We start from the raw sequence: 72,089 nt of genomic DNA on the forward strand, positions 1-72,089 counted from the left end.
TATGGTCTTCCCACCACAAGCTAAGGCCCATAAATGTGTTTTCTGCTATGACAGTGGAAATGGGAAGGAGAGAGGGGAGAAAACTGTCCATCTCTGTCCTATGGGGGCCATTCCTGGAGTGATACACGTGTAGTAGAAGGTATTTTTCAGACTGCCTTGGAAGAAAGTATATGTTCTTATTAATTATAATGGCTATAATAACCACACAACAATATAATGATAATGATGATGAGGTCTGGCATTTACTGGAACCTTATGACTTACCTCTTGACCTACCCATGTCAAAACCCTCATCATGGGCCTACTACTTCATATCTGCCCAATGAGGAAGAGGATAACATTGGCAATTTTGTTTTCTCCCAATTGTATATTACCCAGAAGCCCAGTAAACATAGCACATGAAACAGAGGTCCTGCTCTGTTGAACCAGGCGGCTGGAAAGCTTAGTCCGTTCACTGAGTTCCACCAGACTCAGCCACAGAACCAAATCGTGTGTGTGTGTGTGTGTGTGTGTGTGTGTGTGTGTGTCTGCACCCACCCAGGCAGGCCAGCCCATGCATTGTCAAAGGATTCAAGATGTACAACATGCATATGACATTTTTTGTGCACCATTTAAAAATTCTAAACAAAAATATCTTCAATTTAGATAAAGGTTAATATAAGGAATAATTTATTTACTTTAAGTTTTGTAACAATTCTATGCTTTGGGCATTGATTGATTTTGATAATTTGAGAAAATTATGTTAATTTTTATTTCACTTTGGGAATGGCCTTACTCCAATGTGGTTATTTGTATTTTTCAGTTATTTACTAAATATCAATTTACTTTTAGCATTTTTTGAAAGATATTTTATCCCATGGACACATAACTAAACAATTTCTACTGTAGAGATTTTAGAAGTTTAAGAGCAATTTAACAAGTATTTTCCTCTTTTTCTTCTTTCTCTCCTCATAAACCAAGGTGATGGTTGTATGCATAAATAAATCAAATGTAATTGATTCTGATACGTTTTTACTGGAGCATAGATTTCAGGCTGACTCAAGGGCAATTAAAGAAGAGAGCATAACCAAGTGTCTCTTTGTCAGTGCAGTGTTAAATAAGATTATGACCACATTTGACTGCCAGCACTTAGAGCAACACTGTCACCTATTATGATTAAATGCTTCTAAATATCTCAATATTTACATGAAAATATTAATATAATTTTAATTACTAAAAATGTATGTTCTTACTGAGTTTACTTCTTCACACTTTGTCAGTAATTTAGTTCATAAATAATTAATTTAAAAGACTTTTCCATTATAATATCCTTCACATCAAATATATAAATATATATTTTTCCTAGAGGGATGATGAGCGTATCAAACCTAATTATTATATTACTACACTGTGTGCTAGTTAATGATTAAATGAACATTTTCTAAGATTATTTGCTGTTTAGTTCATATTTTGTTTGACTTCTATAGTTTTGCTTGTCTTGATATGAAAACAAGATATCTTTAAAAGTATATTTAAACATTATTTGTCAAAATTTTTTGGCAATTTCACTATACCTTAATACTGGAAAAAACAGACATTCAGACCTCCACACACCACATGGAAGCAGATCCATGACATGCCAACCACTGGGAAACTATCGGATTATGACTTGATAACAGCGGGAAGATGCTCATGTAAAAGGCGCACTTGGGATCCATATTCACATTTAGATACACATTATGTTCAAAAATGATAAACACAGGTACACTTCATTTCCTCTAGACCTCATCTACTTAAAGTTTAATTATATTAGCAAACACAATTTAAATAACTTTCTTACATGAGATTGTTATTCCCCTCAGGAAAATTTTGTTGTTACAAATAAAAGGCTGGGAGGTGATGTCAACAGTAAAAATGAAGAATCTTCCTTCCTTCCTTCCTTCATTGAATTATCTGTTTCCTGAAAACACAGTTTTTCTTGCAGATAGATCATTGAGTATTTCCATAAACAATGCCTATATATCAGAAATTTAAAGGAAAAAAATGACTACTTATTGGCACATTTGCTGTTTACTTCTGGCTGTTTCAGGGGAAATATAATGTTTTAAAATTTGGAAATTTCTAATAGCCAATTTTACTGGATTAGTGTAGTTAGGCCATCTAGCTTCAGATTAGAGGGTACACTTTGGAATCCAACAGACTTGTCTTTGACTACTGGTTACATCATTCCACAGCTGAATGAAACCATAGTGAGATGCCACTACAAACACCCCAGAATAGCTAAAATTAAAGGACTACAGATACGCATGTTAGTGAAAATATGTAACAATGGGAATTCCTATACACATTGTGTGATGACAAATTGATATAGGCATTTTGGGAAATAATCGATCATTACCTGTGAAAATTAAACATATGGATACCCTACAGCTTAGATATATATCCAAAATAAATCCATGCACATATCTACTAAGATATGTGCAAAATGATTCATAACAGCATTATTTGTAATAATGCAAAGCGAGAAACAACCTAAATAGTCACCAGCAGTAGGATGGGTAAACAAATTAGTAAACCTTCATGCAATCGAAGCCCTAAAAAGCAATGGAAATGAGAATATATAAAACTAAAAAGCTTTTTCACAGCAAAGGAAGCTATCAACAAAATGAAAAGACTGCCTGTTGAATGTGAGAAGATATTTGCAAAGGATATATCTGATAAGGGGTTAATATCCAAAATAGAGAACTCATACAACTCAACATTAAAAAAAAAAAAAAAAAAAAACCTGATTAAAAAACCTGAACAGACATTTTTTGCAAAAAAAGATATATAGATGCCCAACAGACACATGAAAACATGCTCAACATCACTAATCATCAGGGAAATGCAAATCAAAATCACGAGATACCACTTCACACCTGTCAGAATGGCTGTTATCACAAAGACAACAAATAACAAGTGTTAGCCAGGATGTGGAGAAAAGGAAACCCTAATACACTGTTGGGGGAGTTATAAATTGGTGCAGCCACTGTGGAAAATAATAGGGAGGTTCTTCAAAACATTAAAAATAGAACTATCATATTACCTGACAATTCCACTTTTGGGTATTTTTCCAAAGAAAACAAAAACACTAATTTGAAAAGATATATGCACCCCTATGTTCATTGCCATGTTATTTACTATAGCCAAGATATGGAAGCAACCTAAGTGTCCATGAATAAGTGCATGGTTAAAGAAAATGTGATATATCTATTTACCTATACCTAGATCTAGATCTAGATTTATGTAATGGGATATTACTCAGCCATAATAAGCATGAAATCTTGCCATTTGCAAAAACATCAGTGGACCTAGAGGGTATTATGCTAAGTAAAATAAGTCATACAGAGAAAGACAAATACAGTATGATTTCACTTATGTATGGAATCTAAAAAATAAAACAAATGAACATGCATAACCAAACAGAAACAGTCATAGATGTAAAGAACAAACAGATGGTTGCCAGAGGGGAGTCGGGTAGGTGAGGAAAGAAATAGGTGAGGGAGATTAAGAGGTACAAACTTCCAGTTACAAAATAAATGAGTCACAGGGGTGAAATGTACAGTGTGGGGAATATAGTCAAAATATCTTTGTATGGTGACAGATGGTAACTAGACTTATCCTGATGATCATTTTGTAATGTATACAAATAATGAACCACTATGTTGTGTATCAGGAACTTATATAGTGTTGTGTGTTGATTATACCTCAACAACAAACAAACTCATAGAAGAAAACATCAGATTTTGATTACCAGATGTGAAGGGTGGGGGGAGGGGGAACTGGATGAAGGTGGTCAAAAAGTACAAACTTCCAGTTATAAATAAGTACTAGGGATGTAATGTGCTCCATTATTAATGTGATTAACACTGCTCTATGTTATTTATGAAATTATTAATGTAATAAATCCTAAGAGTTCTCATCACAAGGAAATTTTTTTCTATTTCTTTAATTTTGTATCTATATGAGATGATAGATGTTCACTAAACCTATTGTGATTATTTCATGATGTACATAAGTCAAATCATCATACTGCACACCTTAAACCTACACAGTGCTGAACGTCAATTTTATCTCAATAAAACTGGAAGGAAGAAAATGAAGGACATGAATGCACAAAACCCACATGCAACTTAATGTTGAGCAAGAGAAGCCAAACAAGAAATATGAACTTTATAATTCTATGTAAATAATTATTAACTGGAGGCAAAGCTAAGTCAAGGCGTTAAAGGTAGGATGTGGGCTACATTCAAAGAGAAGCAGCAGTGACTGTCAAGGGACATGAAGAGACTTCTGGATGCTGGCGATACTCAATTTCTTTGTATGATTGCAACTCGTGATACTGTGCTTCAATACAAATGTGAAGTGAAGGGAAGATAGTACAATGGCATCTTGATGTCTTTCCTCGATCTTCCCTCTCTTGTGTCCCCCTGTGCTGGGCACCCAGCTGCCATCTGTCATCTGCAGGTGCATCCTGGTAGAGATCCCTTTGTCTCCTCTGTGTCCAAGTACCCCTTCCTGATCCCATGTGTTCCTTTCCTTGATTTACTCTCTCATTTTGTTGGCGCATAACTCTGTACCTTCTTCAGGAATGATGTAAGGGTTATCAATGCTCTGAGACTTTAAATATCTAAAAATATTTTTATTTTACCATCACACACTTTAATAATTTGGTTAGGGACATCATTCTAGGTTGAATATCATTTCTTCAGAATGTTAAAGTAGTACTTCTATCGTCTTCTTGCCTCCAGAGTTCCACTTTACATTCTCTTTCTTGCCCTCTCTCTCTGTTTCTCTGGAAGCTTGTAGAATCTTCTCTTGGTTATAATTGCTCTGGAATTTCCTAATAATGTACTTTGCTATCGTTCTATTTCTTTCAATGTACAAATATCTAGGGATCTCTTACTTGTTAACAGAAATTTTATTGAATTATTTATTTAATGCTATCCCAACTATTTCAGTTTTTCTCTCTTGTTCCAGATGTCCTACTATTTAGAGGTTGGACCTCTTGAGCAATTATTTTATTATACTTTCTATCTTTTTTTTCCTCTCTACTTCCTTGGAGATACCGTCAACTTTATATTTCAACTTCTTTATTGAAGTTTTTACTTCTGCTCTTGTATTTTTAATTTCTAAGGGCTCTTTTATGTTCTCTGAAAGTTCCTCTTTCTGTTTTGTGGATTCAATATCTTTTATATTTATGAAAATGTTAATGATAGAGAGTTTAGGTGTGTTTCTCCCTTCCAAGAATGCTCCAATTTAGCATTTCTTTGTCTGTTTCCTCCACATTAGACATTTTTCTCCAATATTCAGAAATATTTGGCTGGCTTCTCATGATTTAATTTAGAGAATAAAAAAAAATATTGTCAACTCATATCATGTATGTGAGGCTTATTGTATTTGAGCTTCACTGTAAAATGGTAAGGATGGGCTACTTGTTGGGGAACTCTCATTTCTATGTTTTTATCTTTTCCCTTGGATTGATTACAATACTCAAAGAAAAATGAGTTTACAACACTGACTCACAGATAAAGCACTGACTATGAGGTAGAATGGAGGAGGAGGTCTGGAGGGTCTCTTTATTAAATATTCATTCTAGAAAATGCCCATGATCCCTCTCTTTTTGTCATGGTACCAACATTCTCAACCGTGCCCACTTTTCTACAGCACGGAGACCTTATGTTCTCTTGAGGAATAAAAAGGTCAGCATTAGCAAGGGGCTTTAGTTACTTAGCTATGAGGACTTGGAGGAGGATATTGGCATGTAAAATCTTTTCAAGCCACCTTTTACCCGCTTTAATTTTCTTTCGCATTTCCACCTCATCAACACCAATCACACCAGCAAACGCTACTGCTAATTCCTGAGTCTTTGAGGATGCTACACTGTAAATCTATGCTGAGCAGATTTCCCTGTTGGAATGTTGGAAAACAGCTTGCTGGGGTCTATGTAGCAAGTCAGACATTCTGAAAAACAGCGCAAAATAAAACCAGACATCACATTCAAACTGATAAATTTCAGGAGAGTTTAATAAAGGAGCTAAAGAGTTTTGCAAAAAATAGGGAAACCAGAGAAATAGTGCAGTACGCCAGGGTTGATAAGAAGGGGCACACCATGTAATGACAGAAGTATATGCAGAGGGCTGCCTGATAGAGCTGTGACCCTTGGCTGAGGTGTGCGGCCAGCCCAGAGTGACACTGAGGGGAGAAAACCAGGGGATTCAGTAACTCAGCCTCTCTCTCCTCCTTCCGATCTTCTGCTGGGCTTCCTTTCGCTAAACCTAGTAAGAAACCAGAACAGAAGGGAGCCCCAGTGACTTCGTCCATATACATCAGCTTTCTGGAGCGAAGAGCAGAGTGAGAAAGGCGAAGTATGCATGTGTACGGGCACATTGAAGCTCTCCAGCAGGGACCACCCATTTTGCTCCCAGCATCCAGGTGAAATCCCTTCTGCAACTCAATCATCTTGGGGTGTGATGTCAATTCAGCCATGCTCTCCCATGAAAATTTAAATTCTTATACACTATCTGTGTGTTTCATATAAGTCATCGGGGGATATGTTTTTATAAAATATATTTGCTACTGGCCAGTTATTTAATCACACATCCCATGTCCTGCCACCTCCACCAGCTCCTGGCTAGATGGGGTCCTTTGTCTCTGTTTCTTTACTTTCTCCAGAGGGTGTCTGGCTGCCACAATTTCCCCTTGATAGGGGCTAATGGACAGAGTGCTAAGAGGCCTCAGGGAACCTCTTCGGCTCCACTGATTATTCTCCCTCCCTACATTGTTTGGCAACAGCACAGTTTCCAACCCTGCAATCTAGGTCAGCCTCTCCTGACAGTACGAGTCCCTTCTCCGCTGGTTGCATTTCTGGTTTGAGGAGTCTGACGGCCAGGGCACAGACCTAAAGTCCATTTCACCAAAATTGTGACTTCATTCCCATTTGGAAGCATCTCTCATTTGGGCATCAGTAAATCTGTACTCACAAGGTTACAGGGCAGAGTGAACATATACCTTTAAGTGTGTTTTTACATGATTCATCAAAATATATATTTTGGTATCCAAACAGGGACACTTCTGAGAGTGAAAGGTAGTAACGATTTGGTCAGACAACAGGCATGATTTGGCACTGTCTAGGCAAACCAGGGTGCATTGTCATCCAGAGCTGGCTGGGGAAAGAGACTGATAGCATCAGAGGTTCACGCACATTGTCACTAATTTTCCGTTGACTCCTCCCTCTTTTTATACGGAGGAAAGTACAAAGAGCTGCAGCATGTTTCCCACTGTAGAAGGGATATCCCGATGTCCCAGTCACTTGTTCTCCAGGAATTTCACCAACATGGCTGAGCTGAACTTAAGCAGGTTTATCTCTGGCACGAATGTATCATGCTTTATCACATGTGGCTTTTGCAATGGCCAAAGAAGCAAGTTAATTGGTGGTGTTCATCTCCCTTGCATCCTTTGATTGGAATTTGATGGTGTCAGTAATCCCTGTGATCCTAGGAATGCAGTCTTGTTTTTGGTTTGCAATCTGGCAGGCAATACGAAGCTATTTCAGGGAATGTCACTGGGTACCATAGCACCAAAGAAACTTCTTCCCACTCCATATCCTGAAACTCAGGAAACGACTCACTGGATCACTGTGAGAAGACATGGGTGGAGACTCCACCTATATCTAGACCTCTACAGCACCTACGCTGCACCATAGTCTCAGGGATTAACATGTCATTTCAAAGACAGCATCTACTATCCCTCCAAATGTCTTGGTGTTTTCCATTTTTGGTACATAGTGAGAAAGAAAAACAGAGGTACTAACAGGTATTCTCTGGGAATGGGTCAGGTCCTTGTATTCCTTATTTAACATCCAAAAGTTCATAGAATGTGCATATTAGATGAGGTTGTTATAATGGAAAGAGACCAAAAAGGACCATTGCTTAATTATGTCTAAGCACAGGCTAACAGACAGACACAGGCACAAATACCTGTGAAGCCGCAAAATTTACCAAACTCTTCTGTCTGCATAACAAGAATGACGACAAGATTACAAGATTCAGTGAGAGGTTTAGCATTGCTCCATACTCCCAGATAAAAGGTATCCAGATGCCAATCACAGAATTTGTGCTGGGCTCTGTGTGACTGCCCCCATTCTGGGACAAAGCCTTGTTTTCTTGACCTTCCCCAAAATCATTCATCACAATTACAAATCTTAAAGCAGTTTTGATGGTTAATTTTATGTGTCAATTTGTCAGGGTCCTGGTGCCCTGATACTTGGTCAATTCCGGATGTTTCTGTGAAATTGTTTTTTGGATGAGATTAACATTTAAATTCCCTCCATAATGTGGGTGAGTCTCATCCAATCAGTTGAAGGTCTGAGTAAAACAAAGACTTATTCCCCCTCCCCAGCCTGACCCCCACCAGAGGAAAAAGGAATTCTTCCAGTAGACTGTCTTTGGACTTGGACAGAAGCTACTCTGCAGATTTTGACCTACTCTGCAGATTTTAGACTTGTACCTCCACAGGTGTGTGAGCCAGTTCCTTAAAATTCACTCTCTCTATCTACATATCTACGTATGTAATGTACATACATACACAACCTGTTTGTTCTGTTTCTCTGAAGAACTCCAACTAATTCATCAGTCTTCCCCTGACACCCTCTTCCTGACACACCGCATGGCTCTTCATCATGGGTGATCTCACCTGTTCCAGCAAATAGTAAACCCAACTTTGTTAACTGCAGGTGTTCCTAACCATCTTTGGACTTAGGGAGTTAATAATAGTCATATTGGTACATAGTTAGAGGTCTCTTTAGACAAAGCTTGAGGGAAGACTCAGGGAAAACACTTTTGACCTGTTTTGGGGTCGTTTTCGAAATGGATGTTGCCTCCCCCTCAGCTGAGCTACTCTAGATCTGTGAGCTGGCTGTGTCTGGAAACCAGGAAGAGACTGTGCCATTTCGCTGCGGTATCTGCAATTACGTTTATGTCCATCATTCCTAGGAATATTATAACACCACATTAGTATGTTGTCTATTTGTTTCTTTTCTGGGAACTGGAATCCCCACAGATCCCTGCGGGTCAATCACCCTTATTGCCAGATCTGGTTACTTCCACAGAGACTGGAGAACCTTGTTCTGCTGCAGCCTTCTCACCACTGGTTCTCCTCTCAGAGCCACAGAGGACAGGAGAACGTCAAGGATGGACACTGGGCACCCCTCATCAAATTACTTGCATCAGTGAGGAAAGTGTCTTTGGGGCTCTTCTGGAGGCTGAGGGTCTTGTTTGCACAGTCCCTTCAAACAGTGCCACCCCCTGAAACTTCATCTCCCTCAACAGTGTAATGGAGATGTCCCAACTTCTCAACCTTACTTAGCTTATGAAAGCATTGCATTGTGGCCCCAACTACAGAAACAGCAGAAGGTAAGTGCAGCTATAGGGCTCATGAGTCAACTCATTAAATCCTAGGTGAATGTGCTCATTTTAATTAATCCAGCCCCTATCTGGCCTTATGTTAACCATCCAGTCGCACATACCCTACAGACTGCTATCTACACAGAATCGTGAAAGTGCATTTTTCAGTGTGTGGGTGAGTCCTTCCTGTAGAAGCTCTTGTACATGTCTCTGTCTGTGTTATCCTGGGACCTAAATCTCACCGTGGCCTCAAGGCAACGGAGGATGGTGGTTCTGTGTCTTTAGGAGCTTCCTGTAAGCAAGTGCTCCAGGAAATATAATTGGAAATCATTTATGCAGAGTGGTATCTCCCTCACAGTGACTGGGGTTTGGGAATCTCTGACTTTTCTTTGTCTATTTAAATGTTCCCATCCCTGATCTCAGGGTTTATTCAGTGCCCATTTTCCTAGTATAAAAACCTTTCCCACAAGGCCTTGAGCTCAGCAGTACCTGCCCTGGGATTGCAAGGGATAGTGCCCTCCTCAGACCTGTCATGGAAGTTTTCTGATGTTTCCTGTGTGTTATTATCAACTGGATGCCCAACAATGAAAAATTTTTGTTCCTTGGGTATTAGAACCTTCAGGAAGTCAGCCGAGGCTTCATCTTTAAAACCACTCTGGATCCCAGAGTGACTAATTGTCCCAGCCATGTGATCACCCAAAGCCTCGTGCTGCACCTGCAGGCATGATTCTACTGCAGCCATGATCATCTGTGTTTTGGCCCCACCCACCAGGCAGTCACTCTGCACTTCTCAAAATGGGAGTAGCCCAATCGCAGAGTGTTGCAAGGGTCTATGTCCTCAGACCACTCCTGATGCTGATTGCCACGTCAGTCAGGGTCCCGACAGGATAATAGATGGCATGCTCAGTTTGGATGATTTTGGGGAAGACACAGAAACTATTTATAAAGTGGTAATCAGGGTATAGGGAAACCAAAAAAGATTGCAATACCCAGGACTAATAAGAGTGGGGGCATCCTCACCACCACAAGCCTGGAAGGACAGGAAAGGGAGTGGTTACCAGGAGAGAGAAATGATGGGTGGGGGAAGAACTAGAGGAAGGTGTTTAAAAGACCCTTTTGACAGAAATTTGGACTTTTGGTCAAAGAACCCAGCCCAAGTTCCCCATAACGGATGTAGATAAAAGTATAGAAACCTGGACCTCACTCTTTCCCTTCTTTAAGCTTGTGGTCCCCTTTGGCTGAACCCAACCAGAAGTCAGGGTGAAGGACTGTGTTGGCCCTGTTCATAGGGTCCAGCTCAAGGTACAGAGCTGAGTGAATAAAGGAGAGTGGGTCTGAAGAGAAACCAGGGAGGAGCCAGCCACTTAGTAACTACGAGGCCAGCGACCTCTTGCATTTTCTTTCCAATGTCTTTGCACTTTGCGTATTTTAACCTGATCAAAATAAATTGATGAATACGTGGGGCTGATAGCATTGATGCAGTTCCTAAAGATTTTCTTTCTGAGGAGCTTGGATATAGAGGGAAGGAGAAAGATAAGGCAGCTAGTGAAAGACATAAAAAGTTCAAGGTGTGTCTTTTTCACTGAGCCTCTGCCTGATGGGAATACCCCATGTGAAAAACACTGTTGCTAAAATTCAGGACCTCAAGCCTATCTTCCTGCATTGGTACTTATGGTACCCAGGTCTTACCTTGTCTCTGCTTGTACTGAGTCTGGCCTCTTTTTCTGTCTTCCTAAATTTCTGTTCACACTGATTCCATCAGTGTTCTTTGTTTACGTGCTTCTTTGACTTCTGCCACAGATTCAATTTAGGCCAACTTTTCTTTTTCTTTCTTCTTCTGAGGGTTCATGTGTTGTTGTTTTTTTTCTGTCTTCATAAATTCACGCTTGCTCTTCCCATTGTCCAGAGCCCTTATGCCGAGCCATTTTGTCTAGTTAATTCCTGGCCATCATTATGCCTCAGCTCCTCTGTGACGTAATCCGTCATCACCTCCAACTGAGCTAAGGGGTGCCTCTGTTGCACCAGAGTAGTCCTTGCACATACCTTATAGGTAAGTGGTGTAAACACCAGTCTATGCTGTTTATTGTTGCATTACATCTTGTCATTACACAGTTTTTGGCTTGTCTTTCTGATCAGCCCATTAACTCTAAGAAGGTCAAAGCTCCTTTTTTTTATCACAGACTGACAGAGTAGATTCTTAATAAATTTTACCGATTAATTATTGTGTTTGTTCTACAACACCTGAAATACACTTTGCGGTTTTGACCTCTCTTATTTGACCTCTAGATCCAAAAACTGGGGGAGAAATAGGGGGTATGAAACTCTGATGGAGCAAAGGTGGGCAGACAGGAGAGAAACAGTCAGGATTCAGGTCATTGCATTTAATTCTGTTCTGAGTCTTTTTGTCCCAGGGATGCTTTAAATGCCTGGATCAATATTTATTTTATTGAATCTTACAGACTAATTCAACTCATGTCCAGGAAATCTGTGCCTTTTTTGGATATTGTTTTGTTTTTATGATGAGACACAGAATGTGGGTTATTCAACTGAATATACAAGAAAGAAAATCAGAACTTGGATATATAGATAACATCTTGGGACCAGCCTTGTTTGTGACTTGAGTAGGAATAGTTATGGGTCAATATCTCCTTTCCAAATTCCTGGTGTTAGAGAGATTCACAGAGATTTGATCATCACTCACTAGGCTGGGGAGTCCATTACGTCTCTACCCAAAGGCAAACTCAGTTTCTTACCTGAATGCATAGATGCTTAATGCTGCTTGATTGGCTCATCTAGCCTGACACATTTTATTGCAAATATAAAATGGGAATTCTAGTGAAACCAAAAACACTGAAAAACACCTTTTTTTTCAGAAGAACTGATAACTATGAATACTAAGTAATATCTGTTGATAGTTATTAAGAGGGATTGTATTCTAGGTGAAAGAAAGGAAAAACATATTTAACCAACCTTTGGACCTGGTCTACATTTGACATTTTCAAGTGAGCACAAACTTTTTTTTTTTTTTTACTGTTTTCACTGTTTTGCTTTTGTTTGGCAAATGGCATCCTGGTGCTAACAGAAATAAGAAAAAGGAATCCAAAACCTGTTTACATACAGAGTTGTGACAATTGCTATGTCTTATCAATAATGATACAAACTTAGGATAAACTGCAGAGAGAAAAATACTTTTCCTTTTAATTCCACATATAAATTATTAATTCAGATCTTTACTCTGTATTCCATTTATTTATTCTGTATTCCATTTATTTATTCTGTATTCCATTCAGGTAGTGTGCTTAGAGACTTGGATAGCAGAGAGAGGACATTTGGGTTATAATTTAGTGATTTTTTTTGTTATTGTTTTCCTGAAAGGATAGCCCTTAAAAATGAAAAGTAAAAATTTAACCAGCAATAATAAGGTTTTAGGAATTTAAAAAAATGTATTGTTCAGAATTTGCTTTAAAGAGATATTAAATAATTTACAGTGTGTTCTTTCGTGTTCAAACCACAGAACCCGCAGAATTCCCAGACATCAAGTTCTCGTATAGTATGTTAGATATCTCTGGTTTTCTGATCCAAAATTATTTCCCCTTAATCTAGAAAGTGCAAAATTTCCTAATTTTACCCCCACCACTCAACATATACTTGGTAAAATTTTCCATCTAGGGGTCCTGGCCAACAGGGAGGGTTCTGACTCATTACTGGTGAATCAGGAGTACTCTTTCATAAGTTTGCAACTTGGGCTGAGCGACACTAGGACCAAGAGGGTCAACAGATGACTAAATCCCATTGCTTTGACCTCTGACCTTTAGTTCCGGCTTCCCATATTCCTCATTCTGCTCTGGGTTCTGCCTTTTTGAGGCATCACTCTTCAGCCTTCCCTTGATTATAAGGAAACCCCTAACTTTCCAATAAGTACCCATATTGCTTAAATTTTCTAAAGTTAGTTTATGTTCATTGTAAACAAAGATTCCTCTCAATACAGCTGACATCCCCACAGCTGGTTAAATGAGTGTATAATTTCACCTTTTTGACAAAAATAGTTTGAATCAGATTTCCTTCCTTGGCAAGCAGAAGGATCTTGACCAGACGTGATGGCATCGGTAGTGGTGCCCAAAGCCATTTAAGATCTGTAAGTATCTTTCCAGGTTCATGATATTAAATGTCTGATCATTTTGATATTAATACATACACATGATATTAATGTTTACTATATGCCAGGCGTTTTAAATGCCTTACGTATGTAAACTCATCTAATTTCTCACATCCTGGAAGTTAAGTATAGACCTAAGACTCTGTGTTTTTAAATACACAACGTATATTATGTTCTCTATGAGGGACATAACTCAGTCTTACCTAGCATGGTACTCCATTCTCTGCCATTGTGTGTGACATATAACAGAAACCCAATACAAATTTGTTAAATTAGTCAAATAGCACCTGCACATCATTATACACCCATGATTATAGTAGATATCTATGCATTTATCAGTAAACATTCTTCTCTTAAAATTAATAACTATTCCTCTCTCCATTTTGTATGCACATATTGTTATCAGAGCATCCATGTCAAGCTAGTATCATGTGATCTTGCATTCCCATCTTTGGGAGTTTTGGAAGTGAACCAAGAAAGTAAATTTGTTCTCTATCCAGTGGTTGAAGCCAAAGATAAAATAAAGGAACAGTTGCTTGCCATGTTCTGAATTATGTGGGTAAAGCAATCTTCTTCCTCAAGAAAACAGAATAAAACCAGCATATGAAGAAAAACACAAATGAGAATCAGAGGTCCAGATTCTAGTTCTTCCTGAGACCCAAACAAATCCCTGCCTTAGATCAATTTTATTGTTCAATCTCACAGTCTATGATGCATCTCTTGTTCTTCCAATAAAACAGTTATTTCTCTATATAGATTACAACATGAATTGTTATCCTTTTGAGTTTTGCAATATGGTAGTCTTGCAGCAAAGTATTCCTTTTCTACTGTCTAAATTATGCAATTCTTTATTAGTATCTTATTCTTCACTACCTTTACAGCCTACAAAAACATAACTTTAATTTTAATTTGCTAACTAAATGAAAAAAAAGCATTTGAAACATTTACAGCTCCAGTCCTGCTTATTATATTTAGCTGTTATTATATGATAATATCACTCTACTGCTCAAAAATAAGTAATATCCACCATAACCTGGAATTTAAGATTTCTAAATGTATCCTCAAATTATCTTTTCATGTTCATATTCTACTCCTCCCAGTAGGATCTTTTTTTAAAATAAATTTATTTATTTATTTATTTATTTATTTATTTATTTATTTATTTATTTAATTTTCGGCTGCATTGGGTCTTCGTGGCTGTGTGCGGGCTTTCTCTAGTTGAGACGAGCGGGGGCTCCTCTTGACTGCAGTGCATGGGCTTCTCATTGTGGTGGCTTCACTTGTTGCGCAGCACGGGCTCTAGGCACGCGGGCTTCAGTAGTTGTGGCATGCAGGCTCTAGAGTGCAGGCTCAGTAGTTGTGGCGCACAGGCTTAGTTGCTCCGTGGCATGTGGGATCTTCCCGGACCAGGGCTCGATCCGTGTCTCCTGCATTGGCAGGCGGATTCTTAACCCCTGCGTCACCAGGAGTGTCCCTTAATAGGCTCTTTAAACCTCTGTCAGGTGATATTTCTTAGAGTTCACCAAAATGCACCTGGATTTTTCCCAACTTCACATTTTTTGCAAATTTTGTTTCCCTCTGGAAATGCCACCTTATAGAGAGAGATTTGAACTGGATCCTAAGTCATTAAATCCTAGACCTTCATGGTACATTCTTTGTGTTCCAGCTGGAGGAATAACTTCAATTCACCCAAGTGATGCAGGATATCATTCTATGTAACACAGATGACTCCCATAACGGTTCATTTAATAATGAGCAGAGTCTTTGGCCCCCAAATACTAAGTCTTTGTTACTTTGGTTAACTGTGTTGGCAAAAGGGAATTGACACATTCTCTTATTGCTGTAGCAGTGTAAAAGATGAGAAGTGATCTAAAAGTACTATAACAGATAAGAAGTAAAAGCACAATTACTCACCATCAAATTCGTCATCTCCTACCACATTTTACTAGGTACACATTTGACCCATAGCAGGAATGTTCTTACACAAGTATAAAAGTATAGGAAAGCATAGAAATTCTTGAGTGTCCTGTAGAGGTAAGAATGAATGTCTGTATTCTCTTATTGTGCCCCAAAATGATGATAATTCCTTCTAACGATTGTTCATTCATTTTGGTAACCTCATAGTGTTGAACATGGGGTCTTGCATAGTGTGGTTCAGTATATGCATGCTTGATTAATCTAAACTTTTGAATAATCCCACTTGTAGGAAACATGTACATTCTCTCATAGATCACCCCTTTATATGTTCATAAGGAGTTGGCAGGATCAAAATGAGAGTATTTGAAATTGGTAACCAAAATATGGAAATGCATTTTTAAATAGTCACTTAAATTATATAATATATATATATGTATGCATATATATATGTATGTATGTGTATGTGTATATATATATATATATATATATATATATATATATATATATATATATATATATAACCTACATTAAATTTAGTCACTTTCTAGCCAGATTTCAACATGTTTATGTTTAGTACTTTAGTAATGCACAATAATTGTCATGGTACAGCAACTCTAATAAAATACAAAATGGTGTAAGGCATTGTCCAGACTTTGAAGAAGGAAAGGAAGATGGTTCATGGTTATATTGGAACAACTGGCACAGAGCAAGGCTGTTCTGGACACACTGGAACAGACTCTCACCCTCCTCATAAACTGCCTTTGCAAACCCAACCAGAATTTTCAAGCATCACAAGATAGACAAACAGGGGAGAATACTGCTTAGACACGCTGATGTAAACAGAACATGCTTGTTTCAAGAACAATTTTATCTTCAGAAATTATTTAACTATGTAGTCATATTTTCCTTAATTATTTCACATAAATATGTTGAAATAGAAAAATTAAAGCACTGATATTGTGATAAGAAATGTAGTTTTTATACAAGTAGTGTACATTTTCAAAGATGTCAAACATTCGACAAGGTAAATGCAGAAAACATTTAGAATGAATTGCTCTAGCTTCCAATAAATTATGAAATGTAAGACAAAAAGTTAAAAACATGCTTGAAATTCTGAAATTCATCATCAAAATTATGACTAAAATACGTAAAGTTATTTACATCTTTGGAAATGTGGAACCTATTAATAGTATAATTACCTAAAACTTAGTTTTGTACACTTGCCCTCTTTCTCTCTCTTACTCTAGTTTTCTCTTTATGTGTATGGATAATAGATAGATAGATGATAGATAGATAGATAGATAAATAAATTCAATATAAAGTCTTTCAGAAGAGTAGAGCAGTCCTTTGTCAGAAATCCCAGCATAAAAACACCTTTCCCAAATACTAAGAAAATGCTGAATACCAGAATCAGTATGTGAAGTAAGCAAGAACAAAAAATAGCTTTCTCCAGTAGAAAACAAGCTGTTTCCGTGTGCTGGTACTGAGCCTGTCTGGTAGTACATGTAAAATAGATGCATACCTTCACAGGGCCAGGTAGAAAAGGTAAATTTATAACCACCTAATGTGAGAACTGGCAGGATGTTGGGGCCCAGAGCAAACGGGAGAAGAAGCATAGTCCCCAGTACAGGAATCCTAATGGCATCATAACATGCATCACACCCAGTACTTCTCAGGAGTGAGTATGGCTCCCCCACTGCCAGGCTTTAAGCTCTTGGAAAAAGGAAATCTAGGTAAAGCAACTAGAGGAGGGTCAAAAAGAATGAATGCTTGCCAGTGAAGTATGCTAAGTTCCTTATCTCCTTGGTCACATGTCAGTCATACATCCATCCTTCAGGGAAGGTGTTGTTGATCCCTTTTCATAAATCAGGAAATTGAGACTTCACAATTATAAATTATGGTTTTGCAGTTACCCAAGAAGTTTTCAGAACAGCTAGCATCCTCCAATGTTTTTTGATACTGAAATCTACTACACAGATATAACAATAACTCTCTTTGTGTTCATCTTCAGCTTTTGAAATCAATGCTTAAGAACCATCATGCACAGAAGCATCCATGGTATAATTCTGAGAGTGAAGTTGGGTCACATGAGTTGGAAAGTTGGGTCCAAAGCAAGAGAGTACTCCGTTTGATAGCTGGTAGATACTATTACACCTGCTGAGGACTCTGCCCATTTTGACATTTAGCAAATATAGTCTTAGGAGCACTGGAGTCATCTGGCAGAGCTGATTAAAAATGAGAACTCTAGGGCTTCCCTGTTGGCGCAGTGGCTGAGAATCTGCCTGCCAACGCAGGGGACACAGGTTCGAGCCCTGCTCTGGGAAGATCCCACATGCCGCGGAGCGACTAGGCCCGTGAGCCACAACTACTGAGTCTGCACGTCTGGAGCCTGTGCTCTGCAACAAGAGAGGCCACGATGGTGAGAGGCCCGTGCACCGCAATGAAGAGTGGCCCCCGCTTGCCGCAACTAGAGAAAGCCCTCGCACAGAAATGAAGACCCAGCACAGCCATAAATAAATAAATAAATTTATTTAAAAAAAAAAATTAGAACTCTAAACACCGATATAATGTAATCCCAGCTAAATGGAACCATAAGCCATGGCAAAGGTTAGCGTTTCTAAATCTGCTAAGATTAACGGAAGTGACAACAGCATATGTTTGGTCCCAGTGAAAAATGACACAAGACTCCAACTGAGGCTGCAACATTTTCTTTAACAATAAATTAAGGATTTAAATTGTGAAAAATCTTCCCAGACCTCAGATTTACTGTGTGCCTTTGATGCCAGTTAAGAGACACCTAGCTATAGGTAGATAAAAATATCAAAAAGTAATATTGCATTAAGGACAGAAATCATTTAAAACATCTTTAAGTGCAAATCTCTGGAAATCCCTTGACAGTTATTAACACATACTAAATAACAGAAAATAACAAAGAAAAGAGGTGACTGGAACTAATATTCGTTAAGGCATTGCTCTGTCCCAGGCCCCATAGCCACTGGTTTAAAAGACAGGTTTTATTGATTAATTGATTTTTTTTAAATATTTATTTTATATTGGGATATAGTTGATTAACAATGTTGTGTTAGCTTCAGGTGTACAGCAAAGTGATTCAGTTATACATATACATGTATCTATTCTTTTTCAAATTCTTTTCCCATTTAGGGTATTACAGAATACTGAGCAAAGTTCCCAAAGGTGGGGGAAAGGAATAAATTGTGAGTTTGGGATTGACACATACACACTACTATATTTAAAATAGATAACCAACGAGGACCTACTGATTAACTGATTAATTTATTGATTGATTGCTATTCCAAAGGAGGCAAAACATGAAATAATCATTAACCTAGTTTTTCAAATAACGAAACTAAGATTCAAAGGGTAAAGTCATTGTTCCTAACCCTGCAGTGAGTTTTGATAGAAGCGGGTCACTGTCTCAGGGACTAAAAATCATGATATTTGTAAAGTCAGTCTTAGTTAATCAGCTACCTAAATACCTGGCATCTAGGTGTATATAAAGAGAATTCCTCAGTCAGGTTCTGTTCTTTAGAACATAATACGAAATAACAAAAAAGAACTCTTTACAGATAAAAATGAGCTTCAGTACATTTTACACATATACACATGGAAGTTAGGTTTATTTGCTGGGTTCAGTGTCATGTCAATGGGACAAGAGCACACACCATGGGGTTCAGATAAAAATAAGGGAACCCAAGAGGTAAAGAAGTGATACAGGGTCCACCATGCTCTGATGTCTCCACAACAGGATTTTTAGGTCAGGTGTAGGTGGTCCGCGTGCCCCGTGCCCCCGGCCAGCATCCCTCTGAAAGGGCCCACCCCATCCATGCTCTCCATAATTATGTGGTTAAGGGCAATGGCAGCTAAGTGACTATGTAACCAAGGAAGTGTCCAAGACCAGGAAGGGACTTCGTTAGAAAGAGGTGCCTGCCCTTTTGATTTTACCTCAGATCTGCTGGGCCAGCTCTCACTAAGCTACCACAACCAGAGATAAAGTGAGCCTCCAAGACTATACAAATTTGTCTTCCCAGCTCATATAAGGAGGGCTGAGAGGGTGTTCAATTAAATAGAGGAACCCTTCTCACATGGAAGGGGGCCTCATACCCCGGGCTATTAGGGAGGGAATGTAGATAAGTACCCTCAGGGAGCAGAGGTCCCTAACACTCCTCTAGAAATAGTTAGAGATGGTGTTTTTCAGAGCATTGAAGTAGCAGCCCGAGGTTCCTGACAGCCCTGCTGCAGCTCAAGAAGCCTGCTTTCCTATTCACTGTGGTGCTGAGAACAATTTGTCACACTCATTACAACAGCCAGAGTGCTTTACAAACAACCGTTAGGATTTTGTTCCTTTCGATGTCTTGCTGTAGGAAAAAGCAATGTTCTTGCTCTCATTTTACAAAACATTTAAAAATATTGCAGATGACTACTCTCCTGGAAGTGATATCATGACTTGCTGTTTTAAAAACAAAATACATATTAGAAATAGGAAATAATTCCAAGTGGTAAAATTGTCTTTTCCTAATCTGACAGAGGCATAGTTAGCTACTATGTTAACACATAAGATTCAAAATTAAATTTTACTTGACCATAATAGCGATGATGATCCAGCTACCTACATATGCAGAATTAGTGGTTATTTTTATATTTATTTGTATATGCAATGATTGTCCCAAGTATAAATGTATAAGACTGCTAAATTTGCTCTGTAAGCCCTTGAAAAGATACTCATTTTTACTTTCTTTTCTTTATTTTCTAATAACTGAATTATGTATATTTATTTTCTAGGAAAATGCCACCTTGATTCAGGATTCTATGTTTCTGAATTCTATGTTTTCTACTAGCGCTAAACACAATTAATCCATGTACAGTAAGTGCTTCTGATTTCCAAATGAAGCAACTGATTTTGGCTGGGATTAAATTAAAATTTTCAATCAAGGCTAAAAATATCAGCATGATTCTTCTAAAATGTACTCTGAGTATCTGAGAAATAACTAAAAGAGGATGAAAAGAAAAGCAAGGTTATGCCTCCATATAAATTAGTAAATAACAGCTGCTAAGGGTATTCTTTGCCATACCAACAATCCAACATCCAAAACCACTGAAGAATGCTGGTTTGCCATCCATTTAACATATATTTTTGAAAGGCAGACATGGGGTTGACAAACAGACCTGTAAGTGTTGGTCTCTCATAAATGAGATTAATAAACAGTAGAGAAATGTACAATATTTTAAGTGATTTCACATACCAAATCCATCCCTAAAAGGGCAATTATTAACTGAAATCTATAATCAGTTTCACTCCCATCCATAAGTATTTTTATCATTGCTTTTAAAATAATTTGGATTTTGTATTAAGGAATAGTTTTGGTTTACAGTATTTTTAAATTTTTGTATATTTAATCATTATACCGATTAATTATCTAAATGATCAGAGTTCTGTTGTCTTAGCCTCTTCAAACCAGTTCAATTTCAATTTTAAGGAGGGCACCACACATTTAGATAGGTGTGTTTTAGTACCTGGAATTAAACATTCTTTATTCAGGCTTAGTATTTTACTCTAAGAATGTGTCCTTATTATTTGTTTTTAGTAGTTATACATAGATTTTAATAAATTACAGTACACTATTTGTAATTATGCCACCTTATCCTAATTTTTCTTCAGCTAGTATGTTATTGAATTTAAAAGAAAATAAGATTTCTGGTATTGACAGTTTTTCAGGCTATTCGAAGTTTTATTACTATGCAAGCTATTATGTTAACATCATATTCAAGGACCCTGCAGCACACAATAAGCAGAAATGACTTGCTATAGTGCATTCAATATGCCCACACATATTTTCAGTTATAGGTGTGTATTTTATCAGAAAAAATGGCATGCAGTCAAGAAATCTCCTGTGTCATATTTCCCCTCCTTTGAATTTTATAACAGAGACAAGCCATTTCAAATCTTGCTCCTGGGCTGACTCTCCTTTGGAAATTGGAGCCCATCTTGAACTCTCAGAGCTATGTTATAAACTCATGTAAATTGGAATTTATAATGGGAACAGCACCATACTTTACTGTAACTGCAAAAGCTAGGCTCCCCTTGGATAAAATAAAACAAAGGGCATGGCAGACTACCCTCCACTGTGCTTTTGTTAAGTTTATATTTCCAACATAAGAGTGATCACATCAGTAATGAAAGCATTTCAGTTGACTTTCCAGAAAGCATTTTGATTTTGATTTGCAAGTCACTGAATGTGGCATTCTACTTCATCAACCACTGTGCTTTTGAGAGCCACTCAAATGTGAGAAACATAAGTCTAAGTCTCTCAGTAAATATGCAGAGAGATATAACTCTTCTGCATTGAATTGGAAAGCTGAATTTGACAGATCTTGGGAATAAAAGAAAAGTCATTTCTTTTATGTTCGAGAAGTATAAAACTTCACTTTTTTGTATTAGTTCAAAAATGAAAAGATATTAGGTAAGTACAGGGATGACTTCCAGCTTCCGCGATGGAGAATTACCAGGAAGACTGACTCTATAGACTGAGATTAAGTAATTCAAAGTTTCTGTCTCATTTACATTCATGTGTTATTTGGTGGGTCAGTTAGACCCTCTCAGAAATCAGACTCTTATGTCTCGGGGCATTAACACATTCAACACAGTGAAGTCCTCTGCTCAGGCTGTTGAGTGGATAGTCAAGGATGTCTGTATGGAATATAGGAGGAGCTCACAAATAAGAAAAGCATTTGTATGTAAGTGCATATAAACCCATGTTATAATGCAGACATTCAAGTTCAGCTTGGAGATACAGAGAGCTGGAAAGAGTGTTGCTCTTGTAAAGACCAACAAAGCCGGACGTGAGGTAAAGTGATCAGGACACATCTTAACAGTAATAACTCCTGCAATAGGGCAAAGGTTCAATGAACTAACTCAACTGCAATTTGTACAGAGGTGATGGGCATTTTAAGGAGAATGAGGGAGCAAGGAATGGGTTCAATAGGGGTTCAACAGAATCAGGGAAGTGGAAAGTTACAGAAAGTGGGAAGGGGTGTTTGGACCTGTGACACCCACCTGGGTTTGCTACCTGGCACTTTTGGATCTTAGACTACTCCTCTCATGCAGAGGCTGGGGGACAGAGGCCCCATCTTAGGTGTTGGCTGGAACAAACATTAAATTCTCTGCCAGCCTTGAGTTTTCTCAGGCAGGTGCTTTAAGGGGGGCTGGGGCCACTCTAGAGATGCAGCTTTGAGCTTTTAGAAACAATGTCAGTGTCTGTCCAAGTCTTCAGGGTCCAGGGGGGAGGACTAGTCAAGAAGAGAGCTCAGAGGACCCTGGCTGGAGTCTGGTCAAGGAGAGAGTCTCTGCCAATTTCATCCAAACAACAAGCAAAAAGCTGGACAAACAGCAAATTATAAATGCTTATCAGAAAACTGATGTCACAGAGCAAACAGCTCACCTGAAATCTAGAAAGATAAGTCTGGAGAGAGAAGTAGGACCTGGGCATTTACTTACCTGGGAAGACATAATCAGAACCATATCAGCCCAGGGGAAGGTTCAACCAGACACTTCTAACCAAACGCTGAAGGTTTAGTGTGGGCTAGCCTGTGTGTGCAGCTGCTGTTCTCCACAGATGTGGAGGGATTTGCACCCTCTTGCAGGCTTTTCATCAAGGTGGGTTTGCACACATCAAGTGCTCACAGGGAAGACTGGGGAGGATCCTGGGAAAGCTTTCCATGTAGAACTAGGAGAGCAAAACAACAGCCTCTGGGACAATTCTTCCCAGAAGCATCCCCCATATTTCGTCATATAGAGCCAAAGCCTTAAACTGAAGGAGGAAAGGCAATAAAAACTAGTGAGAACACTGCTGAGGACAGAGTGAGAATTCACTGTAATGAGGAGAGGGGAGGAAGGGAAAGAAAATCTCTACCCCAGCTTAGGGGTAGGAATAGGTATTAGGTCCAACATTAAATACAGAAAAGAAGCAGAAGAAATTCTGGTTGACAGTGCCTTTCTTGTTCTGAGCTTTCATCAGAACATCACAGAATGTTCTCCTCCCTGCCCCACACCCATACTTAACAAGCTTTAAGCAGAATACATCAGGGGAGCTGCAAGAGATGGATTTTCTCTGGGGAGGACCCAAGGCCAAGCCCGGAGTAGACACTGTGAGAACCCCTCTGTGGTTGGCCCAGACCATGAGGACTCATCTCTAGAGAAACTGGAAACCTCTGGTGCCCTGAGGGTAACCATAGCAACAGCACACTTTCAACCCAGCCCAACTCCTAAGTAGATTAACACAAATCCACACAGCAAAGCCCCAGCAGAAGGAAATGTGTGCTTAACTTGAAGCATGATGACTTAACTGAGTATTGTACGATGCTTCTGGCTTTCAACAAAATATTACAAAGCACACAAACAGGGAAGAAATGGCATCGTCTGAAGAGACACAATAATCATCAGGATCAGACTGAGACGGGGATTGTTGAAACTATTAGACAGAATTTAGATAACTATGATTAACATGTCAAAGGCTCTTACAGAAAATGTCAGCAACATGTGAGATCAAGTAAGTTGTTTCAGCAGAAAAATGAGAAGTATAAGAAAGAATCAAATGGAGATTCAAGAAACAGACATCCAGGGATCTTGAACTCTCAAGCCAGGCTACATTCAGCCTTTAAAGATGTGTTAAAAGTATACCTTGACTAAAAATAGAACTACCATATGACCCAGAAATCCCACTACTGGGCATATACCCTGAGAAAACCATAATTCAAAAAGAGTCATGTACCAAAATGTTCATTGCAGCTCTATTTACAATAGCCAGGACATGGAAGCAACCTAAGTGTCCATCAACAGATGAATGGATAAAGAAGATGTGGCACATATATACAATGGAATATTGCTCAACCATAAAAAGAAACGAAATTGAGTTATTTGTAGTGAGATGGATGGATCTAGAGTCTGTCATACAGAGTGAAGTAAGTCAGAAATAGGAAAACAAATACCGTATGCTAACACATATATATGGAATCTAAGAAAAAAAAAAAAAAAAGGTCATGAGGAGCCTGGGGGTGGGATGGGAATGGAGTCACAGACCTACTAGAGGGTAGACTTGGGGATATGGGGAGGGGGAAGGGTAAGCTGTGACAAACTGAGAGAGTGGCATGGGCATATATACACTGCCAAATGTAAAATAGATAGCTAGTAGGAAGCAGCCGCATAGCACAGGGAGATCAGCTCTATGCTTTGTGACCACCTAGAGGGGTGGGATAGGGAGGGTGGGAGGGAGGGAGACGCAAGAGAGAAGAGATATGGGAACATATGTATATGTATAACTGATTCACTTTGTTATAAAGCAGAAACTAACACACCATTGTAAAGCAATTATACTCCAATAAAGATGTTAAAAAAAAAAAAAAAAGTATACCTCGAGTCTTCTTATCCACATCTATGGCTGGCTTCAATTATTTTGAGTACCATCTTTCCTTGGAACAATTTGGTTCTGAGTTCTTTAGAAACTTTAAAACCCCAGCTCTCTCCTAAGTTCACAATGTTATAATTTTGTAGAATATGTCACTTGTTTTCATTGTTGTGGAAATGAGTAGTGCTTTTGTGTGACTTTCCCAATTTCTAGAAGTGAAAGTTCTTTGGCATTCATTTACACTGTTTACATTTAGCCAAATAATGTCAGTCTTTTAACATACTCACAAATTCCGTGCAATATAATTATACTACTCACAAGGTAGATAATCATAAAATATAGTATAATTCATGTCCATCCACTGTATTCTGGTAATGAGGATATTACTTAAACTTGTGTGACATCTGCTTCCAGACCTAAAGCAATAACTTATGTTAGTCCAAATTTCCCTCTGAAAACTATCACAAAAATGGGGGGGAAATACATGAGAAATCTGTTTGAAGGCATTTGAGTTCTACCAATGCAACTCGCATTTGAGTAGGTAAAGAACCAGGAGAGAAAAGACACACACTGGGGTGAACCACACATGCCACCCTACCTTCCCACCAAGGTATCAACAGACGGTTTAACAGAGGTAACAAGGCTGAGAGGCTGTCAGAAAGCAGTGTCTAAGAGGGACAGACACTCGGAAGGAATTCACTCATCTTTTGGGAAATAAAAAATTGAAATCTAGGAATGAGCAGGGAAGAGAGACCTAGTAAAAACCAATTCTCCAATTATATATTTTTACTCCTGAAGCACCTTACAATAGGAATAGGTAAAAATTAAATGAAGATTAACCCTTGTAACAAAAGAGTCCATCATTATATTTGGTCAACTGACTGGATTCATGAGATCTTGTTATGTAGCAATTAATTGCAAGAAGCAAAAACAGTCTTACCAGAGGAAGGTAATCATCACCCAGAGCTTCTATCACTCAAGAAAAACCTATGAGGCATACCAAGAGATAAAAAAGAGAAAAATAGACAAGAGGAACAGGCCCTCAAGAAATCCAAATATTGAATCCATCAGAGACTTTAAGATAACTATGATTAAAGTGATAAAAAATGTGACATAATAAAAAATACCAGAGAATTGGTATTAATAAAGAAAAAAATAGAAATTTTAAACCAACAAAACAAAACAAATACTAAATAAATAATCAACTCAGTTGATGAGTTTAAGAGAAGCCATCAAAGAAAAAGTTTTTATGACCTGAAAAATAGTTTAGCAGGAGGTGTTCAGACTAAAACAGAGAAAGAAAAAAATAGGACTAAGATACGCAAAGTAGTGTATAATGCATGCAGAATAAAGTAAGATCTTCTAACATAAATATAATTGGTGTCCAGATAAAGAAAATATAGAATTAGTAATAAATCAAAGGTAGAATTATAATGGTTGCCAGGGAAAAAGAGGATGCAACAATAACATTGGAAGTTGACTTCAAAACAGAATTTGTGGGAACCAGGAGATAAAAGAATTATGTCTTCACACACTAAAAGGAAATAACTGCTAAGCTAAAATTGCATGCAATTGCGTCCTTCAGAAAATATGAACAAATTTATTATAGTAATATAAAAATAATTAAAGAATTTATCACTACCATATTTGTTTCTCTCCCTGCCCAGGATTGTTAAGTTTGATGAAATATTTAAAAAAAACAATTGATTTAATTTTACACATTAACCAAATTAAAAAGAAAAATAAATGTATCATAATAGATGTAGAAAAAAATTTGATAAAATTTAAAACTTATTTATAATTAAAATAAAATAGAAACAGACAGAAATTTTCTTAAACTCTATGATACATCTTCCAAAAAATGCAGTGCACATAAACTAAATGATGACATATTAAAAGTTTTCTCTCTGGGATAGGCAATAAAACTACAGTTATAGATATCATCATGTCTATTCAACTTTGCCATGGAGGTCTTAAGCAGGACATTAAATCAACACAAATAAATGAGGCTTTTTGCAATTATGTAACCAATAGCCCTGAAGGTCTCTCCCTGTGTTAAGCCCTAAGATGGTATGTAAATTTAAGGGTAGGACATTTATTCTCTGTCTACCTGTCTTTCTCTGTCTCTCTGCCTCTCCGTCTCTCTCTCTGTCTCTCTGTTTCTTTCTGTCTCTCTCACTGACATCAAAAGACACCTTCCAGTTTCCTGAGAAAAGTGATGATAAATTTGAACAGTCTCACTTAGGGGGAGAATTTTAAAAGTCTTTCTAGGAAGGTGAGGATTGTATGCTTTTCAATCAAAAGAATTAAAATAAAAATTTGTCTTAGAAAATACATTTCTATTAGAAAAGCCAGTTATGCTGTGAAGCTCAATTTGGCCTGTCTTCTGTTCTCTGAAGACCATGACATTGGAAGCCCATCCGAGAGTCAGGTGCAGCAAAGGAAGAAGCTCTTAAGGAACATGAGGAAAGTGGATGCTCAAGCCATTGGGTAAGTTCCTTTCCCCTTCTGGGTCTTTCTGTCACTATCTGAAATAGAGGGGCTGGGTCACATGACCTCTGAAATGATATGGTTCTGTGATCTTCAAGAGAAAACCTATTTACTGTCCATAAAGATCTATTGCAAGCACAGAGCTCTTACACTTGCAAATAAAGTGCTCTAATAAAAACCTAGTGAGCTAGTACATGCCTCTAAGGCTTTGCTTTAAGACCTGTGCTTTTCTCTCAGATGAAAGAAACTTTGGTATTTCTATAATATAAACCAGAAAAAATAACACTGTTAAACAATTAAAACCATCAAAGAGATGAGTCACTTTCTTGAGCATGATATATCCTCTTTAACCTCTGTTAAGTTTCCCTTTCTTAATGACCTAGATTTTTCAGAACAAACAAAGTGTAGAGTCTCCTTGGGGGAAAAAGCTGAGTGAAACAGTTTTCCTAATTGCACAAGTATTTATGGAAGATCTGGGAATGGAACATGGGAAATGCATGCATTTTTGAAGTCATACTTGAAGTTGAATCATATCAAGCAAATTTCCTTATCTCATAAAGTAAGTTAATTTTCAGTCTCAGTGTTCTTATTGATAAAATGGGCAAAATAGAAGCTACTTCTGGCAACTCTTGATTTGGGGATACAGGGTTGTATGTGTAAACTTTCCTGGGTCTCATGAGGTGCTCAATAAATAGCAATTGTGTTACTACTTTTAATCCTGTGTATTACTTTCTCTCTACTTTTTTAAAACCTTCCTCTCCTCAGGGATTCTTCTTTGTATTACCTGGGGAGGCTACTTTGCTGAAACAAAATAGACCACAGAATGGCTCCAATGGAATACATGCTTATTTATCTCTCAGGTAACTATCAAAGTAGGTTGGGGCAGGAGCAGGAGGTATTGTGGGTGTACTTCTCCAAGCAGGTGGAACTATTCAGGAACTCAAAGCCAAAGCATCCAAAGTGTTTACCAAATGCATCCTAGAGGGGTCAAAAAGGGAAACAGAGCAAAAGAAGAGAAGGTGCCAGCATGGAAGGGGGATTTATCTTTGTTCCTAAAGATGCATCTGCTTCCAGCAAGGGAGTCTTGGAAATGCCCTGGCTTGTTTCTGTGGTGAGGATAAAGGGGAGATGGGTCCTGATGGAAGGGAACCATCTCCTCTTAGGGAGTCCACATTGCCCTCCCTCCTCACCTAATATCACAACACGTTTCTCCATGGATCTCTTATGCCCAGACTCTCAACGTTCAGACTCTGAAACACAGTGCCAGAAAAATGTTCTTAACATTTTACATCTTTATTTCTCATTTTAAGGATTCAGGATAATTTTAATTGTTTATATATGTAAGCCCAGATCCTGATGGACTGTCTTTAAAACAATCTCACTGCCCATAGTTAATATTCCATTACATCCTCCTGCAGGTGTTTTTTGGATCTGGGACTAAGTTCATACTCATTCTTACATGATTCCTGATTGAATTCATCCTGGCCTGAAAGGAGGGAGGGAAGAAGCTGAAATCCTGGCCAACAGATATTCTCCCTCCTGTGCGTCTAGGTCTTCAGTTATGTTGTTCTTAACTACACTATCTTTTTCTCTCTCTTTCCATGGAAGGCAACAGAGGATGAGCCCCTACAAGTCAGACTGCAGTACAGTAACCAGGCTGGGAGGTGGTGTTCTGGTGTTATGCAGAGCCTTACAGATTTTTGATGCTGATTAAAATCTTATATCTTATTATATCATGAATGTATAATGGGGGAGAGTGAAAAAGTCATACATTTCAAAGAATGTTCAAGAAGTTTAAGAGGTCATTTGCCATTTCTAGGTAGCTGGTTTGATCCATCCTCATGATATTTACTCTCTGGCAGCAAAGCTACTGGGGAGAAAGGAGAAATGGTGGATAATGGGAATAGGTAGGATTCTGAGAACCAGCAGCCTTGGACCTGGGTTGGAATCCGGTCTCCTCCTTCACTTACAGTTGGTTAAATCTCTCCATCTCGCTGAAGCTTAGTTCCTGCTAAATTCAATTAAATTGAAGTGTGCTATAAGGGAATAATATGAGATACTGTACTTGGAAGCAACCCAGTAAATGTGGGTACTCTTTTATACACTCAGGTAAGCATCCCTAAATATCCCTAACCTATAAAATTTGCCAACCCTCAGAAATAACATAAACCTCCTTAAATATCCCTAAAGTATAATATTTGCCAACCCTGAGAAATGTTCCCCATGTTGTGTATTTAATTTTTTCTTATACTACACTTTACATGTATATTGTTTTAATTTTATGTATCTATGCCATATAATTTGTGTATTTAAATGTGTCTGTTGTATATGTACATTTTTATCATATTATATTTTTACATACATGTTGTTTTGGCTTTTTTCATGTGTATATGCCCCCTATTTTCAGTGGGATTGGCACTACTATCTTCTGTTATACAGGTTCTGTTACTGATCATAAGACATTGAAAGAGTATCATTAAATATTAATATTTAATATTAACTTATTAAAATGTTCTGGGGAAATTGATGCTTATGAACTTGGATATATGTGAGTGTGCACAGAAGAAAATTTTGATCATGAAAGAGGGATGAAACTGATTAAAGCAGCGAACTAAACATCAGTAACACCAAAATAAAAGCCATCACAAATATTTACTGGGTACTTGATGCCTAAAGACTGGTGGATGCAAATTTCAGTTCTTCAAGTTCTTAAACACAGCTAGTCTCCCTTATTTCCACCCCCGTCTTTCACACACACACACACACACACACACACCTCTCTGAATATATAAGGAATGACGTCAGATTACCTACGAGGTGTGTGATGAGAGACACATGGACATAATCACCAGGCATCACTTCCTGGCAACATGGAAGATCAGAGAAAGCAGACAATCTTCAACAGACAAACAACCTCCATGAACCAGAAGAGGAGAATTTACATCATCCTTCACAGTCTGAACCTAACAACTTTGGCTATTCAGCAGAGAACCTTGAATATTTAAGTGAATAGATCCTGTCTTTGATCTTTGTTAACCTTTCTTTCTACCCTCTTACATGGAATTCTTTTTGTCTATCTTGATACTTTTCTCAAGGGCAGTGCATTGATTTCAGTGCTAATGTATTATCATCTTTATATTTCCTATTTCGGGCCTCTGTCCCCACTCACATTCTTCCAGAGGCATCCATTTGCCTCAGAGACATAATGCCTTCTAAAGGTCTTTTGACAGTGATTGTGAATAGGCTACAGTTACGAATAATTCAACCAATCTCTAATCCAGATGTTGCTGTGAAGTATTTTGTAGATGTGATTGAAGATTATAGTCCATAATCAGTTGACATTAAGTAAAGGAGATTACCTTAGATAATCTGGATGAGCCTGATTTAACCTGTTGAAAGGCCTTAAAATCAGGGCTGATGCTTCTCTGAGAGAAGAAATTCTGCCTGGGAACAGCATTGTTGGCCTCTGTGTTCCAGCCTCTTCTTCCTGACAACCTGTCTTACAGATTTTCCATTTGCCTAGCCAGTTCTTTGTGATAAATCTCTTAGTGAATATTTCCTCCTGCTTCTGTTTCTCTGATTGGACCCTGCCTGATACAAATCTCATAGCAAATGCAAAGAGGGGAGTCACTCCTTAGGTTCTGATACCTGAATAGGATTGTTAAATCTGTGACAAAAGAATAAACTCAGAAAGCTTATTTTAAGATATAAAAACAGACCTGACACATTGGCCACTATAGTTACAATATTCAAGTTTGGAGAGTTTTTAGGATATAACCGAGGCAGTCCTTCTCAATTTTCAGATATGTAGGTTCACCTAGAATCTTTTTAAAATTCAGTTTCTGATTCAGTAGCTCTGAATTGAGTTTTTAGATTCTGCATTTCTCACTAATATACCTATGCTGCAGGGACTCTAGTCCATGGAATGCACTTGGAGTAGCAAGAACTCAAGGGAATCATGTGGTCAAGTAAAATGTCCTGAACTCCCTTCTTTGGGTCCAAGTCTTGTAATGGGGCAATGTGTCAATTAGACTGAAGGGGAAGACCAAACAGAGAATTTGCCCAGCTCCCAATCTGAATCCCTGGAAGAGATAGGCATTGGTAGGGTGCTACTGTCTCAGAGGTAAAAGCACTGGAAAAGAGAAGAGGTTCATAGCTGAGCTAGATAGTGGGGTTGTGGATTAAAAGTCTTTGTATTTCTCTTCGAGAAATCTAGGAGTCTTGGGTTCTCCATTGAGAACCTCTCTGAAAGGCCACAGAGGTATTGCAAGCACAGATGGACTGAGTGAAATCTGGAATCAGGAACCAGAAGCTTTGGAACTAGGGCAGATGACAGAAATCTCAGATCCCATGATGGGTGACAGCACATCCCCTTGAGTGGAGTGACAAACTGACATCTCAGTGATCACCCAGCAAAGATGATATTGATGCTGCAGCCAATACCAAGAAGGACACAAGAACACTGTGGAACACTGGGTAGTATAGACCTGAGGCCTCCTTCCTTCCAGCTGACACAAGGTAATGGAAGCCACGTTGAACAACCAACACACCATCCTTAAGAGAAGCTAGGTAAGAGAAAGGAAATGGGAACCTACAAACATTTCCAAAGTGACTAAAAGCCTTCATTATCACAAAAAAGTATGCTGTAATTCCACATAAGAAAAAGAGGTGGATTTAAATGATTAATGGGAGCATTACTGATACTATGGCTCAAGAGTGCTATAAATTAAAAGTACTTTATGCCTTGGCCTGTAACTAATCAATATTTATTACTTTATTTATTTGAGAAAAACAAACTAATTGTGAAAAGTGAAAGTTTGGAACTCAGCCCAATAATAAACTAGACATTGAATGAACACCATTGCTCAACACATATCTATAAGTTGAAAGTTGATTCAAATCACAGCTCTGCTTTTGGCAATAGCAGAATGGATTGTTTTGTACAGTCCCTCCTCCTGAAAACAACTAGCAAAGTTGGATAAACTGATTTCCAAGAAAACATTTGTTTGGAGTGTCTAAGACAAGTGAAGAATTAAAGGCTCAAAATCTGGGAAAGATTAGAAGACATAGTTGAAACCAACATTTGGAGTCTCTTTTTCTCTTTGAAGCAACTGCCTACACTGAAGATATTGTCTGAAGCTCAGAAACTTAGTAGAGTTTTATAAGATTCACTTAACAGGGAGCACAAAAACTGAGGTTCAGATCCTGTCAAGGAACAGAACCTCAGTAAATATCCAGGCTTATAGTCTAAGTAGAAAGGTGAATGGGAAGTAGACTGACCTTTATGGGGACTGAATGCCAGCTTCAAGTTTTCTCCACCTATAATTGAATTAAGTTGATTGTGCTTATTAGTGTAGCTAATGTAGCCTATTCAAACCTTCCCCCCCAACACACACAAAAATTAAAAGGGGATAAAAAAATAGAAAAAGTTTAACAATGTTTAAAAATAATATTATAGATGTATGTTCATCAGTAATTGCATTAAATATTAATGGCTTAAACATTCTAATTAAAAGACAGGTTGTTTCACTGGATCAAATAAAAATATATACTTCTAATAGGAGGAACACCTTAAATATAAGAAAACAGAAAGGTTGGAATTTAAAAGTTGAAATATGAAAACATGCAAACACTAAACAGAACAGACTTGTAGAGCCATACCCCAGCCAACTTTAAAGCAAAGGGCATTTCTAGATTTAAACAGGAATTTTCAAAATGATTACATGGTCAATACAACCAGAAATTGGTTACAATTATAAATCTTTAGGTGTATAATAATACAGCCTTAAATGAAGCAAAAATTAACAGAATAAATAGGGAAAATACATATTCACAATTATTGTGGGATATTTTAATACCTTTATCAATAACTGATAGAATGACCTAAAATACAATCAATACTAATATAGAAAATTTGAGCAAGATAAATAATTGACCTAACTGATCTTAGCTAGAACTTCCAAAACTTCAGAATATGGTTTCAAGTGCACTTGTAATTGTACTGAAATTGACCACATGCTGTGCCTTAAATCAGGTAAAAGGGTTAATCTGGAACAGCCCTTCTGGAAAGCAACCTGCACAAATATTTCAAGAGCTTTAATATATTTTTATCCTTTTACTTAGTTCTTTTTGCTAAGAACATAATAAGAGATGAAGACAAATATTGATAAAGAAATGATTTTTTTAGAACATGACTTACTACATTTTCATTAGGCTAAATGTTCCAAATGGGTGGGAAACCACATTTAGATATATCTATATAATTGATATTCTACAGTCATTAAAATAATATTTTAAAATAAATGTAAGGTTCTCAGAGTATGTTCAGAACGAAGTCTTAAATAAAACAGAATATAAAATATAAAAATCACAAATATGTAAAGTAATTAAAATGCTATTGCACAGCTTCTACCTAGTGACTCTCATATACTAGTTATTCAATACTGTGAAGGCATTCCCAGAAAAGAGTAGTTGTTCTCTGTAAAGTTCTACAGAGCATTGTCCTTTTCTATTCTTTCTCTCAAATTAGAATCGTTTGTGAAGATGTGTTCCTCAATATTAATGAATCAGAAAGCCCAGTACTAAATTAAAACTAGATTATCACGTAGGTCCAACAAATCTTACTATGCCTCTTCACACTCTAGATGTGAGAACACTATTTATTTACTTTATTCTGAGTTTAAAAAAGACAAAAGTATTATAATCCATACTTTAATGTGTACACAAATGTCAAGGCTATTACTGAGTAGCTGAATTTGTCATACACTAGCTTAGAAGTGCATACATGGAAATAATTCATTATGAATATCTTGTATTTTTGGCACTCTAGCCATCTGTTGATTTGTTCAACTAAAAAAAAAAAATGTGTGTAATGCATTTGTCAGTATTTCTGGGAGCAGACCAAGTCACTGAATTTTTCTATCCACTATTTCCTTTTATGTCCTTACTTTGCCCTGGGTCGCGTATTAACTCAGAAAGGAAACCACACCATTACTCCAAAGTCTAGAATAACTCTCCACTGAGGCATTACCTGTCATGCATTTTGCCTTGTAAAGTGCTAGAGGGCATCACATTTCTTGGATATTCCTTTTGTGATGAAGACTTCCTCCAATTGAGGAGATTTATCATCATGAAACACTATTTCCTAGCTTTTTATAATCCATCTACAGGGAAAAAGTTACATGTTGTGATATAAGAAATCTCCTCTCAAGCACATAAAGAAGAGTAACCTTGCCACTTAGTAAACACACCCAGAGGAAAGCATCTTGAGTGATGAACACAAAGCATGAAGGGAAACTAATGAACAAAAGGTTCTTTAAACTGGAAGTTTTCCTATTTTTGTCAGGTTGTTTCCATATGCAATTTTTCAACTTTATTAATAGAAGCAAAACAAACACAAACGCTTCACATTAACACATTTCTGTTCCTCCATTCTTATATACAGACTGTAAGTACTGATCAATAATTTTCACTTAATTAACTTAACATACCAGTCAGCATACAGAGGAGGAATCAAGGAGGAATGCAAATAAACACCTAGATATTGTACAGGAGGGCACATGAGACAAGGGACCTTTGAGAATTCAGTTCAAGAGTTCTTACCTCTTTACAAATATAATAAAGAAAACTTGCCTTTGTCAATAGCTGAAAATCTCTTCCTAAAGCAAAGTTGAATTAAATTATAAATATAGCCCAGTTTCCACAGATCCCCACCCTCTACTCTTTCTATCATTTGGGGCCATAAAATGATCAAAATCCCATCAAGGTGGATGGTGCCTTATAGTAAGAAACTAAAAAAAAACAAAATTTCATTTTTTTCTGGTCCCCGAATATCTCTGTTGTTTCTGTTCTATTGGTGGAAGTTAAGGTTCCTGTGTTAGTTGTTTGGGGACACACAATTGCAATTTAACTGATTCAATTTTGAGAGCTGCCTGCTGACACTCTATTTTCATAAATTCTGAAATCAATAATACAGGGAATCATTTCATTCAAAATTGAAATGTTGGGACTTCCCTGGTGGCACAGTGGTTAAGACTCTGTGCTCCTAAAGCAGGGGGCTCAGGTTCGATCCATGGTCAGGGAACTAGATCCCACATCTATGCTCCAAATAGGAGTTCACATGCCACAACTAAGGAGACCGTGAGCTGCAACTAAAGAATCACTGGCTGCAACTAAGACCCAGCGCAACCACATAAACAAATAAATAAAAATAAATATTAAAAAATTGAAATGTTGATCCATTTAACATGCCAACCTTGAAGTTGTGTGGTTCTGAAACTTGTGAAAGAAAAGTGAAGAGAAACAGTGCATTAAAAAGTAGAAAACATTTGCCAAATTTAAGTTGTACACACACAGACACAATGTTTAATGTATCGTGCTGAGATACTGTTGCTGTATCAATGTAATGAACATCTATAGGTAATATTAGTGACTGAATATTATTTGGTATGAAGTGAAGTAGAACTGAATAATGTAAGATGATTATTAATAAATAAATGCCTTATTATGGAATTTCTGGCCACATCTTCACAAATCGCTCTCTCCTCTCACCTCCAAGATATGATGATGTTGGGGAAGTTTAGTTCTTGGTATCCTATGGTGTCTGCCCTTCACCCTGTGTATGGGTCAACTTAGCTTTAATTGTCTGCTCTTTGTTGATGTGCCCAAAACTCATTTCACCAGCTCAGGTGGTTTCCTGAACTCAGGCTCATGAAAACACAAGTACCACAAAACCCTTCCCCTTCTCCAAATCTGCTCTTCCTCAGTGGTTACCGGCTTTAGGTAAGACGGTGTCAGTCCACACATCTGTCTCCACTGCAAAGCTGGCAACGAGATTTCTTCCTCAATTTCAGTGATTCTCACACTTCTCTGTCTCAGGATGTTTTTACAGTCTTAAAATTATTGTGGACCCCGAAGTGGTTGTGTTGATGTGAGTTGTATCTTTTCAAATTTACCAACATAGAAATCAGTACCGAGATATATTATGTCTTACTTAACAATTTCTGTATAAATAACGTTAGTAATCCATTTCACGTTAACAAAAATAACATTTTTGTGAAAACATTACTATAGTTTCCAAAACAGAGAAATTAGTGAAAAGAGTGGTGTTGCTTAACAGTTTTGTGAATCTCTTTAGTGTACAGCTTATATTCAATTAGCTGAAGTCTGATATCTGCTTCTGAATTGAATCAGCTGTGATATAACATGTCATAGAGCCTCTGGAAATCTCTACTATATTCTCATGAAAGAATGGGTGTGAAAAAGCAAATGGAGTCTTATTATTATTATGGAAATATCTTTGATTAAAACAGGAAAGAACAAAGAACAAAGAGGAAAAAAATCCCCATTGGACACTCACCATGTTCTCACTGCTCCCTTGTAATGTTCATGAAGGTCTTCTCTCTCACCACCCCACCCTCACTCCACCTCTAATTGTTTTCTGCCTTCAGGCTTTATTATTTTTCATTTTCACTCTTAATTTTGCAGCACAGTTTAGTTCCCTTGTGTATTTACCCATGCAGTTTTAGGGAAATAAAAAGATGGCCATTATGAAAAGACAATAGGCATTTGATAGTTTCATTGCAGGCAATAAAACATTTTATAGTCTTACTCTATTCAGTGAAAATTTTACATAATGAGACCTGCTCTAAAATAATCTCCTAACTATTGCATTGCCAAGCTGACATATTTGAAAATTAAGCCTGCAAACTAAACCTATTCTTTGTGAATTAAATTTTTTCTGACTTTGCTAGACATTGGGGGTAGTGGAGGATATATCTAGCACCCAGTGGATCCACTTGGTGTTTCTTGGTCCTGTTTTGCTTAGTTTTCATGGTAACTAGACAAGTGCAGCAGCTCAGCATGAGAAGAGTGTGCTAGTCACAGCTTTAGACCCACCACTCTTGAGATGTATGCTAGAAATGTTGTTATCGTCCCACAAGTCTTTGAAGTACTATTCATTTTTTAAAGTTTTTTTTCTCTGTGTTGTTCAAATTGTATCATTTCTATTGATCTATCTTCAGTTTCACTGACTTTTTCTTCTCATCTCTATTCTGCAGTCAGGCCCATTCAGTCAGTAATTCACCCATTTCTTCTTCTTTACTACCCTTCTTCTCCTTCTCCTTCTCCTTCTTCATTATTATGTTTTCAGTTCTAAATTTTCTATTTGGTTCATCTCTATATATTTTATTTGTTTTGCTGAAACCATCTTTTTTTTCCATTTGTTTCAGAATGTTTTGCAATTACTTGTTTGAACATTTCTACAAGAGCTGCTTTGTCAGGCAATTCTCATATCTGTCATCTTATCATTGACATATCCTGAATCCTCTGTAAGTAGAGATAATCCTTTTTCCTCATATATGGAATAATTTTGGATTGCATCTTGGATATTTCAATACTATGTTATATATATATTGCTTAAGTCCTATGGAGAATATTGTTTTTGTTTTTGTTTTCAGCAGGTGGTCAACTTACCTAGGTTCAGGTTGCAAGTTCCAAACTGCATTCTGTGGTCTGCGGTCCCAATGTCATTTCAGTTTTCAAACTCTTTGTAAGTGTTATTTTTATCTGTCTTGCCATTCTATGTCCAGTCTGCACCTTGGGTGCTGTGTTTTATTTTGGGTCTCAAATTCTTCTGAATAGGATCATATATACACATGAGTAGCTTGTGGGTCAGCCCAGGGGCTCACAGGTGACTTTATGTGGTTGTTTTCCTGAGCTCCTCCTGGGTCATCTCCTCAGTGCTTTATAGTTCCCTATGCTTCCCCTTTTCAAGTCTCTGTCCAGAAAGCTGGTGCTTTAATTACCATCTACTGAGTATTGTTGTTACTGTTTCTGCAACTAGAAACAAGTGGATAAAGGACACAGAGAGAGAAAAAGTAGCAGTAGGGTTTTCCCATCATTTTGGGACCATAGCTTTTCTGATTTGAGAGGAAAGTTCGGCTCCATCAGAATTTTGAGGTCTGTGTGTTTCCACTACTGCTGCTGCCATAGAAATGTTCAGGGACAGAGTCTGAAAAGAGAAGAGTAAAAGACAAACACAACAGGGCATTTTCCCTCTATCTCTGGACACTAGAACATCCCTTTTTTCTCTCTGAGACAGAACTACAGGCTTCTCTGGAAACTCGACTTCTAATGTTTAGCTATTTGAGATTAGTTCTGGGGCTGCCAGAAAAGAAAAAAATGGCAAACTTATAGTCATTTAGGTGGTAGTTCAAATTCTGGTCTTTTTCCTTAATCAACTTGCTATTTGCTTTTGAATCCCACAATATCAGGCCCTTACATTCTGTTCAGGCTTTATAGCTGCATTCTTTGAGAGACATTGAACTGAAACTCCAACATTTTATGCTAATATATATATTTTTTAAGATTTTTTTTTTTGATGTGGACCATTTTTTAAGTCTTTATTGAATTTGCTACAATATTGCTTCTCTTTTATGTTTTGGTTGTTTGGCCTTGAGGCATGTGGGATCTCAGCTCCCTGACCAGGGATCAAACCCTTATCCCCTGCATTGGAAGGCAAAGTCTTAACCACTGGATCACCAGGGAAGTCCCTATGCTAATATATTAACAAATAATACAGAACGGTTATGGTGTTATTGCCATTGTTTGAAATTTGTTTATGTTATCTCACGCTTCTTGATGTTTTAATGAAGAGCTATATGTTGTTTGTTCAAAGCCAGGTCTCCTTGGAGAGTGTTCAAAACTTCATGGCAGCACTGGCCTGAGGGAGACCTGCTACTGTTGTCCTGAACATCAGAGAAAACACCCCTGGGAGTAACTTTTCCGTCAGGAGAAAAAAAGATATTCTCTCAGATAAAAAAATCTTCACCATCGTTATTATTAGTTATATCATATTTATTTACTCTCCTTCAAAATTTTTCCTTTTGTATTGTTTTGTTGATGGCCTCATTCAGTAAAAATGAAGCTTGAGTTAGATTTCAACAACTATCTCACCCACCTAGTACCCCCAACTCTAACTCTTAGCAAACTTGCACAGCCATGGGTCTCCTGTTCTCTCTTTCATGAATGTTGGTATTTTACCAAGTGTCTTCCTTGGACATCTTACATTTTAACATAAGCACCATTTCTAGGCAGTTAATACTCTAGGGCTTTAGTTATTGCTTACATGCTGAGTCTCTTAAATATATTATTCTAGCCCTAACTTTCCTCAGTAATCCAGATTATTTCCTCTGGACAAACTTTCCTGCTTATCCTAAATTTCCCTTCAAATAAACATGCTTAAAAAAGAAATGAACTATTCATTGCTCATTCTGATTAAAACAAATATTCTGTCTTTTATTTTCTAGCTCTTAAGCCACGGCCCATCAATATTTGGAACAATTTAATTTCCTCTCTCAATTTTTTTTTTCATTTACTATTTTTAAAAACCACTTTTTTTGTGGTATAATTGATATAAAAATATCTGTACATATTTAATATATACAACTTGATGAGTTTGGAGATAATTATACACTGGAGAAACCATCACCACAATCTATGCCATAAACATATTCATCACCTCCAAATGTTTTCTCATGACCTCTTTGTTATTATTATTTTTTGTGATAAGAACATTTAACATAAGATCTATACTCTTAGAAAATTTTAAAGTATACAATACCGTATTGTTAACTACAAACTCTATGCAATACAATACATGTCTATGACTTATCAAGCAAGGCTTACAATGTTTGAGTTATTTAAGACAAATTTCCACTTTTTTAAATTGGGAACAAAGTATCTAGAAAGAACAGGAAGAATCATCAAGACAAATAATCATTTCTTCAGAAAAATCTTACTCAAAATAGACATAACTCACATCTTTTAAATTCCAAATATGATGACCAGTTTAATTCTAAGAAGAAAGTAAAATCATAATTAAAAAGAGTTTGTGAAGTATGCTACTACTTTTCTTAAGCATTAATGTCAAATCTTTGTGGCTTTCAAATGTCTGTGCCACCTTTTTTTTTTTTTTACTATTTTTTTAAATTTAGAGGGTATATGCTTCACATGAAAACCTCTTACTGTGCATTTCTGTTCAGCATAAATATAAAGCATTTTAAAACTCAGCAAGAGATATCCATGTGTTAGTGCTTAAAGTTAAAAGCATGCTGGGATAAAATAAAACCATCTTATGCAGAAAGAGAAGCTCTGATCCTGTGACTTGACGTCACAGGTCAGTGTGAAGCAGGCTGCAGAGGACTCACGGTGCAGGAGTCCCAGAGCGTTCTCACTGGGCTTGTGGGTTTTTGTTTTTTTTTTTAATAAATATTCACACAATCTTCTGTTTACCTCCATCTAGGGAAAGCATGTAATAGAAACATTTACACATTTATTTCCCTTTAAGTGAGTGCTTTCCTGCACTGAGTTTGTGATGCTCAGAATGCTTGTGAGTTTGAAGCAATGAGTGTTACTCTCATGTTATCAGTAATCATATGTTGCTCAGAGATAGCAAAAAGCACATCTAGTTGCAATTAGTGGAAAGGAGTCACAAGACAAGGCATCTTTCTCCAAGCGTGGTGATCTTTCTCCTTTATCAACTTTCATAGTAAATCATTGGATATGTGATTAATATTAACGCTTCACTTTGGAGAATGTTGTAAATAACCTACTAATTTAACAATGAAATAAAAATATAAACCCTTACAATGGTAATTTAGAAAACATATTTTATGTGAAATCAGTTTTGGTAGGCCAAAATTGTGGACTGCATTTAAAAGATGTCAGGTAAATCATCTGAAAGCTACCATCACTCAAGGTACTTGTGGGGAAGTGATAGACGGTAGGTCTTTAAGATGAAAATGAGATACAAGTAAAAGAACACTATATTTAACATATGAAACCAATTCTGAAGTCTCCATAGCAACTACTAAAATGTTAAGCATAAATTATGTGATTAAAGTGATCAAAGATAGCTTTCTTTAAGCCTAAGCAATTTCAAACCAGATGATGAGTCTGGTTCCTTTTCAGAAAGCCCTACTAAGTACCCCTCTGAAAGATAAATAGAACAGCTTTTATCTATGAGGTACAATTCTGGTTAATAACCTTGGAAATTAATGTATTACTTTAATAGAAGCAGAATCTAGGACTATTCTCTCTATTAAAGAAGATGGGCTTGTATGGGTTTCGGCATCCATGGCACATGACAGCCCTGTGCTAAAGGAAATTAGGGGAAAAGCCCTTTATTATACCATACCATTTCAATGATGATAAACACAGTAAACACAGCTCAATTAATTTTAATTTTTATATTACTTTGTGTGATATTAGTGTGTTTGCGTGTGTGTGTTTGTGTTAAATACATTTGTTTTGAGCAATTACATATTAATTCTTTGGTTTCAGTGTTAACTACATTCTAAATAATAAAATCACAGGTTCCTCGTGGATTTCTGGAACACTGTTTTGTGTGTTTTGTACAACATCTTTGCCTTGATCTATTACATGTATAACTAAAAAACTGTGAAACATTTAATACACAGTTCCACGCAATTCTCTTTAGCCATGTATAAAGTCACCATAACTATTTCAGGTGTCCTTTTTGTACTTCTGTAGTTTGGCTAAATTTTATTGAGCTCTGTGACATCTAGATGGATCAGAGAAGTTGACTAGGGCAGTCTATAAAAATGTATCAAAGTAAATAATATTGATGGCAAAGAATATTGCTTTTGGGTCTAATAATCAGCTATAAAAAATGAGGCAGACAAATTAGAAAGAAAAGGCTTCATGTGCATGCATATTCCATATGTGCCAATAGTATGATAGAATGACAAAAGCAAATCAACAAACAGAGCCCCACAGAAAACAATTTGAACTGAGACAGAGTGAGACAGACGTGGTGCCTTGTGAAAAAAATGACAGAATCTTATTTGTGTCTTGCTGGTAAGAATTTCCTTTCATGGTAACAGAAGTGTTTCAACCTCGGGAGGAAGATTAATTATTGATTTATTTTTGTTTATCTGTTTTACTTTCACACCCATCCTAAATTACCATATTAATATTTATATTATTTCCAATAAGCTAGCTTAATTAGCCTTTGGAATCTTAGGCAAGAGCATTTATTTGTAATCTCCAGGAATAAGTACCTCCTGTGAGTTCTAGTCTTCCAGCATCCCTTTGGGTGTTGTTTTTTTATCCATTATCTGTTGTCTCACTGTTGTCTGTAGTTCTCTTTTTCAGAATTTTGGTCTTCTATTTTATTGTCGTAACAGCTTTGCTCCTTCTTTCTTCTTCATCTTTGGAAGGTATCTTTAGTTTGTCTTCCAAATTTCAGAAGTGCTGATTTTACTTTTATTTTATGCCCATTATTGATTTTTAACTTCCTTTCACTCCTTCAACCTTGCAGTCCATCCATGCTTTCATTTTTATTGCACTCTCTCAACTCTGCCTGTGTTCCCTGGTCCTCCTTTATAAAGACTTGGAGTATTTCCGGTGACTGTATCCCTTCCGTCCTGCTGTGGGAAGCAAATGGGTGTCAGCATCTGTTTTCATCTACATGAAGGTTTCATATACCCTGAGTATTGAGATTTTCCAGCCAGCAGCTTGCAGTCCTAATAGGCTCTTCTGAACCCCCCCTTACTGATGTGGATGCTTATTTGAAAATCTCTCTCTAAACTCGGATGTGCCCTGTTGTCCTCCTCCTTTTATATCCAGCACTACTGCCAATTTTTATCTTTTAATGAGTATTGGGAAGTTTTTTATTGTGTTGGCCAAAAAGTGACTTCAGTTTTTAAGTAAAAATAAAAGACATATTTTTCATTTTGACCAAGAACTTTATTGAACAACGTATTCACCGTTTTGTTCCACTACCTCCTGCCATTGTTCAGGCAACTTCATAATTCCATATTCCCAAAACTTTAAATCTTTTTGAGCAAAGAACTGTTCCAGGTGCCTCTTACAGTCTTCCAAGGAATTGAAATTTTTTCCATTAAGAGAATTTTGTAAAGACCACAGTAAATGGAAATCCAAAGGTGCAATGTCTGGTGAATTACAGTGGATGAATCAGAACTTCCCAGCCAAACTGTAACAGTTTTGCCTGGTCATCAAAGAAACATGGGGTCTTACGTTATCCTGATGGAAGATTATGCGTTTTCTGTTGATTAATTCCGGATGCTTTTCTTCAAGTGCTGCTTTCCGTTGGTCTAATTGGGAGCAGTACTTGTTGGAATTAATTGTTTGGTTTTTCAGAAGGAGCTCATAATAGAGGACTCCCTTCCAATCCCACCATCTACACAGCATCACCTTCTTTGTATGATGACTGGCCTTTGGTGTGGTTGGTGGTGGTTCATTTTGCATACCCCATGATCTCTTCCATTCCACATTGTTGTACAGTATCCACTTTTCATCATCTGTCACAATTTGTTTTAAAAATGGAATGTTTTCATTACGTTTAAGTAGAGAATTGCACGTGGAAATATGGTCAAGAATATTTTTTTCGCTTAACTTATGTGGAGCTCAAACATCAAAGTGATTCACATAACCAAGCTGGTACAACTGATTTTCAACGCTTGATTTGGATATTTCGAGTATGTCGGCTATCTCCTGCGTGGTATAACACTGATTGTTCTCAAGTAATATCTCGATTTGATCACTATCAACTTCAACTGGTCTACGCCACTGTGGAACATCGTCCAGCAAGAAATCTCCAGCACAAAACTTTGCAAACCACTTTTGTCACATTTGATCAGTCACAGCACCTTCTCCATACACTGCACAAATATTTTTTTGCATTTCAGTTGTGCTTTTACCTTTCTTGAAATAATAAAGCATAATATGCCAAAAATGTTGCTTTTTTCTTCCATCTTCAATATTAAAATGGCTACACAAAAATTCACTAATTTTGATTTTTTTTTTTAATGCATGCTGATATGACAGCTGTCATAATGTAATCTAACAAAATTGTTTCAAATGAAGTTAAAGACAACTAAGGGCTTCTAGGTCCATCTTACGGAAAACACCGAACAAACTTTTTGGCCAGCCCAATATTTGCATTAACCTGAAAGTCTGTAACAGTTTCTGAAGCTTTTTCTTCTTTTCTGGTGTGCAATGGTCAACATTAAAAACTATAAAAATAAAAATGAGTACATTTAATTGAGTCCTCACCACTTTTCAGACTTCCTCTAAAGAGATTTATATGAATTCACTTGTAACGACCCTTTAAATTACGTACAGTCATTACTCAGATTTAAGGTATGAGAAAACTGAGTCAGGGAGAGGTCAGACAACTCATTCAAAGCATGTTGTTGCAGGTGGCAGGACCAAGGTACCAGCCCAGGACATGTGGCTCTAAAGTCCAGGCAACGAACACTCTGCCAAGCTGATTCTTCCATTTTTGGTGTATAAGCATCATAAATTTCTGCTATCTAAACCTCAAGTGTGGCCCTGTGTTCTGGTCCCCTACTTGTTCTTTCCTGTTTAAACCCCTTTCTATAATAATCCACTCCAGATTCTAACTCTATTTAAGGCCCACTGGTCACTGGTTATTGATATGCTCTCTATCCCTATAAAATCAGGGTTACAGTCAAGTCAATTTCTCTATTACTATTGCCCACATGACCTTCATCTCATCCCCCAAATGTTTCAGAAAATGTTCCAGAAAGTCCCAGAAGGTTCTATACCTGAGCATGACACTACAGCTTATTTAACACAATTTAAGTGGACAATTCTGCAAGTCTAAAACCATCCAGGAAACATGGATATGACAATGGTACCCACCTGTAATGACCCATAACCTGCTTCTAACCCACGTGTACAAACCCCCAACCACCTATGTCATATTTCTTGAAGCTCTAGTTCAGAAAATAAGGAAGAGAAAGAACATATACCTAAAAAGAGCAATTATATTTAACTAGTAGTTGGTGTAAAAACATTTGCTTGTACATATTGCATATAAGACATGCTAAAGCCTTGTTCAGAGAAAAAGGCATCATGGTAAATGATTTTGCAAAAAAGAAAAATATATTTTATAAATGAGCAATATACTCATTGGAGGAAATTTGCCATATAAGTTGTGAACTTATGTCATGAGCTTTGGAAGGTTGTCTGGAAATTGATAGATATAAGGAACATTAATTAGGCCCAAACATGTCAACATTTAACAAAGGTGATACTCATGGTTTGTTAGGTGAGGGGGGCGGCTTTCATATTTTAAGAGAAAAAATAAATTTTAAAATATAAAGGTAATGCAAAATAAAGAGAAGTCACTCGAATAATAGAGATGCACTGTTTTCCAGAAAAGTACCAGGCCACTTTGCCTCTCATTTGGAGGGAGATTGGTAGGTCCACAGGCTGCATATACTAGCATTAGTATGCAAGCCCAGATATCGTGTTCCTACTAACCTCTTAACATTTGATTATTCATCTCAAAGGGCTGGGCCCACTCGACATTTTAAAACCAACCACATTAAAAATAGCGAGTTTCAGATCATGCGGTTTTGGTTTTTTATTCTGTTGATATGGGATATTAAGTTAATTGATTTTGGATTTTAAAACAAACTTGCATTCGTGGGATAAGTCTCACATGACCATGATCTACAATCCTTTTTATATATTATAGAGTTTTTTTGGTTAGAATTTTTCAAGGGTTTTTGTATCTGTATTTATAAGAGATATCAGTAGGTAAGGTTTTTTTCTTATGATATCTTTGTTTGATTTTAGTATCAGGGTAATATTGATTTCATAGAATGAATTGGGAGTTCCCTTTTCTTTCATTTATTGGAAGTGTTTGTGAAGAATTGGTATTTATTCCTCTTAAAATGTGGGGTAGGATTTACTAGTGAAGCCATTTGGGCCTGGACTTTTCTATTATTTTCTTTTCTTTATTTTTTGACATTAAATGTAGTAATTTTTTTAGTTTATACATTAGCTATCCACATTTGCTATTGCTTATAAACTGTTCTGATAACATAAAATATATAAATCATCAGAAAATATCAGTATTCTACTTTTACAATTACAATGGTAACATATGATAACTGTAGAAACACTTTTCTTTATAGTTTTTTGGTTACTAATCTAATTACTTTTTTTGTTCTAGGCCTGTTCACATTTTCTATTTATTATTGAGTTAGTTTTGTAATTTGTACCTTTCTAGGAATTTGCTCATTTCATCTAAGTCATATAACAGATTAGCAATTATTCATAGTATTCCTTTGTAATCATTTTTATTTCTGTAAGGTCAGCAGTTATGTCCTCACTTCCATTTCCACTGCTAGTACGTTGTCTTCTTTCTCTCTCTCTCTCTCTCTCCTTTTTTTTTATCTCTGTTTCTCTGGCAATTTGAATCTCTAATCAGACTAAAGAGTTGTCAGTTTGGTGATCTTTTCAAAGAACCAGCTTTTCGTTTTGTTGACTTTCTCTAATATTTTTCTGTTTTCTATTTTATTACTTCCCACTCTAATCTTTGCTATTTTCTCCTTCAGCTTGCTATATGTTTAGTTCGCTTGTCTTTTTCCAGAGTCTTAAGGTACAAGGTTAGGTTACTACTTAAAATCTTGCTTCTTTTTCACTGTAGGATTTTTGCAGCTATACATATCCCTCTAAGTACTGCTTTAGCTACTTCCATCCCAGAGGTTCTTGTGCATTGTATCTTCATTTTCACACATTTAAATGTTTCTAATTTCCCTGTGATTTCTTCTTTAATCCATTGGTTATTTAGAACTGTGCTCTTTATCTTCCACTTTTTTTGTGAGTTTCCCAAATTTCTTTCCATTAATGATTGCTAATTTTATTTGTGATCAGAGAACATATTTGTATTATTACAATTCTTTTAAATTTATTTGTTTGTTTCATGCCCTAGAAATAGTCTGTCATGAACATTTTTTTAAACATCTTTATAGGAGTATAATTGCTTTACAATGGTGTGTTAGCTTCTGCTTTATAACAAAGTGAATCAGCTATACGTATACATATATCCCCATATCTCCTCCCTATTACATCTCCCTCCCACCCTCCCTATCCCACACCTCTAGGTGGTCACAAAGCACCAAGCTGATCTCCCTGTGCTATGTGGCTGCTTCCCACTAGCTATCTATTTTACATTTGGTAGTGTATATATGTCCATGCCACTCTCTCACTTTGTCCCAGCTTACCCTTTCCCCTCCCACTGTCCTAAAGTCCATTCTCTACATCTGTTTCTTTATTCCTGTCCTGTCCCTAGGTTATTCAGAACCATTTATTTATTATTTTTTAGATTCCATACATAAGTAAGTCAGAAAGAGAAAAACAAATATCATGAACATTTGATGAGACAATATATTCTGCAGTTGTTGGGTAGAGTGTTCAGTAGACAGGTCAAGTCTACTTGGTTTATAGTGTAACCTTGTTGAAGTTCTGCTCAGTTGTATATCCATTATTGGGAGTGAAAGTGAGGTATCAAAATCTCCAACCATTATTGTTGAATTGCCAATTTCTCCTTCATTTTTGTTTTATTGTCTATCATGTCCTGATATTTTAAGATACTCCAACTTCCTTATGATTGCTGTTTGCATAATATATTTTTTCCATCCTTTTACTTTCAATCTCTTTACATCTTTGAAACAAGAAGGAATCTCTGCAAAGAACATATATTCGGATCATTTGTTTGTTAGTTTTTGTATCAAATCTGACAGACTCTCCCTTTTATTTGGGTTAATTCATTCACATTTAATTTTTGTATTGATATAATTGGTAATTGGACATATATCTACCATTTTACTTTTTGTTTTCTATGTCTCATGCCTTTTTTTGTTTCTCTATTCTTTATTTACCACATGAGTTTGCATTAAGTGAATATTTTCTAATGTAATATTTGAATTTATTTAGTAATATTTCCTACTTATATACAGACTTTTTAGTTATTTCCTTAGTAGTTCCTTTAGGATTTACCACATACAACTTAATGTATCCAAATCTTCTTCAAATTTATACTGTCTTATTTCCAGTGAAATGTAGACATTATTCTTATATAACTCTACTCACCTTTTCTCCTTTTTGTCACTGTCATATATGTTAGTAACCCAAACATACCTGTTATAATTATTACTTTATATAATTATATGTCTTTTAAAGAAGCTGACAAAAGAAGAGAGAACACTTATGTATTTATAGTTCTGGTATATTATTCTTATTTAACCTTTCTGGTTCTCCTCACTTGTTTCTGTAGATTCCAGTTACCATCTGGAGTATTTTGCCCAAACAGTTTTGTTCCCACTCAACTCCTTTATGCTGTTCTTGGCAAATATGTTATGTTCTAAATGTTATAGGCTGAAAAATAAAATTATATTCATGTTGTTTTATATAATTACTTCTAAAATCACTTAAGGGAAGAACAGAGAAGAAATATGCATTTCTGCTATCTTGTATAACTCCATAATTAACTTTACTGCTCTTCTTTGTTTTTTATGTGGATTCATATTGCTGTCAAGAGTCTTTTACTTTGATCCTGAAGAACTCCACTTAGTACATCTTGTAAGGTGTGTCTGCTCACTAGAAGTGTCTCAATTTTTGCTTATCTGGGAGCAGCCTTACTTTGATTTTATATTTAAAAGATAGCTCTGATGGCTCTGGGATTCTGAGTTGGCATTTTTTTGTTCTTTAAAAATTTGAATATGTTACCCCACTGCCTTTTGATCTTTGTTGTTTCTGATGATGAGTACGGTTGTTAATCTTACTGGGGCTCCTTTGTAAGTGATGAGTCATTTTTCTTTTATGTCTTTCAAGATTTTCTCTTTGCTGTTGGCTTTTAGCATTTATATATGATGTGTCTGTAGTGCATCTCTTTGAATTTATCTCACTTAGAATCTATTGAACTGGCATATGTAGTTTCATGTTTTTCACCAAATTTGGAAAGTTTTTAAGCTCTTATATCTTCTAATTTTTTTCTGCCACTTTCTCTCTCTCCTCTCTTCTTACAGGCACATTATGCATATGGTGGTGCACTCAAGGCATCCTATTTTCTTTGAGGTTCTGTTCATTAATTTTTTTTCTTCATTCTTTAGATTGCCTAACCTGTAAGTTCACTAATTCTTTCTTCTACCAATTCAAATATGCTACTGAACCTCTCTAGTGAATTTTTCATTTAATAATTATAATTTTCAATCCAGAATTTCTATTTGTTTCTTGTTTATACTTTTTATCTCTTTACTGATGCTCATACTTTATGAAACACAGTTCTCATCATAACTTTATTCACTTTCTTAAGCATGGTTTTCTTTAGGTCTTTGAATATATCTGAAACTGAGCAGGACCCTGTGGAGAACTCTTGGGTACAAAAACATTTCCATGTCCCCCATTTGTTGTTTGTAGAGAAAAGGTTTCAGTCTCCTAGACCTTCCCTGAGTTCCAAAGGGCAGATTCAAGCAGTTACTAATCAGGGAAGTGAGGGAATGCAGAAACAAGAGAAAAACAGTCAAGAAACAATAGTGCAGGAATAAATCAGAGTCCTAGCTCCCCCTCAAGGGATATACATAACAATATCTCTGAGTTCTCCTATAAGAACTAAGGCCACCACCCAGGAGGAGGATGGTAACTTCAGGCTGAGCACAAGATTCCTGAAGCTCCACCCTGTTACCTCACCACCCTCCAATCAGAAGAAAGTTACACACCGTGCAGGCCTCACACCAAATTTTTCCTTTAAAAACTCTTCCCTGAAAACCACTAGGGAGTTTGGGTCTTTTGAGCATAAACTGCCCATTCTTCTTGCTTGGCTTTGCAATAAACCTTCCGCTGTTCCAAACTCCAATGATAGTTTATTTGGCCTCACTGTGCATTGGGCACATGCACTTGGGTTGGACAACATATCTCTAATGGCTATTTTGAAGTATTTTGCTGTTAAACCTGCCATCTGGTTGCTCTCACAGGCAGTTTCTGTTGCCTGCTTTTTCACCTGTGGATAGGTCAGGCTTTTCTATTTCTTTGCATGTCCCATAAGTTTTTGTTGGAAACTGGACATTTTAGGTAATACATTATAGAAACTCTGGATACTACCCCCCTTCAGGGTTTGTTATTATTATTATTATTTGTTTTTTTGTTTAGCAAGTAGCTGAATTATTTTGTTGATGTCTATTCTTCCTCCCTGACCCCACTGTGTGAATCTTCTGATGCTTTTACTCATGGGTACAGCTTCGGCCATGGGCACAGTCAACCTGGGATGCAGTTTGGGCAGCCTCTCTTTAACTGTCTTTTTCCCTGAACACTCTTCATTAATTACTGTTTGATTGCTTTATTGTTCTTAACAATGTCCTGTGGCATAAATTGTTCCTCAGACTGATCCAATTAAAATAGATTTCCTTACAAGGATGGATTTTTCCATCAGTGTTTGAGATTTGTTAAGATCCCAGAGGGTTATTAGTTGTCTGTTTCCGAGGTCTTTTCTGGTACACTTGTGGCCTATGGTTTAGTTTACCTCTCTAACGAATCTACCAGTCTCCTCTTAATTTCTCCTCATCATAGCCTCCATTGATCTTGAGTGTGTCCTTAAGCTTGAATTTCCTCACATTTTGTTGCAAATGAGGTTAATTTCTTTGGCAAGAACTTTGGATCTTTCTACTTTATAGCTTGTTTCTCCCCCTGTACAAAATATAAGCCCAGCTGAGGCTGGGGGTGGGGACAGTTAGTGTTTCTATGTGACACCCCTGCTTGGGAATCTCTGTGATTGGAGGAGCAGGCAGGGCAGTAGCCTCAGGTCTTCCTGGCTTGCCTCCCAACATGCAACCCCTACCTTATGAGCTGGGATATGAATAATCATGTCCCCAGTACCATCAGGGCAGAGCACTCTAATAGTATCCCCATCATATGAGTCAGGGCTATGGAGAAGAAGGATGTTTCATCTCACTCAGCCCCAGCCTCTCACCCAGAGCTTAAATGCTGCAACAGGTACCTGGGAGCAGTAAGAGGATTCTGACATCCTGTCCCTGCTGGGAAGATACTGTAACCTTCCAACATGGCTTCTTTTGTGTTGTATCAATCCAGAGTGGAGTTTTATCACACTGAGCTGGGAGGAGAGAGAGAACAAATACCACAGAGTGCTTTTACTGATTTCTAGTATATTATCTTGAAAAAAATTTCTTTTCTTCTTTTGCTGTATACCATTAGGATCATTTCCAGAGACTTTTTCCCTATAATTTTCAGCAGTTTCTCTGGGGACCAGGTCTTTGAAACTCCTCCTGTTGCCATGCTGGAAGTGAAACTCTTTAGAAATTTTTATATTTAATGAGTACCTTATATCTGTCCTCCTCCCCAAAATTCCCCTTCAAGATTAGTGAGGCATAAAATGTTGATCTGGGCTGGGGTAAGAGTGTGGAGGCCTCACCCAAAAGGAGAGCTACAGGATAGGGGAAAGTTTCAAACAAGTGAGAGTGAGGCTGAAGCAAGATAGAATGTACACCAAGGAGAATCCAGAAGGAAAGGACCTAATACAGGGAACTAAATAATCCAAGAACTTTAGAAGGCTGATCCTGGAAAGATGCCCTGAGATGACATTGAACATTAGGAAAAAGTGTCTTAGTTATACAGTGGTAAGTCATGTGCAGCGAGGGCCCTGACAATTCACAAGGATTTTCTCAACTAATTTTTTTGACTCAAATGATAAATGTAATTCACATATGATCTTTCATTTTTTGTATGCTCCCATATTTTCCTTGATTGGATAATAGTTCCATTTGATGGGAAGAGGAGATGTATATTTATGATTTTCTTTTTTAAAAAACATAACTTAGGTATTTCTCCTACCATCATATTATATTTTCAGAGAAGTATATGTGTGGACTGTAAAATATCTACAGGTTTCCTGAAGGCCATTGACTTTATTACTTCAAATTTTATCTATGTCATATTACATTCTGAGAAGTAAGAATTACCTGGATGTTTTTCTCAAGTGTTGCACTTACTTTTGGAATGCCATATAAAAATTGTCATCAGAATTATTTATGACATTGAATGAATGTTTATTCTTCTTTTTAATGAATTAAATAAATAATCCAAAACAAAGAAAAAATACTCACACATACATATGTATTTATAAGTGCATGAATATGTATGTGTATGTGTGTGTCTGTATGTGTGTGTGTGTTTGTATAAACAGCACAGACTTCCAACATTAGAAATACCCTTGTTAAGTAATTTATTATACTTATGTAAGCTGGAATATTTCAGAATATATACAAATAAAACTTTCAAAGAAATTTAATACCATGAAAATTCTTATATTATCATAGCTAAGCAAAACAAAGCACAATAAAAACAAACCAGATATAACTTCATATGTAATATGATAAAATGGTGTAACCTCCCCCCACCATCACTAAGAAAAAGAAAAAGGAAAAAAAATCTATGCAAAATAAAATTTTGGAAAGCAGTATGTCAAAATATTTTAAAATATTTTCTTTTAGTGGTAAGAATATGGATAATATATTTTTCTTTCATTTTTAGAGCTTTTACATGTTTTATAGTAAACTTGAATTAAGTGTGTAGTGAAAAGCATAATGAGGTAAACATAATATTGGCACTCTGGTAAGGTCACTGTTACATGTAGATGACCACACACTTGCTTCTCCTAATCACTCCCCTTGCTTTTCCCGTAGTGATCAAAATTTCATTTTCGTAGGCACAGTTATTTGCACAGGGCAAAAAAGGTTGTCTCCACTTCATGTCACAGTGAAGTGTTTTGATAATCTAAGTCTGGATGATTGAAGTGCCCCATTAGAACCACCTGGTCCAACTTTGAAACTTCTCTAATTAATTTCACATTTATAATTCATTTGAGTAGCTAATTTGGATTTCAAAACAAATTTATGTTAAATAACAGTTTACTGTCACCGCACCGCTTTGATGCACATGTAAGTATTTTCTACTCCTAAGCTCTAAATGATATTAATAAATTACTCCATTTACTCAATAATGACATAACATGAGGGGATTTTCTTAAGATTGTGTAAATTTCATAAATTTAATTACATTTAGTCATTATTTATAGAATTATAATTTATTAAATCTAATAGTGCTCAATATACATGTTGAGTTAGGTAAATAAGAATACGGTGTAACAAACATGTGATAAAGAATACATGCCAAAAATTTAATTTTAATAGTTTATAAACACATGGGGCAGTGAAATGACAAATGGGTAAGTACAGGAAACATGCACCAAATACTAGTGACCTCAAGGTAACTGAGCTTTGAAGTTTGTGTAACAACTTCTGCTTCGCCGTCTTCATCAATAAGACCGGTGGTTTATTTCTGTTTCTACTGCCACAGAGACCGACCTAAACCATCTTTACTTCCCATGTGAACTACTGAACAGCCACTTAAGTGGTTTTTCTTCTTCTACTGTTTCCCGTAGTGCAATTCCCTCCACATCCCGGAACTGAGTTATATACACTGAGCTGTCAGGGAATCCCCTTTGCTCTTAGAATGGCCTGTAGGCACCGGACCTGGGCCCTGCCCCACCCTGACCTCATCCCCTACACTCTCCCTCTTTCATGCTCTTCTCAACTACTCCGTTCTTCTTTCTGTTTCCTGCTCCTTCTGTCCAGTCTTCCCACAAAACATTGAGTCCTTCTTATTATCTATGACTCAGAGACCTTCCTGAGCACTCCAGCTAATAAAGACTCAGGACCTTACTCTTTTTACTCTCTACCTCACCACACCAGTTCATCTCCTCATAGCAGTTGTCGCTACTAAACTTACTGTACTTGTTTATGTGTTTAACTGCACATTGGCTGCCTGTCCTCACCAGGATGTAGCCCCCATGGAGGCAGGGAGGCTCCCATTCTTGTTCTTTCTGTGTCCACAGTAACTTACACATTGCTGGACACATTCTTGACCCTCGTTAAGAATTGACTGTGCTCTTTAGCTGATCACTTGTCTGGAAACATTGTGGAATATACTTGTTGTCCTGGAAAACAGGTAAGAATCACACTCTTACCTTTTGAAAGATTTGAAAGAGCTGACAGTAAAGGTGACTTCTGGATTATAGCCAAGAAGTGCCAATATGGTTCCCTGTGGTCATCGGAGAAAACAATCAACTCATTCTAATTTGATTGATTAATGTCAATGCATCCTGAAATTTAAGTAAAACGATTTTTATTCTTTAAAAAAAAAAAAATTGACTGTGAACAGATAAGCTTATTTCAAGTCCGAAACCTGCCTTATTCCTGAAGTCTTTACTGAAAAATAATTCAACCTTTCAAATTTTCATAGTGAATGAAACCCTTTTAATTGCTGCCTGTGGTGGTGAGAACAGGACTGGGAAGACCAGAAGTGTCAGAAGTGCAGATCTGGGTCCTTCTAGGACCATTAGTGATAGCTAAGTGTCCAAGACCTTATGTTGTGGAAGTAGCTTTAGCCTCCTTGAAACAAACAAAAGTGCAACCACACTTGTGCACTGGCTAGTTTACTGTAATATTCCTGTTATGATGCACAGTGGTTCACAGCCTTTGATGTGCAATCTGAACAAATAGACTGTGCTGCTCTCTCGGGTATGCTCTGGGTATTCATCAGGTTTGGGGTGGAATCAGGGACTCTGTACATTGACTATGTTGCACAGATACTTTGATGAGTACAAGAGATTGAACTGCCTGCCTGAGAAATCATAGCTTCTTTGCAAGGGGGGTGATGGTAAGCACAAATTCTCTGCCCCGCCGGCCATTGTCAGAGACGATTTTGGTTGAATTCAAACGTAGGGTGGGCGTTTGGACCAGATGACCTTCACTGACACTTCCAACTCTGAGGTCTTGTGAATATATAAACAAAAGTCTCGAAAGGTATGATTTCCAAACCCCTTTAAATATAATTTCAATGATAGTGCCGTTAGGCATTAAAAATCCCAGAAGCTACTTTAGAAGTCTTTTCTTTCCCAAAAACCAAAATTTCAACTGTGAGGAATGAGGGGTCCAGAAGATTTGAACACTTTGCGTACCTAAGACTCTACAGCCATTAAACCACCCTGCTACAGCACTTCTTCAACTTCCTCTCACTAATAATTTTCCAAGTCTATGACAGATTCCTGGATCTGGAAACATTATATTTATTTACCAGTTTGTGAAGCAGCCCTGTGAAATGAAACTATGAATCTGGTTAATGCACTAAATTGTAAAATATTTTAACTTTACTATTGGTAGAAAGTTTATCTTATTTGGGATTAGAAAAATCATAGAGCTATCAGTGAGATTTGTTGCTGGAAAAGTATCACATCACTCTTTCCTGAGCTTAATCCTTGCCTCCAGAGTTTCCCTGCAGGTAAAATGTACGGTTGCTGTTTGATTTGGGCTGCGGCTGCCAGGTCTGTTTTCCATTTATTTTCACTGACTGTGCCTTGGAAACCTATAGATCCTTCTCAGTTGCGTGTCTCTCTGCTCTCCTGTCACTTTAAAGTTCCAATCTATATACATATATTCTGCTTTCTCACATTCTGATAACTAAACATTTTTAGTACACTGCCTAGTGACTAGAAAAGGCAAGTTTTAAGATATTCTTTTTCTGAAATAAAGGTATCTCTGTTCCCTGGGTGGCATTGAGCCTGATAGCAAACTTTCTTTTTATCTCTGAGGGACACATCACTTTTCAATTCTGTTCAAGAGAGTGGGGGGGAAGAAAAATTATAAACTTTATTTTTTACTTGAGTTACTTTCTAAAATTCTTCAAACTTCAACACAACGACTTGCATTTTTATCTAAGGAATTCAAGCATTCATCTACACTCTTGGTAAACACTTTGAATTACATGGGAACTACAATTCGCAAACTTTCTTTTTCATAACACTACACCTTGACGTGCTATACATTGTATTTTTATTTTATTAACTACATTTCCTTTCCAGTTCATACTTACATGCATTTTTTAAAGCTAAAGCTCAATTAGCAATTGCTAATTTCATCCATTCAATAACTATTTCTTAAACACAACTACGTCCAGACACTGTGCTGGGGGTGACACAGCGAGACAGCACGCCTCCCCTCCCAGAGCATCATGACAGTGAGAACTACAGACAAATGAATAGACAATTAAGAGATGGCAATGCACTCCTTAAGGAACATCGAACCCTGGCATGGTTAGGTAGCGCTGTTCTAACACTTCGAAGGAAATACATCTAGAATGACATTTGAAGTGGATGGTAGTGAGTGAGTGGGACAGAGGGGGTGTGAACCTTGGAGGGTGGGCTGGCTGAAGAAGGAGAGATGGGTGTTTCCAGGCAGAGAAACCTGTGTTCTGAAGTCCCGGAAATGAGAGTAAATGTGTTTCTTTCAAGATGCGTGGCTACCATGCAGGTGAGGGGTGTTCAGGGCTGCTTGGGAAGTAAGTTAGAGAAAGGGGATGTACAGAAGGAAGTTCCTTAAAACCAGGAGGAGAGTTTTTGACTTGATCCTGAGGGGAGTGAGAGCTCAGGGCCAGTCCCAGCAGGAGGCACCGCTGCCTGGAAGTGAAGGACAGACCTCAGGGAGCCTCGCAGCCAGAGCCCCTGATGGACATCTCCCACAGGAATCCAGGTGAGTGACAGCAGCCCAGACCTGGGCGGAGTCAGGACATATTTAGGAGGGAAACACTGATCACTTGTAATTTTCAGTTAGGGGTAGAGGGTGAAAGGGGAAGAAACGGAGGGAAGGATGAGGTCCAGGGTGCTTGGACAGCAGCTTGGTGACTGCGGAGTTGGCTCCAGGCAAAGGCTACCTGTGATCTTCCAGGTCTGACCACCAGCAATTTACAAGGCTTGCTCAGCAGACCTCCTAGGGAAGCTGCCCTCCCCATACAAAACTTGGTCACTGCTGATGCATTTCTGGAAGTAATTGCAGGGAAGGACTCACGCCTCCCACCTCCACCCTCTGCCAGGCTCCTATACATATCTTCATTCATATGCACACCTGCATTCCTCAGGAGACTCTTGGTTGAGGAATTTGTCTCCTCTTGGACTCAGTACCTTTCCATCTCTCATGCTTCCCGCTGCCTTCCAAGCTCATGTTTCCATAAAGGCAGAGGAGGCTTAGAATGGGGGCTGGAGAGGAAGTCAGTGACCCCAGTCTTCATGAACAAGGATAAGGAGGGAAGTCCAGGAGGAGGAAATGCTGCTGTGATTCAGGGAGCTCTGAATGGAGCTCAAATAGGGTAGTAGTAATAGGAATGCAGATCCTAGGGCCTTCCTCCTGGTCATGAGCTACACAGAGAGGAAAACAAGTTCATATTTAGGTAACAGTACAATGATGAGGTTTCCACTTATATCCAATACTTTCTATGTACATCCAGCATCCTTTTAAAGGAAAACAAGCAAGTGTGGGTTGGTTGCTTTGGTTGTGTTGATTGTGTCCTCTTCTCTTTCAATCTTTTCAAATATGCATTCATTTATCTATCAGAATTTAATTATTTTGGGAGGGTTCTTTTTTTTTTCCTAAATATTAATATAGAGCTTTTTTAAAGTTTAGCTTTGTTCTAGTTATCATAACAAAATGCTATGATCTGAATATTTTTGTCCCTCCCAAATTCATATGGTGAAATCATAACCCCCAAGGTGATTTTATTGGGAGGTGGTGGCTTTGGAGGTGATTAGGTGTTGAGGGAAGATCTTTCATGAATGGGATTAGTGCCTTATAAAAGAAACCCTGAGAGCTGGCCCCTTCTGCATTTGAGGACAGTGAGATGTAGGCAGTCTGTGACTTGAAATAGGGCCTTCACCCAACCATGCTGAGAACCTGATCTTGAACCTCCAGACTCCAGAACAGTTAGAAATAAATTTATACTGTTTATATGTCATCCAAATGCCTTTAGACTTCAGATCCACATGACAAGCTCTCCTGGGACTCCAGCTGCACCACTGGCTCTGCTTTGCTCTGCAAGTTGCCATGGCCCACACTACAGATATAACACTTGCCATCTTCCATAACAATGTAAGCAAATTCCTTAAAATAAAACTCTGTCTATATGTGTATACACATCCTACTGCTTTGCCTCTCTGGAGAGCCCTGACTGATACAGATTTTGGTACCAAGAGCAGTTCTGGAGCAAAAGAATCATAAGGGTGAATTTTCTGAATAGCTTTTGAAGTTCCAGCAATTGGCTCTCAAAATTGATTAGATTTAAAGACATTAATGACTATTTCCAACAGTAAAGAGAAGGCTGATAGACCCTGATATCATCTGAAAATATAGATACACAAATTATCACCAATGGATAATCCTGATCAAACACTAATAGGAGGCAAGGATCTGTGTGATGATGTATATGGTGTTTTCAAACAATTTTGTCAAATTAATGAGTATAATAAGATTGGCTGGGGAGATGGCAGCTGGTGGGGGGGGTAAGTTTCAGAGCCACGGAGGAGAGTGCAGCAACAGAAGTGCAGAGGACAAAGCGGAGAGATTCCTACACAGAGGAAGGGTGCCAACCAGCACTCACCAGCTGGAGAGGATTGTCTGCTCACCAGTGGGATGGGTGGGGGCTGGAAGCTGAGGCTCTGGCTTCAGAGGTCGGATTCCAGAGAGAGGACTGGGGTTGGCTGTGTGAACACAGTCTGAAGGGGGCCAGTGCACCACAGCTAGCTGGGAGGGAGTCCGGGAAAATGTCTGGACCTGCCGAAGAGGCAAGAGACCATTATTTTGGGGTACTCTAGGAGAGGGGATTCAGAGCACTGCCTAAACGGGCTCCAGAGATGGGCGCAAGCCACGACTATCAGCACAGACACCAGAGACTGGCATGAAATGCTAAGGCTGCTTCTGCAGCCACCAAGAAGCCTGAGTGTGAGCACAGGTCACTCTCCACACCTCCCCTCCAGGAGCTGGTGCAGCCCACCACTGCCAGGGTCCCGTGATCCAGGGACAACTTCCCCTGGAGAACGTACAGCGCGCCTCAGGCTGGTGCAATGTCACGCTGGCCTCTGCCGCCACAGGCTCGCCCCGCATCCGTGCCCCTCCCTCACCCCGGCCTGAGTGAGCCAGAGCCCCCGAGTCAGCTTCTGCTTTAACCCCGGCCTGTCTGAGCGAAGACCAGATGCCTTCAGGCGACCTATATGCAGAGGCAGGGCCAAATCCAAACCTGAACCCCGGGAGTTGTGCGAACAAAGAAGAGAGAAGGAAATCTCTTCCAGCAGCCTCAGGAGCAGCGGATTAAATCTCCAAAATCAACTTGATGTACCCTGCATCTGTGGAATACCTGAACAGACAACGAATCATCCCAAAATTGAGGCAGTGGACTTTGTGTGATTTTGTGTGTATAGCTTTGCTTTTACCATTTGTCCTAAGGTTCTGCTTTACCGTTTTTATTTATTTATTTAGTATAGTTTTTAGTGCTTGTTATCATTGGTGGATTTGTTTTTTGGTTTGGTTGATCTCTTCTTTCTTTCTTTTTTTTTAAATACATTTTAATTTTTTTTAATTTTAATAATATTTGTATTTTATGTTATAATAACTTTATTTTATTCTTTCTTTCTTTTTTTCTCCCTTTTCTTCTGAGCCATGTGGCTGACAGGGTCTAGGTGTTCTGGCTGGGTGTCAGACCTGTGCATCTGAGGTGGGAGAGCCGAGTTCAGGACGTTGGTCCACCAGAGACTTCCCGGTCCATGTAATATCAAATGGCAAAAGCTCTCCCAGAGATCTCCATCTCAATGCTAAGACCCAGCTCCACTCGACAACCAGCAAGCTACAGTGCTGGACGCGCTATGTCAAACAACTAGCAACACAGGCACACAACCCCACCCATTAGCAGAGAGACTGCTTAAAATCATAATAAGGTCCAAAAAGCCCAAAACACACCACCGGACGTGGTCCTGCCACCAGAAAGACAAGATCCAGCCTCATCACTAGAACACAGGCACCAGTCCTCTACACCAGGAAGCCTACATAACTCACTGAACCAAACTTAGCCACTGGGGGCAGAAACCAAAAACAACGGGACCAGCAAACCTGCAGCCTGAAAAAAGGAGACCCCAAACACAGTAAGTTAAACAAAGTAAGAAGACAGAGAAACGCACAGCAGATGAAGGATAAAGGTAAAAACCCACCAGACCAAAAAAATGAAGAAGAAATAGGCAGTCTACCTGAAAAAGAATTCAGAGTAATGATAGTAAAGATGATCCAAAATCTTGGAAATAGAATGGAGAAAATATAAGAAATGTTAACCAAGGACCTAGAAGAACTAAAGAGCAAACAAACAATGATGAACAACAATAAATGAAATTAAAAGTTATCTAGAAGGAATCAATAGCAGAATAACTGAGGCAGAAGAACGGATAAGTGACCTGGAAGACAGAATGGTGGAATTCACTGCTGTGGAACAGAATAAAGAAAAAAGAATGAAAAGAATTGAGAACAGTCTGAGCGACCTCTGGGACAACATTAAACACACGAACTGAATCACACCATTCGAATGATAGGGGTCCCAGAAGAAGAAGAGAACAAGAAAGGGACTGAGAAAAATTTGAAGAGATTATAGTTGAAAACTTCCCTAATATGGGAAAGGAAACAGTCTATCAAGTCCAGGAAGCACAGAGAGTCCCATACAGGATAAATCCAAGGAGAAACATGCCAAGACACATATTAATCAAACTATTAAAAATTAAATACAATGAAAAAATATTAAAAGCAGCAAGGGAAAAACAACAAATAACACACAAGGGAATCCCCATAAGGTTAACAGCTGATCTTTCAGCAGAAACTCTACAAGCCAGAAGGGAGTGGCAGGACACATTTAAAGTGATGAAAGGGAAAAACCTATAACCAAGATTACTCTATCCAGCAAGGATCTCATTCAGATTTGATGGAGAAATTAAAAGCTTTATAGACAAGCAAAAGCTAAGAGAATTAAGCACTACCAAACCAACTCTACAACAAATGCTAAAGGAACTTCTCTAGGCACTGTTTGCAGATATGACACTATACATAGAGAATCCTAAAGATGCTACCAGAAAACTACTAGAGCTAATCAATGAATTTGGTAAAGTAGCAGGATACAAAATTAATGCACAGAAATCTCTGGCATTCCTATACACTAATGATGAAAAATCTGAAAGTGAAATTAAGAAAACACTCTCATTTACCATTGCAAGAAAAAGAATAAAATATCTAGGAATAAACCTACCTAAGGAGACAAAAGACCTTTATGCAGAAAAGTATAAGACATGGATGAAAGAAAATAAAGATGATACAAAAAGATGGAGAGATATACCATGTTCTTGGATTGGAAGAATCAACACGTGAAAATGACTATACTACCCAATGCAATCTACAGATTCAATGCAATCCCTATCAAATTACCAATGGCATTTTTCACAGAACTAGAACAAAAAATTTCACAATTTGTATGGAAACACAAAAGAACCCAAATAGCTAAAGCAATCTTGAGAAAGAAAAACGGAGCTGGAGGAATCAGGCTCCCTGACTTTAGACTATACTACAAAGTGACAGTAATCAAGACAGTATGGTACTGGCACAAAAACAGAAATATAGATCAATGGAACAGGATAGAAAGCCCAGAGATAAACCCACAAACATATGGTCACCTCATCTTTTATAAAGGAGGCAAGAATATACAATGGAGAAAAGACAGCCTCTTCAATAAGTGGTGCTGGGAAAACTGGACAGCTACATGTAAAACAATGAAATTAGAACACCCCTTAACACCATACACAAAAATAAACTCAAAATGATTAAAGACCTAAATGTAAGGCCAGATACTAGAAAATTCTTTGAGGAAAACATAGGCAGAACACTCCATGACATAAACTACAGCAACATCCTTTTTGATCCACAACCTGGGGAAGTGGAAATAAAAACAAAAATAAACAAATGGAACCTAATGAAACTTCAAAGCTTTTGCAGAGCAAAGGAAACCATAAACAAGACGAAAAGACAACCCTCAGAATGGGAGAAACATTTGCAAACAAAACAACTAACAAAGGATTAATCTCCAAAATTTACATGCAGCTCATGCAGCTCAGTATCAACAAAACCCCAACCCAATCCAAAAATGGGCAGAAGTTCTAAATAGACATTTCTCCAAAGAAGAGATACAGATTGCCAACAAACACATGAAAAGCTGCTCAACATCACTAATCATTAGAGAAATGCAAATCAAAACTACAATGAGGTATCACCTCACACCATTCAGAATGGCCATCATCAAAAAATCTACAAACAATAAATGCTGGAGCGGGTGTGGAGAAAAGGGAACCCTCTTACATTGTTGGTGGGAATGTAAATTGATACAGCCACTATGGAGAACAGTATGGAGGTTCCCTAAGAAACTAAAAATAGAATTACCATATGACCCAACAATCCCACTACTGCGCATATACCCTGAGAAAACCATAATTCAAAACTAGTTATGTACCACAATGTTCATTGCAGCAATAGCCAGGACATGGAAGCAACCTATGTGTCCATCGACAGATGAATGGATAAAGATGATGTGGCACATATATACAATGGAATATTACTCAGCTGTAAAAAGTAATGAAATTGAGTTATTTGTAGTGAGGTGGATAGACCTAGAGTCTGTCATACAGAGTGAAGTAAGTCAGAAAGAGAAAAACATATACCCTATGCTAATACATATATATGGAATCTAAAAAACAAAAAAACAAAAAATTGTTCTGAAGAACCTAGGGGCTGGACCAGAATAAAGACGCAGTTATAGAGAATGGACTTGAGGACACGGGGAAGGGGAAGGGTAAGCTGGGACGAAGTGAGAGAGTGACATTGACATATCTACACTACCAAATGTAAAATAGATAGCTAGTGGGAAGCAGCCGCATAGCACAGGAAGATCAGTTTGGTGCTTTGTGACCACTTAGATGGGTGAGATACAGAGTGTGGGAGGGAGATGCAAGAGGGAGGAGATATGGGGATATATGTGTACCTATAGCTGATTCACTTTGTTATAAATCAGAAACTAACACATTACTGTAAAGCAATTATACTCCAATAAAGATGTCAAAAAAAAGTTTGTTCCAATTTACATTCAATTTACTCTAGCATTAAATACGAGTTAATTTGCTCTACATCCTAAAAAGAAAAAAAAAAAGAAAGATTGGCTAGTTGTACCTCGTGACATTGGAGAAAGGAGGGAAAGGAAAGGATGATCTCAGTGGTTCAAATTCCCATCTCAAGCACTGCACAGATGATCCGAAATCTTCCATGTCTGCCCTGAAAGAGACCTTTGTCTTCTGTAGCCTTAGAGCTGAGACTGTTGACAACCAAACCCAGCATCTCATCCTGAGTGAAGGATTTACAAGGCATATTGAATACCTACCCTGTCAGAGTGTCTACTGTTAAAGTTACAGCATTGATTGTGAAGGAATGGGATCCTGAAGTTGGAATGGGGGCGCCAGGGGAGACCCTGAGGAAGTGGGCGCTAAGGCCTGATGGGTCTCCTTTGCCAATAGAAGCAGAGTCTCCACGCTTGTCTGAGGAAATTCACCCTCCACTGCTAGAGGAAACTATAATGGAAGCTACAGTGTGGCAATTGCCTTGCAAGATAATGTTGCTTCTTCTCAGAATCCATGCCCACCACTTCTCTTTGCTTCTAGACTTATATTTTCACTAAATTTTCAGCAGGACTCTAAAAGTGAGGAGGAACTATCTAATTTACTACTCTGTGATTGCTGTTCTCTGTGGTCCAGATCTCACAGTGGGAACTTTGGACACTGAATTGGGAACCCTAGATGCAGTGGGAGTGATTGGATCCCAGGGGCCAAGCGGTGGTGGTGGTCCTTGACCACCAAAGACAAGGTGGGCATGGTTACTGCCATGGACAGTGGAGTCAAGCAGCAATCAGGATAGTTTGACTCCCACAGACCTAGGCAGCTGGCTAATTGATCATAGTGTTCCTGGAAGTGAAATATATGGGAAGCCTACTAAATTCTTACTTCATCAGTGTAAGCAGAAAACTTCTAGGTCGAGTGAGCAAAAGCCTCACCTGCCAAAGAGTTACAGCCTCAATCATTTCCCAAACTTGAACCAGTTTACAGACCCAGAACCTTTTAATGATGAGATAATGGGTCTCCTCAAGGAAGGACCCTCATCTGCTGCCAAAAGTTTATACTGTTGGTCATTCTCCCAGCCTTCCCCAAAGGGACCTAAGGCCTTTTACCAGGGTAACTGTGAATTGAGAAAAAGGAAGTAATCAGAACTTTGGAGGACTACTGGACACCAGCTCTGAGCTGACACTCATTTCAGAAAACCCAAGATGTTACTGTGGTCTACCAGTCAAAGCAGGGACTTATGGATGTCAGGTAATCAAGGTAGTTTTGGTGTAGGGTTATCGTACAGTAGGCCCACTGGCTCCCCATACTCATTCTGTGGTTATTTCTCTAGTTACAGATGAATAATTTGAATAGAAATACTCAGCAGCTGGTAGAAATCTCACATTGCTTCCCTGACATGTACAGCAAGGGTTGTTTCTGTGGGAAAGGTCTAGTTGAAACCACTAGAACTGTTTCTACCTAGGAAAATGGTAAACTAAAAGCAATACTGCATTCCCTGAGGGATTGCAGAGGTTAGTTCCACCCTCAAGGACCAGAAAGATGCATGGGTGGTGATTTCTACCACACCTGCATTCAACTCTTTTTGGTTTATTCAGAGGACAAATCGATCTTGGAGAATGACAATCGATTATCATAAGCTTAATTGAGTGGTAACTACAATTGCATCCTTGATACCAGGTATGGTTCTTTTGCTTGAGCAAATTAGCACATCCTCTGGTACCTGGATCTCAGCTATTGATCTGGGAAATGGTTTTTTCTCCATCTGTGCTAATGAAGACCATCAGAAGCCATTTGCCTTCAGTGGCAAGGCCAGCAACACATCCTCACTGTTCTACCTCAGAGGTACATTAACGCTCTAACCCTGCGTTATAATTCAGTTCACAGGGATCTTGATCAACTTTCCCTTTTATGAGACATCACACTGGTGCATGACACTGATGTCATTATGCAGATTGGATGTGGGGAGCAAGAAGTAGCAACTACTCCAGACTTACTGGAAAGATATTTGCATGTCAGAGGATGTAAAGTAAATCTGAATAAAATTCAGGGTGCTTTTACCTCAGTAAAATTTCTAGGGGTCCAGTGATGTGAGGATGTCAGCATAGCATGTTAGTTTGGATTTTGGAGGCAACGTATTCCTCATTTTTTTGTGTTACTCCATTTACTGAGTGACCTGGAAAGCTGCTAGTTGAGTGGGGCTCAGAACAACAGAACATCAGGCTCTGCAACAGGCCCTGATCACTGTGAAAGTTGCTCTGCTACTTGTGCCATGTGATCCAGCAGATCCAATGGTGCTCGAAGTGTCACCTAGAGAGAAGGACATGCTTGAATCCTTTGGCAGCCCCTACAGAAATTCCCCTACATACGAACAATTTCCATTCCAAGAGCACGTTCATAAGTCCAATTTGGTCGTAAGTTCAACAAAGTTAGCCTAGGTACCCAACAAACACAATTGACTATATAGTACTGTAATGTAATAGGTTTATAATACTTTTCACACAAATAATACATTAAAACAAGCAAACACAAAAGATAATAAAACATTTTTAATCTTATAGTACAGTGCCTTGAAAAGTACAGTAGTACCAGCTACCACTGCTGCTTTTACACTTGCTTCCAGAGGTCCTGGACTTGAAATAAAGGTACTATACTACTATACTCTATACAGTACTGTACAGTAAAGTACACAAAAGCACAACCACTTGTAGAGGATGCACACACGTGACAATGTACACCAGACACTTGAACTAACTTAGGTGATTGGACATGTAAACATGTTCACATCTCTGGAAGTTCGCAACTTGAAGGTTTGTATGTAGGGGACTTACAGTACAGGTGAATCACAGTGAAGGTCCTTAGACTTTTGAAGCAAAGTGTTGCATCCTCTGGAGAGAATTGACCTTTTGAGACACTGATCTTGACCTACTACTGGGCTTTAGTAAAGACTGATGCTCACTCACGGGCCACTGCATTACCACGTGACCTGAGCTTCCCATCATGAACTGGGTGTTATCTGACCCACAAAGCCGTAATACTGGGTGCCCACAGCAGCCATCCATCACCAAATGGAAGTAGTGTATAAGTGAGATCAGACACGAGCAGACTCTGAAAACACAGGTAAGGCACATGCGCAAGTGGCCCAAATGCACATGGTCACCACTGCCTGCTACACTGCCTTCTCTCGCATTCTGCATCTCTGGCCCCGTGGGGAGTTCCTGATGATCAGCTGGCAGAGGAACAGAAGACTGGGACATAGTTCACAGATGGACAGCTGCAGTACTCAGTCCCTCTCTGGGACATCCCTAAAGGACAGTGGTGAAGGGAATTCCTCTCAGTGGGCAGAATATCAAGGACTGCACCTGGCTATTTATTTTGCTTGGAAGGACAGATTACCAGATATGTGATTATATACAGTTTCAAGGGTGGTGGGCAATGGTTTGGCTGAAGAGTCAGAAATTTAGAAGGAATGTGATTGGAAGATTGGTGACATGAAAATTTGGGAAAGAGGTATATGAACAGACCTCTCTGAACGGGGAAAATGTGAAGACATTTGTGTCCAATGTCGATGCTCCCCAAAGGGTGGTCTCAGCAAGGGAGGATTTTAGTAACGAGTGGATAGGATAACCTATTACGAATCAGCCTCTTTCCCCGGCCACCCCTGTCATTACCCAAGGACATGAACCAAGTGGCCATGGTGGCAGGGATGGAAGTTAGATGGGCTCAGCAACACAGACTTCTACTCACCCAGGCTGATCTGGTTATGGCCACTGGTGAACAGCCAATCAGCCGGCAGCCGAGACCAAGACTGAGTCTCCAATATGGCACTATGAGATAATAGATAATATATTAATATACATTAGTCTCTACCCCTGGTTCCTGGCACAGAGCTCCTAAACCCCTTTTAAATTCCTAAGTGATAAGAGTACTGGGAGCATCTTGTGTTCTAATGAGGTGATTCTGGGTGTGTTCCTGGATGGCTTCTGGATGAGGGCTGGTCACCAGAAAGATTAAGCCATAATTAGAAGCTTAGAATTTTCAGGCTCCCCTCCATCACATACACACTTCTCTAGAGAGGGGAGAGAGGCTGGAAAGGGAGTTAACAATTGATCATGCCCCCGTGAGGGACCCTCCATCAAAACCCCAATAATACAGAGTTCAGAGACCTTCCATGTTGTAAACACATTCACTCCAGAAGGGTTATAGATGCCAGCTCCACAGGGACAGAAGCCCCTGGTGCTCGAAGACCCTCTCATATCTCACCCTATGTATCTCTTCATCTAGTTGTTCAACTGTATCCTTTATCATAGCCTTTAATAAACTAGTAAATGTAAGTATTTACCAGAGTTCTGTGAGCCACTCTAGCAAATAATTGAATCCATGGAGAAGGAGGTCATGGGAACCTCCAGTTTTTAGCCAAGTCGGACAGAGTTGTAGATCCTGGGAACCTACTATTTGTGACTGGCATCTGAAGTTGGGCTTGTGGGACTTGAGCCCTTAACCTGTGGGGTCTGATACTTTCTCCAGGTACATAGTATCAGAACTGAGTCCAATTCTAAGACACCCAGACGGTGTCATAGAGAGAATGGCTTGGTGTGGGGGAAAAGAATCCCACTCATTTGGTGACAAGAAGTCTCAGAATTGTTGTGAGTGTGGTATAGTGAGAGAATAAAGAGAAACACAGTAGGGACACATTAGTTTTTTTCTTTTTTTTTCCCCTAACACAGACACCATTCCTCAGGGTGATCAGCCAGCCACTTGGTGGCAGATTGATTACACTGGACTACTCCCACCATGGAACAGCAACATTTTGTTTTTACTTGAATAGACACTTACTCTGGATACAAATTTGCCTTTTCTGCACAAAATGCTTCTTCCAAGACTACCCTCCAGGCAGTACATCCAGACACTCACAGAATGCCTTATTCACCATCATGACATTCCATACAGCATTTATTCTGATTAAGGAACTCACGACATAGCAAGGGGCTCATTCTCATGGAATTCACTGGTCTTACCATGTTCCCCGCCATCCTGAAGCAGCTGGCTTGATAGAATAGTGGAATAAGCTCTTGGAGACTCAGTTACAGTGCTATCTAGATGACAATAACTTGCAGGGCTAGGGCAGGTTCTCCAGGAGATTGTGCATGTTCTGAACCATTGTCCAATATGTATGGTGCTCTTTCTTCCATAGCCAGAATTCACTGGTCCAAGATCAAGGGGTGTAAGAGGGAGTGGTACCATTCATTATTACCTCTAATGACTTACTAGCAAAATTTTTGTTTCCTATTCCTGTCATATTACACTCTGATGGCCTAGATTTAGTTCCAAAGGGAGGAATGTTTCCACCAGGAGACACAATTCGTCTATGGAGCTGAAAGTTAAGACGGCCATCTGGTCATTTTGAACGTCTTATGTCTCTACATCAACAGGCAAAGGAGGAGTTACTGTGCTGGCTGGGATGGCTGATCCTGACTCCCAAGGGGAAACTGGGCTGCTACTCCAGCCCAGTGGAGGTCAAGAACAGCATGCCTGGAATACAGGAGATTTCTTAAAAGTATCTCTGTATCACCATGTGATTAAAGGCAATGGAAAGCTACAACAAACCAACCCAAGCAGGACTACTAATGGCCCAGACTCTACAGGAATTAAGTTAGGGTAACTCATCAGGCAAAACACCCACAACTGGCTGAGGTGCTTGCTGAGGTAAAGGCAAAGGAACTTCAGAAGGGGTATTTGAGAAGGTAGTTATGAATACTAGCTACAATCATAAGACCAGTTACAAGGACAAGGACTGTAATTGTCATGAGTATTCTCTCCTTATATATATATTTATAGTCTTTGTTTCCTTCCCCCTCTTATCTTCTTTGTAACATAAGACATATTGACTCTGTATCATATTGTCATAGTATTTAAGTATTATTAACTTACATCTTAGTATTTAGGTTATGAAGGTCAAGAAGACTAAATGAATCCTTTCCTGGGGAAAAGGTTATTGTGTTTTTGCTTATATGCTGAATAGTTGTGTCATGATCTTTTTATCATCTCCATTTGGAAATTAAGTATTGTTTAAGGAGATTCATAGAGATGCCAAGTTGAAAAGGGGTGGACTTGTGATTGTTCATTTTATGTGTCAATTTGGAGAGTGTTTTTGGAGGAGATTGACATTTAAATTGGTGAATTTTGAATAAATAGATTGCTGTCCATAATGTGTGTGTGCCTCATACAATCAGCTGAAGGTCTGAGTAGAATAAAAAAACAGCCCACCAAAGCAAGAGGGAACTCTGAAGAAGACAGCCTTCAGACTTCAGCCACATCTTCGTCTTTCCTGGATCCCCAGCCTGCCGCCCACACCACTGGTTTTGAACTTGCCAACCTTCATTATTGTGCAATCCACTTTCTTATAATAAGTCTCTTTCTCTATGTGTTTCTCTGGAAACATCAGACAACACACCACCCCACACCTATGCAATCAACATCTCTCAGAGTACCTCCCAATTAGGATGGTTTAAAAGCTCCCCTGCATGATTCTAATATGTGGATGAGTTGTAAAACTTCTGAATTTTAGCCCTCTCATTCAATTTTGTTACAACTTCAGAGAATAACACCTATTTTCAAACCAAAAGAAGAGAAAAAGTTCTCAGGTGCTTAACTCTGTTGTCGAACTCCTCTAGTGATAATAACAGAAAAAGCCCAGAAGGGTTAAATAAAAATAAATAGGTTTCTGCAAAAAGGAATACTGCATCCAGATATAGCAAGGGTTGAAATCTATGGTTGCAGACTTTTTATGTGTTTGTCTGTGTGTGTAAGAGCACGTACGTGTGCATGTGTGTGTTCTTGCATGTGTTCATATGACTATGATAAAAGCCACTTAAAAATTAGCTAAGAATAAGACTAGACATCATGATGTGAGATTTATCACATTTAAAATGTGTCAAAATAGTCTTTCAATTTTATCCAGTGACAACACTTTTGCTCTTAGAGGTTTAATATCAGGAAAGGGAAATCTATTTCTGATTAATAATTGAGTAAAGAGGGAAGATTAACTGTACAATATTGTCCTGAATATTAGACCCTTGACTCAATTAGTAAAGTGATGACTTAAATCAAGTAGGGTCCAATTCCCCCTAAGTTGTCTGTCTTGTGCCTTTGTCAGAACTGTAACATGACCGACATATTAAGACAATGTCTTGAAATTTTTGCATTTGTTTTACTTCAAGATGAAAACTATAGAAATAAGGACTTTGTTCCAATCAGCTGTCTAAAGAATATTTGAACAGTAAATAATAAATAATAAATGTTACATTTTCTTATTTTTAATTAACATTTCATAGAAGTTATTACTGGATGGTGTTGGAGATCAAATCAATCTCAATTGATTAAATCCTTGGCTCTTTATAGATTCTGGATGAAATTAAACAGTTACAGCTTTAACCCTATATTGAAAAAATAGGGTTTTTAAATATTATAAACATTTGAAATTCAGGGGCAAAATCTCCTTGAACCTTACATTGTCCCACTTCAGTGGAGAGGTAGCAGTTGTGCGCTTATACTAACCACTTAGCAGACATTTCACATGCTTTACTGTTTATCACAATCACTTCAGGAAGTTAGCGAAAGACTCTGAAATAAAACAAAATCTGTGGCTTTCCACAGAATATTGATGTTAGGAGGATATCTTGATAAAAACAGTAAAGTTTAAAAGTAAATAGGATTTCAGGAAACTGTGGAATAGGAAATGTGGCTGCCTTTTATTCTGTAACTCAACTCCAGGTGCATGATATATTAGACATGCAATTTGAATCGAACACACAGTCTAGTAGAACAAAAGCAATTGGCTTTATCTGACTAATTGAGGCATAAATAATTATAATGCTCAGTCTTGTTGAAAATAAAAAGGACTCATTAAAGGCAGGGTGTGAACAAGAGTGCAACGTTAATTTGGTTAATATCCCTAAACCCATATTGATTTTTAAATTGCCATTCTTGAATGTCCAAAGTTCAAGAATCAAGAAAAACTTGGCATAATACTCAGTACCTACATTCTACAATTAATAAGCTCAAGTCTTTTAAATGAAGTAGCCTTTAGTGTATGAGTTGAACTACAGCAGTTGGAATTAATAAGTAGTGAGGCCTTTACGATCCCTGTAGGCAAAGGTCGTTGAGGGAATATGGAGGCTTGGCACCAAACTGAAGCAAAGCACACCAGTTAAAGTGTAGGGTAACTTGGAGCATATTAGAGGGTAAGGCATCTCTCCTAAAGACACCTCATCCTGATTTGGTGACTAGAATTCCACCAGGGAGCAACAGTCTTTATCTAAAACATTTCAAGTTGGTGATGCTCCCATCAGAAGTGACTCAAAGACATTGGACCTTTGCAAGAAGGATGGTTATGCTTTCTTGAACCTATTTTAGTAACTGCCTCAAATAATGGGAAATTTTATAAAAATTGCTTTCTTTTATTGACAGAGATATGTTTTATATATTTAGGTGTATTTCCTAACATTTTCTTTTCTTTGAACAAATTTTTTATCAGTGAAGCCGTAGAGTATATTCCAATTTGTAAAGTATGCTTTACCCAGGAAGATGCTCTAGAAATGAGTTTAATGGTATGTGATAATGCTTATCACAGGATGGCTTATGATGCTTCTAATTAAAAAAAGAAATTTTCTGTAACTCATTACTCAAGGATTCTGGAAATGTGAAAAAGTAAAACATAAGCTTCTGGATAAGGAAAAAAAAAAAGGTCA

The 72,089-nt window shown here is 38.0% G+C and overlaps 1 long non-coding RNA gene across 1 annotated transcript; it reads right to left on the reverse strand.

Annotated features, from left to right (window-relative positions):
* Positions 1–18,029: 18,029 nt before the first annotated feature.
* LOC309666141 lies at positions 18,030–36,700 on the reverse strand. The gene is made up of 2 exons (XR_014266931.1): positions 30,869–36,700; positions 18,030–30,648 (listed from the first exon to the last, which is right to left on the reverse strand). It is a non-coding gene; the product is annotated as an uncharacterized lncRNA (long non-coding RNA).
* Positions 36,701–72,089: the final 35,389 nt, after the last annotated feature.

The sequence above is a fragment of the Balaenoptera physalus genome (assembly GCF_965194825.1).
Source record: "Balaenoptera physalus genome assembly, chromosome: 8".
Taxonomy (NCBI): Eukaryota; Metazoa; Chordata; class Mammalia; order Artiodactyla; family Balaenopteridae; genus Balaenoptera; species Balaenoptera physalus.